The 72,089-nt window shown below is 35.2% G+C and overlaps 1 non-coding gene across 1 annotated transcript; it reads right to left on the reverse strand.

The window, feature by feature from the left end:
* Positions 1–25,329: 25,329 nt before the first annotated feature.
* On the reverse strand, positions 25,330–25,539 carry LOC118198234 (small nucleolar RNA U3). The gene has a single exon (XR_004759722.1). It is a non-coding gene; the product is annotated as a small nucleolar RNA U3 (small nucleolar RNA).
* Positions 25,540–72,089: the final 46,550 nt, after the last annotated feature.

Genomic DNA, 72,089 nt, shown 5'->3' on the forward strand with positions numbered 1-72,089 from the left:
AAAGCACTGGTTTTACACCAGCAGAATTAGTTCATGGCAAAAACCTACGAACGCCAGTCACTTTACTTTATGAGCAGTGGCTAGAACCGATTGAAGAAAGTAATAATGTTGTCAGTTACGTTTTCGAATTTATTAATCGAATGAAAAAATGCCAAGAACTTGCCGTGGAAAACATGAAAGAAGCTCAACAGCGGAGGAAAATATGGTACGATCGAAACGCAGTGAAAAGAGAATTTGCTATAGGAGATTTAGTTCTTGTTTTATCAACGAATCGTCAGAAACCAATTATATTGTAAGTTTCGAGGAACAAAATGAGCCAAATCAAGTATATCACATTAACATGCTTAAACCATATTACAAAAGACCAGAAATGATTAATATGATAACTGAAGTGGAAGGAGACTTAGAAATGGACATTCCTCGTTTACCTTCCAATCCAAGTATATTAAATTTTTCGGACATCATAAGAGGAGAATGAACTCGAGAAAAGGTTGAAATCCGAGCAAATAGAAGATTTACGAAAGATTTTATGGAAATATTCTGGTTGTTTTTCAAATAATCCTGGACTGACAAACTTAGTTTGTCACGATATTGAGCTATTAAATAACGAACCAATACAAATAAAGCCATACAGACTGTCACCCCGACAGACTGAAATTCTCAAAAGGGAAATACAGAAAATGCTCGATCTTAAAATTATAGAGCCAGGAGAATCGGACTATACATCTCCCATGATTTTGATAGAATTTTCATCAAAGGATCCTCGGCCTTGTGTTGATTATCGTAAACTCAATGCTGTTACTAAAACTGAATACTGCCCTTTGCCTAATATTGGAGAACGTATCGAAACTGTAGCAAAAGCAAAATATATTACCCTATTAGATTTATCTAGAGGCTACTGGCAAATTCCGTTAACAAAAAGAGCCCAAAGATATGCAACATTTGTAACTAGTTTTGGAAGTTTCAGGCCTCTACGTTTACCCTTTGGATTAAAAAAATGCCCCATATTTTTTTAGCAAAGTTATGACTAAAGTCCTGGCTGGATGTGAAGGTTTCGCTGTACCATACCTGGATGACATTGCCATTTACTCAGGAAACTGGGAAGAGCACCTTAAAAACTTAACTTCTGTTCTAGAGAGAATACAGAAAGCAAATTTACGATTAAAACCATCAAAATGTAAATTTGCACAAGATCAAGTGAGATACCTAGGCCATGTTGTGGGACAAGGACAACGAACCCCGGATGAAGTAAAGATCCTGGCTGTAAAGGAGTATCCTACACCTAAAACTAAAACAGAAGTACGTGCTTTCTTAGGACTGGTAGGGTATTATCGCCAGTACATACCGAGATTTTCGGAAATTGATACACCCCTCACGGACGCTTTGAAGGGGGTAACAAAAAAAGGAAATATACAATGGTCTGAAATATGTGACAAAGCTTTTAAAAATTTAAAAGAGTTGCTATGCAAGAAACCAATTCTGTATGCTTCCGACTTTGATAAAAGGTTTATTATACAAACCGATGCCTCAGACAATGGCATGGGTATAGTACTATGCCAATTAGATGATGAACAACGTGAACATCCTATCTTGTATATAAGCAAAACATTTACTAAGTTTGAAAAGAATTATTGTACTACTGAAAAGGAGTGCGCTGCTATCATCTACGCTATCAAGAAACTGCATTTTTATCTGGATGGTCAGCAAGAATTCTTGATTCAAACTGATCATAATCCTTTGGTATGGCTACAATCCAACGCCAAATGTAACTCTAGATTGATGCGCTGGGCACTTTCATTACAACCTTATAATTTTAAGGTCATTCATCGCAAAGGATCTTTGCACAAGAACGTAGATGTTCTGAGTAGAATTAAGTAATGTAATAACTCTTAGTGTATGTAACCACGTTCAGGATTTATTTATTTATTTAATGTATACTCAACTGATGTATTTGAACGTTCTCCATTTTTTTTCTTCCTATTTAAATGTGGTGTAAAAATATTGGTTTAAAACTTAAAAATTTTGGCCTGAAGTTTGGAAATTTATCAGAGAAGTTACCTTTTCTCTTTAAGCAAATGAGCAAGCCGAGCTTATTAAACTGTCAAATTTTACAGAACTTTTCCCTTCGGAAAAAGTCTCTCCGTTGGACGAGAGGTTGTAACAGCTTTAATATCGTTCTCAATCTCTCGTGCATTTGAAATAGATGAATAATAAATAATGTACAGATTACTGGCAATATTGAAATGCAGGCTCGAGAGCTGCATGCATTTTCTTGCACGAAGCATGTAATTTTTTTTTTTTTTTTTTTTTTTTTTAATGTCAGTATATGTTTTCTCTTCTTGTTTGTATGTCGCCATTTTTGAGTGTTAAATATTAACACTCAAAAATGATGGAACACAGCAATAAAGTTATTGCTGTGTTCCATCATTGGAGTTGCTTCATATCGCCAAAGAAGCATCACACGGGGTTCGAATCCTAGTAAACGGGCTGGTTGCATGGGCGTTTTCGTGGATTTTCTCATGTGTACCGTGTATGCCAGTGGTTTTCCTTTGAAAGTTCTGAGTCCACCAGCGGCCGAGCATTAAAGTCGCTGAACACTGGTAGTTCGGTCCGAGGTTCGAATCCCGCGAACGGGCTGGCTGCATGGGCGTTTTCGTGGTTTTCCCCCTGTGTAACGTGTATACGAGCCAGTTTCCCTTAGAAAGTCCTCCACGAAGGTATCCCTCCCCTTAGGCAGATAGCCCTCGTGTGCTTTGCCATAATTAAATACACCAACACACCACCTTTGAAAGTTCTTCACAAAGGTATCCTTCCTTTTAGGCAGATAACCCTGCTTTGACGTAACTTAATAATCCAATTCAATCCATTTCATCAATATTTGGTTAGAGCCTTCATCAGTCTTTAGAGGCATTTTGAATGTATGAGATGAAAGAAAAGACTGGTTTCATCAAGAGGTTTTGGTTTATTTAATTATGACAAAGCACACTAGAGCTATCTGCCTAAGGGGAAGGATGCCTTCGTGGAGGAATTTCTAAGGAAAACTGGCTCGCATACACGTTACACATGGGAAAAACCACGACAACGCCCATGCAGCCAGCCCGTTCGCGGGATTTGAACCTCGGACCGAACTACCAGAGTTCAGCGACTTTATCGTAATAATTACTTATTATATTACTGATGATTAGGATTCAGTTCTTGACAATTACATTCTAAATTAGAATTTTAAGGATATAATGAAAATACGCTACGCACAAAAATACATTTTAGGATAAAATTGAGTTGGTTTTTTATGTTTTAAAATTTCTTAAATTCATTTAATAAACATCGTATCCTCGTTGTTAATTGAATTCTGAATGTTGGGTGGCGTTTATAGAATTATTCTTACTTGTCCACAGAATCTGCTGACTTATCCAGCCATTAAGTAGCTGCAGATCATTTCTACATAACCATTGAACTTCCATTAATTCAATCTCTAGAGGGCTGTATGTTTATATCATAATTTGACTTTTATAAAAATGATTATTTTAAATATTATATTTCTATAAAAATATACTGTGCTTTAAAAATGTGGATGATAGTATCAGCCGCTCTTTCAGCCACTTCAGCAACAGTTTGTTTACAAATAAATTATGCAGTTAATGTCATAAAATTCAAATAAATATCAAACGAAAATTCTCAGTTTTAGACAATTCGATTTAAACGAAGTAAAGTAGCAGACGATAAAACGCCGAAGGTAAAAATTTACTCTTATTTTTTTTAAAAAAAGGAAGATAGAGAGAAATTTTAAAAAAATAGTTAAAAATTTGAATAATATCATCTATAATTTAAAAAAATAGCTTTTCATATAGTATTAATAAATATTTATTACGCTTCATTGAGGGAAAAAATGTAATATAATTAATTCTCCGTAAAATCTTACTTGAAATTTAAGGTTAAAAATAGCTGTGGCAATTCACTGTAACAAAAATCCATAGACCATATTTGGCGTTATTATCGCTCAAAAGAAAGATGCCAAATTTCAAAACTCGAAAATATGTAAATTCGTGTATATCTTAGAAAATTTTGAATAAAAAAGTCTAATTTTTTGCAGATATGCTTAAAAATACACCTACTTTAAGATGATGGTAAAAATTTTATAGGTTATAATTCAGAGATTAGGGATCAGGCTCCCCCTGTGCAATCTGCGTCACCAGAGGATGAACGGATGCAACTTATCATCCGGTTCTACGACGATCCAGCGCCAGAAAAACTTCATGAAGAGAACACCTTCACCCCTGGATACAAATGGATTTGAACAACTCGACCAGGCGAGTAAGAAGTTATTTTATAACGTTAATGACATTGCCAACATCCTCGAAGTTCCGATTTTCCACCTTCCTGCGACCAGAGAATTTCTAAATATTCTAGAGACTGAGCGCTTAGCAAGATGGCCGCCGCTCAATCCGCAGAAGATCCTAGAAAGCAAGAGGCAACCATGGACCTTATAAGAGATAGACTAACCCAGTGGGCGGGACGCGTGTCACCGACATGTCCCCAAGAAAGAGTAGGGACGATCTGGTTTACTTTAACACTGAAACCTATGGCGTTTGTACCACATAACTGTTTTTAATTATTAGATGTGATACATTGTATAGTGATGAGATTATAAAAGTCACAGTTTTTTTCAAATAGGATGTTTCGAATTTTCGAAAGTCGCTGTATAAAGCGATTAATGGGCCTAATTGTGAGGTCGTTATGAATCTCTTCGTTCCTTACAAACCACGGAGCTTTTAGTATTTGCCGAAGCAATTTGGATTGAGAAATTTGAACATGTTTTCTGTTAGTCAGTGCAGATGGGCCCCAGATGAGACACGTATACGTAAGAACAGGCCTTATCATAGATTTGTAGAGCAGGATTTTGTTATCAAGTGACAGGTCGCTGTTTATAGCAAAAAAGCAGCGTAAGTTGGTTTTGGCAGCTGTTGCACTCGCTATGATTTTGCGAATGTGAGGCAGCCAAGTTAATTTTGAATCTAGTAAAACACCTAGATATTTATAAGAAGACACCCAGGGAATGGTTTCACCGAAGAGGATTAAATTTGGTAAACTTAAGATATTTCTTCTGCAAATGGGAGATGTTGAAGCTGGAGGGTGTTGGAATGTTGTGAAATGATGGCTGTATCGTCTATGGAAGATCAATATTTGGGGCCTTAGGAATATCATTTACATAAAGGTTAAAGATTGAAGGTCCAAGGAGACTACCTTGAGCTACGCCGGCATAGATTGGGCGGGGAGAGGAGAATTCGTGGTTAACTCGCACGCGGAAACTACGTCCGGTCAAGTACGAGTTAATAATTTTAAGGGGACTCGTACAACTTAAAACCCATAAGATGTTCGAATAGGTGACTGTTGCAAGAATTGGGATAACTTATTTATTTTAAAAGCAATTACTACCAACTTTTTACAGCTGACTACATAATATAAGCTGCTTTCTGAAATAGTAATCAGAAGGTTTGTGTTGCCACAAATATTTTTATAATTTAATCCGCTTTGTGACAACATTTTTTGTCATGTTTCCAACTTGCGCGCACAGTTTAAAACATTCCGTTTTATAATTTAATTCCATATTTAATATATAGCTTTAATAACATTTGGAAACTACTGTGAACCTAAAATTCTAAAAATTATGTTAAATTTTTATTTTATTTGGAGTTGAGTTTATAAAATGTATTTTAATAACAAAATTTGTAATGTTTTCGTCCATAAAATTTTTCAATATTAAAATATTCATCAGATTGTTGGTTCAGTTAGAAAATAATGCCCATATAAAGAATTTCATCAAATTTCAAGTATGTACCATTAGCCATTTTTAAAATATAATGCACGCAAGGTGGAAACATAGCGAAATATTTTGTCACAAAGAGGATTAAATTACAAAAATATTTGTGGCAACACAAACTTTCTGGTTACTAGTTTCCAAAGCAGCTATATTATGTAGTAAGCTATAAAAAGTTGGATGTAATTGCTTTTAAAATAAATAAAATATCCCAATTCCTGCAACAGTCACATACTCGAAGATCATGAGGGGTTTAAGGTGTATGAGTCCCCTTAATGAGATGAGCAGAAAAGCCAAGCCGCATGAACTTGTATATAATTCCGTCATGCCAAGTCATGTCAAAGGCTTTGGCAACGTCTAAATAGACAATACCAGTTTTCTCTCGCTTACGAAAGCCTCCATGAATGAATTCCACTACACGTAGTAACTGGTGCACTGTGGAGTGTTTAGGTCGGAAGCCGAATTGTTCTGGGATTAATAAATTTTGATCCCGACAGAATTCATTCAGGTGATTAAGTAAGACAAACTCATATATCTTTGAGAGAGAGGATAACAGACTTATGGGTCTGTAATTGACGGGTAAGTTTAAATTTTGTCCCGGTTTTGGAATGGGGACGACTGCTGCAATTTTCCAACAGTCAGGGAAATAGCTTCTCTTGAGCATTAAATAAGTACCGTGATCCAGATGATAAACATTGAAGGCAAGAAGCAGAATATGCTTATCTACAGCTGGGTCGTGGGAGATTTCAATTAAGCATTTTAGTGTAGATGACTAGACATTTTCAGAATCATTGCTACACTCTGCTGTGGTTGATACTGCTGGGGCTGCAGGGGCTTCTGCAACCGGCAGTCTTGGATTCTTGGCTTTGAATCCGTGCTCGGTGGTGTTCTTCACCATCTGTGCATAAGATAATGTGCTGACGTTGCTTGGGGGAGCAGGTATGGGATGTCTTTTCTCAGCGGTTGCTGTGGGCTTAGAAGTACCCTGCGGGGGGCTGTCTGTGAAGCTGCCCTATTTTTAAGTGTGGGATTTTTGCCACAAGCCCGTTTATTGCCTGGTTATCGGAGACAAGATTTATAAGATCTCCACCGCAGTTGCAGCAAGTGGCAGGTACGTCTAATCCCTTGGTACACTCACGTGCCCAATGGGGTCCAGGGCATCTGACACAACGGATTGGAAGTGTGCAGAGCTCCGAAGAATGGAAATAGCCCTGGCACCGAAAGCATTGAGTAGGGCCCTTGCGGCCGCGGTAACGTTCAATGCTGATCTCTGTGCCCCACATGTCAGTGACGGCGAACAGATGATCGAGGAAAGGGTGACGGATGACTTGTAAATATACAAGTGGCATAGGGTGTCTGGAGCCAGGCTGAGTCAGCCGAACGATGCGATGCACTTTAAATCCCATCGTCTCAACTTCCTCTTTGATGTCCCCGATGTCAGTTTCAACAGGGAGGCCTCTAGTAACAATTTTGACTGGCCGGTCTTGCTTCAAATCAAAAGTTTTAAACTGGATGCCGGCTTGTTTCATCCAGCGGGTGACCTCCCTGAACTCCAGCTCTGTTTGAACAAATATTTTCAGATAGGGTCCAGTCAGAATGCTCCGTAAATTTGGGGCAATTTCTCTCAAGAAAGACACTTGTGTCTTCCAGATCTTACTGCTTTAGAAATGAATAGCTGGAAACTCTGGCTGCGGTGGGGTTGGGACGTTCCGTGCCTGCTCGGAATTTTCTCCCTCAGTAGTACTCTCAGTACCCATTTCAGTTTCATTAGTTTCAGCATTAACATCGTTAATTATGGAATTCTTAATTTTTTCATATTTGTTAACATTCCTCTCCTTTTTAGGAGTAGCATTTTTTGAGTTGTTAGGTAATTTAGAATTTTGAATAGTACTATTTAATTCATTAGCGTTAGGAGCCAAATCGTCTGTTGTAAGATCCACAATAGGCGTCTTTCCCTGCTTTCGAGCTGGGGATTATAAATCCGTCAGAGGCGTCTTTCGCATCCGCGATGAAATCGACGTCGACTGAACAGGTTTCCCCCGCACCTCGTGAGTGGGTTTGTCTAGTCTAGTCTGCACGGTTATTGCCGAAGTGTCGCGCAGCTGCGCAACTTATCCGGCTCTTGAAAATTAAGCCCGGAGGGCGCAAGACTTTGAATTTTTCATGACAAGTTTCAAGGAGGTCAAAGGTGGCTACAGGGGGCGACCATGAGTCGCAAGGCCAAAGAGTGGCGCGCGTATCAAGAAATTTGCAAAGCAGGAGCCGTGAGGGTCTGTATGATATGTTTGCGTTGTATCATAAAAGATCCAGTAGATTCAATCATGATATCTGAATTTATATAAATCATAACAATTAAACATAATCATACATTATTATATAAAAACTAGTGAGAAGAACATACAACAAAGCATACAATATAATAAATGAGAAATAAAATAAAATAAAATACACTATACACTAAATACAATATATACAGGCACTGAGCATTCCCATCATGATAATTTTATGTGGGAAAATTTAAGTCCCGGGCGAGGTGGGCCGCGAGCGGTCTAAGTGCAGCATCTTCTTCAAGAATAACATAATCTAATACATTTAAATCAGTCATATGGTTGCATTCTTGTGCTTTATTAAAGAATTTATTATTTGCTTTGTGTAGATATGTATGGACCTTATAAGAAATACACCAACCCAAGTGGGTTTTCTCCCTCGTCTGACGCGTTACCGGCTGTCACCTTGATCACATCCGGAGAAGTAGCGACAACTTGCAGGCTGTTAGTTTCGAAGCGGCATTTTGCGCTGTTTTACTATAAATGTCCGTGTCTCCTTGCAAATTGTTGTTACCAAATATTATCGCCCTGTATTATATTTAAAGAAATTAAATAATGAAGAATCTACATGAATACATGTATGTTTCTCGCACTGTGACAAAAACGACGGTATCTAGAGCTTTCAAATTTTGAATAACGTAATCCTCCACCCGAACATGGGCATCTGGACAGTCGAATTTGTTTTCATCTATTTCATATTTTGTAAAACTTTAACGAATTTTTAATACAGGGAACCAACAAAATGTTAAAAAAGGTCGCTTTTGAGCGTAATATAAAATCTGTGTGCTTGTAGATTTTATTTTATCTTTTTTTTCCCTTCATTACACTCAGAAAATTTTATGCTCCGAAGTTTATGAATTATAAAAATAAATAATTCACTTTAATGTTAATAATTTTATGATCATAAAATCAAATAAATGATCGTTTTGTAATGTTATTATAGTTTGGAAAATCACTGTCTGAAAATGGTCATTAAATTAAATATATATATATATCAGATCTTGTTTAATTTTACTTATTTATTTCAAAGCTTCACGTACAATCAATCTTATTTAATTTTATTTTATCTGTACGCAAAATTAAGTTCATAAATTTTGTGCCTAGATTTTTTTACCGTTTTACCAAAGTAAAGATGTGCGTACAAGAATTACGGGTGAAAAAAATGCGCGAAATGCAGTAAAAAGGGCCTTAATGAGATATATCAAATCCTATTTAAAAAAACTGTGACTTTTATAATTTCATCACTATACAACGCATCACATTTAATAATTAAAAACAGTTATGTGGTACAAATGCCATAGGTTTCAGTGTTAAAGTAAACCAGATCGTCCCTACTCTTTCTTGGGGACATGTCGGTGACACGCGCCCCGCCCACTGGGTTAGTCTATCTCTTACAAGATCCATGAGTTTTCTCTCCTTAGATCAACATAGATTTTTGCTTTGATTTAAGCTGAATGTAAGCTTGTGCGCGACTGTGAGAACTCATTCTTTTTTTTTTTTTTTTTTTCCCTCAAATATAATTAAATTTCTGTAGTATAATGGTTGGTACGCACTGCGCGATTGCATTATGCACCAATAATGCAGGCAAAATAAAAAATAATCAACAAAATGTATTATTTCATAGGTATAGAAACTTATAGTGTTTTTTGATTTGATGAAAGTTATTTTGAATTCTCGGGTTACTTAAATTAATTTATTCATTAATATATATAGAAACTTCTATGCATTTTATTAAATGTATTTAAATGCAAACGGTTTTGAATATTGTTGTGTAGATGCATATAAATATGCTTAAATAGTTTTAAATTATGTGTATGTAGCTCACTGCATTAATTGACTCATTTTACACATGGAAAAATGGCCATGCAACCACCTTTTCTCCAGGTATTGAAGTCAAACCACCAGTGTTCAGTTGATGGGCCTTGTCAATTACTTAGAATTTGAGCCTATTGTACTGTTAATATGGTACATGCCAGAAATACAATATCATTAATACACGGGGTACGTGTAAGCAATAAAAAGGACTAACAACACCGCAGAGTACAGAAAGCAACATATTAGAAGTCCACAATTCATTTGGAAAGCAAATTAAGTTGTATTATTATACTTAAGGCTATCAGTTCTGGATAATTTAGTTACAGTAATTTTGCAAAGATAGTAAAGCAGTTCCTTCAGCAATATTAATTTTCTAATTATTAAGGCTTTTTTCTTTCATATTATTTGAAAACAGAGTAATACACAGCATGCATTTAAATACAATCAAAATTTAGGAAATGTATGATTTAAGAATATAGAAACGTTTAAAAAACAAATATGCTAAAATTCTTGTAAAATATAAAATTTCATTGTCTATCTGTACTTATAATTTTTTATGATTTGTATTATGAATGAATAATATAACTTAAGCAAATATTTTATTTATTATAGTTTTAAAATTTGCATTCCATTACTATACAGTGCACCATGATATATTTCATACAAAATTTCATTTATAAAATTAAGATCCATATTTACTAAGATTTTCTTGAATGTAATGTTTAAAATTTAGTACCAATTTTGACTTGCATTTAATTATATAAATTTACCTGCAGAATTATATTTTGCTGGTATCTACGAATGTAATCATTATGTCTGTGGGGATATTGTACACAGGTTATCATATTAAATAAACATCCACCCTTTTTCCATGTGTTCACAGAAAGTACGATGACAGTCAAATGACGTTAAGATAAACTGCATAATGTTTTTATGAGTGCATTTATCTGTGTATGAATAATATTTTTCCACAACTAAATTGATAACTCTAATATTTTTTTATTCATAGAATGGTTAAATTGAATATGCTAAATGAAATGTAATATTTAAGTTATTATATAAACATATTTCTTTTTGATACCAAAACAAACACATACAGCATTCAATCCTATTAATATCTGCCCACCAGCAGCCGAGCGGTAAAGTCGCTAAACACTGGTTGTTCGGTCCGAGGTTCGAATCCTACGAACGGGCTGGCTGCATGGGCGTTTTCGTGGTTTTCCCCATGTGTAACGAGTATACGAGCCAGTTTCCCTTAGAAAGTCCTCAACGAAGGCATCCCTCCCTTCAGGCGCATAGCTCTCGAGGCTTTGCCAGAATCACACACACCATACCACCTATTAATATTTAGGATTTACTTCTCTGAAATAAAAAATGAGGATGACAATCCAGAAAATGACTACATGTTTCATTTCGTTATTATTTTTATAAAATAAACAATACATAAGTGAAATAAATATAGAAACCTAAAAGATAAAATTCTAAATATACAATATTAATAACAAAGCATAATAGAGGATATGCAACTATTCTTTTAATATCTTTTACTCATTTTTTATATAAAAAGTTAACATCTTCTATCTAAATACTTTTGGAAATTTTTCTTTTTTATTTTTGCTAAAAAGTAAAATTCAAAGAATTAAGATTTAAATTAAAATTAAGTCTCAATTTTTATATAGAATTACATAATGCAGCTGCTGATTTTAAAGAGTCTGCTGATTAAGTATTACACTTCCTTTCAGTTATAGCTTGAATAGTTCATTTGTTTATGTTTCTTGTTCCTGCTTTACATCAAGAAATTACAAACAAATTTTAGAATCTAGCGACTTATAATTTTATGCAATTTATTTTTTTTAATCTATTAAAATTAATCATATATTACAAGAGAAGCTCAAAAAAAAAAAAAATCCACAAGTAAACTAAGATTTCTAAATGAAACAAGTACTGCAGAAACAATTGGACCGAAAGTCGGCTTTAGCAAAAAATTAATTTAAATTTCAGCCAAATTAGATTCCAAACATTAGGGACAAGTTTGTACAGCTTTATAGAATAAATATTCTTAATTTGAATTTCTTCTATATCGCTACACTAAGGGCTTAATTTCTAAAATTAGAAGTGCCGGAACCCTATGGAAGACCGTTAGTAAAGAGGAACAAGAGTAAATAAATAAATAAAATAACTATTAAAATCATTTATCATTTAAAAATTAAATAGTTAATTATTATCAAATTAATAAATAATTATTTAATTAATATTAGCAATTAATATTTGTTAATTTTTATCTAACCATTAATTAATAATTGATTATTATTTATTAAAATAATTCAATAAAATGTAAAGTGGTAAATTAACATTTAATAAGCGGTTTTTAATATAATTTTATTGCTACTAAAAATAAAATTTTTGAGATTAAATTTCTACTGAAGTTGTAGTTCCGTTAATTACATAAAAGAAGTGCCGGAGCCTTCTTATGTAGGGCTCCGATGCGCTCCGGCTAGAATTATCATTTATCCATGAACTGAAAAGTACCGGAGCCGGCACAATTTAAGCTCTGACTACACTACATATTTTCCAGTTCTTGTGAAATGTGGGTTTTTAGTCTGTTGAAGCTAAAATGAGTAACGGTATAAACAGCTGAATCTTGAATAGCAAATTCTGTAAGGAAGTTTGGAAGATTTTTGGTGAAACAATAAATTACTGAGGGAACTTTTCGTAATTAAAACTTATTCTATACAGTAAACAATATTTTAGGTAGTTAAGTTTCAACTCCAAATATTAGAATTTTTACTTTTCCGATGAAAAACAGAAAATATTTCAAAATGAAATACGAAACTACTTTTAGGAGATGCTACAGCGAACTTCAGTGACGTCACAGCCGAACGAGCATGGACCTTGGACCTTTCTTATAAGGTCCATGCTTCAACCTGTTCTTTCTACGGACCTTGCATGCAGCCAGCCCGTTCTTCACATGTCAGCAATGAAGTATTATTAAATCTACTTTCCTAAACTTCTTGTTGTCGATACAGGCCACAGCAATGGTTACTGGATTGCGGTGGCGTACTTGTAACATCTCTTGTTCAAGCAACTGTGCCTACGGCTATCTGTAGAATGAAAGGCAAGTTTTTGCGCATCGAAATGCAGTCTGAAGAAGATTATCGCTCGGTGGCCCAAATTCTCAATAATCAGGGCGCCGAGTATAAATCATTTAATTTGAAACAAGATCGGCCCGTAAAGGCTATCCTCCGCGGCTTGCCTAATACAGCAAAAGCAGAAAAAATAAAATCAGAACTGCAATTATTGGGATATTCCATAATAAATGTCACCCAACTCCGTAGGCACAGATCCCGTTATCCTATGCCATTATTCTTAGTTCAACTGAATCCATCTCTCAACGTTTATGATATCTTTGAAGAGACTTCAATGTTTGGAATTGAGATAAAATTTGAGAAACATATTGGGAAGAAGGGGCCGAGCCAGTGTTGGCGCTGCCAGGGCTTCTTTCACAGTTCCGCAGTGTGCACACTGCCAATCCGGTGTCTGAGGTGCGCCGGACCGCATTATACGCGTACCAATGCACCAAAGACCCGGAAGAAGCCAACACCTGCGCGAACTGCCTTGGGCGGCACGCAGCCAACTGATTTTACTGCCCCAGAAACCCGGCAAATAAAAATAAACCCCCCCTATTAAATCGGATAACGGGATGTCAAAATTTGTACCGGCTCCGGTTAAAGCTCCACATAGCAACACGGCCCCTCTTTTAGTGATGTCGTTTCCGGACGGAAAAATCCCGGACTACCATCATCTACAAAAGACCAGAAGCAAGCCCCTGCATCGAAGCAAGCCCCGAAGCAAGCCCAGAAGCAGAGTCCTCTCCTTCAGCCACCATCACCGGCCCAGGCTCCAGCCCCAACTGTAGATGATGGCAGTTGTACTGATACTCTTAGGAGTGTTTTCCAAATTGCCTCAGAATTTGGAATAGAGCATCGTATCCTCCTTGAAGCTTTTAGAAATGCTCTCCCAAGGCTCCGAAATGTCTCCACGGGGCCTGAGAGAGCATTTTACATTTACGAGGCATACTGTGGCCTCCTAAACTAAAGGCTTTACATTCAACAGTGCAACTGGTGAAGATAGTCTCCTGATCTCCTACTGGAACGCAAATGAAATCAAGAAGAAGATTCACGAAGTCCGGGATTTTATTAATGAGCACCACATGGACCTCTTCCTCGTTCAGGAGACACATCTGGTTGAGGGACTTAGCGCGAACATCGCGAATTATTTCTGCTACCGCAATGACAGAGAGGTATGCATCAGTGACACTGTTCGTGCTAGTGACGGTACTAGCATTTATGTAAAACGCTCCCTAAAACATTCTAGGATTCACACGCCACCACTGGAGGCCCTAGAAGCGACTATTGTACAAATTCATATTCCAAATTGCCCCCCCCCAATAGCAGTAGCGTCCTGCTATATGCCTCCGAGACAGGAACCCGCATTTATCTCTGATCTCAGAAAATTAAGTGGTGTAGCAAATAACCTGATTATCGCAGGAGATTTAAATGCCCGTCATAGAAGTTGGGATTGTGTCACTGCCAACAACTATGGCGATAAACTCAAAATTTGGGTTCAGGACGCCCGTATCCAAATTATAGCGCCAAACACACCTACCCATTTCCAGTTTCCTGGGGGGTTAGGTGCTCCCTCCATTATTGATTTGGCTTTATTTAAAAATATTCCAGTAGATTATTCGATCGAAGTGATCCCGGAATTGTCCTCTGACCATTATCCGGTTCACCTCACCCTTAAAACATCCAAAATTAACCAAAATTTACCGGCGCAAGTCTCCACAAATTGGGACAACTTTCGGTATGTCTTGGAAAATGGTATTCTCCCCCCTATCAAAATTAACGATAATCAGAAGGTTGACTTAGCCATTGACAGGCTCAACCAAACCCTAGGAAGTGCATTTACAGCAGCTTCCAAACCCAAATTCAGGCAAAATTATTATAAATTACCTGATTACATTAAAGAAAAATCAAAATTAAAAACCGCCTTCGCAGAGATTGGCAAAATACACGTTTGGAAGACTTTCGTATGCAACTGCGAAGGATCCAGAATGAGATCAAGTCTGACATTAAGAAATACACAGACGAAAAATATGCAAATTACCTTAAGTCCTTAAAGACTTCTGATAATAGCCTCTGGGTTGCTAGCGCACGGCTTCGCAAACCAAAACACGACATCCCCCCCTAATGGGCACGGTCAATGACCGGATGGCATTAACAGACACTGAAAAGGCTGAACGCATTGCGGACAGTCTTCAAACACAATTTTCACCCAACACTGGACTCATGTTCGATTCCTGTGCAGAGCATACGCATGAAGTCCAACACCAAGTTGAAGACTTTCTCTCCTCAGATACAATTTCTGAGGAACCCATTACCACAACAATGACTGAGATTTCTGCCTTCATCAAAAATCTCACCCCTGCAAAAGCACCTGGCCTGGATAGGATTTCTAATCGCATGATTAAAAATTTACCAGTAAAATTCATATTTTACCTAGCAGTTTTGATAAACTCAATGCTAAGGTTAAAATATTATCCTCATAGCTGGAAGAATGCATTAGTCATTCCTATTCTAAAACCTGGAATGGACCCAAAGGTCCCTCAAAATTATAGACCGATCAGCCTCCTGTCTTCACTTAGTAAAATTTACGAAGCTATACTGCTTAGATACCTGAATGATTTCTGCCGAAACCGAAATATTATTATTCCTCAGCAATTCGGTTTTCGTGCTAAACACTCAACTCAGGCCCAGCTACTGAGGGTAGTAGAAATCATTCACACAGGATCTCGCAGTGGAAAGCCTACAGCTATCGTTTATTTAGACGTAGCAAAGGCTTTCGACAGGTGTTGGCATATCGGTATTTTATTCAAGCTCATGCGACTTGAAATTTCGGCTAATTTCGTGCACATAATGCACTCTTACCTCACTAATCGTACCTTTTCTGTCAAAGTTAAATACTCTGTTTCTTCTCCTCGCCCTATCCTGGCGGGGGTGCCTCAGGGAGGAATTCTTAGCGCTACGCTCTTCAACTTGTATGTAAATGACATACCACAAACACCAAGTGTCGATTTAGCACTCTATGCAGATGACACAGCCATCATTTCACAGCACTCAACACTACACGCCACTCTCAATCACCTACAGCTGTATTTAACAGACTTGGAGTCCTGGCTCATTACCTGGAAAATCAAAATTAATGTCGCAAAAAGTGCCGCCACAGTCTTCTTTTCCAGAAAGAGGAATGTCCATAGTCAACGCCCTCCACTCAGGTTATTTGATGAAAATGTACCCTGGGTGGACTCATACAAATATCTGGGAGTATATCTAGATGCGAAGCTGCTCTGGAATACCCACATCAACTATGCCATATCCAAAGCCAGAACTACAAGAACCCAACTGATGTCCCTCCTCAAAAGAACCAGCAAACTCTCTCTCAACAACGAGATCCTCCTTTACAAGAGTACCATCCTTCCGATCCTGACGTACGCAGCCGTCGTCTGGTCAACTGCCGCCAATAGCCATCTGAAGAAAATCCAAGTATTCCAGAGCGTCACGCTTCGTATTCTGACAAATGCTCATTATTTCGTCCGTAATGAAGTGCTTCATAATGATCTCAAAATTCTACCCCTTGATGCCTTTTTCCGGCAAAATTCGGCAAAATTCTTCAATAGATTATCTCAGATCGAAAACCCAGTCTTGCATTCACTTCCTGCCTATGACCCAGCTGAGCCCAGCTCAGCTAAGCGACTAGGAGCGTTCTAGATAGAACATTTAACATCTTTCCTAGGAAGCCAAAGCGGAGGTGTCTGCTTGACTAGGAATTCTCTCTAATTTTTAAAATTAACTAGCACTTCACTAACCCGGCGACCCTTAACTATTTCTATACTACCATATGCCCGCCGGACTTAATTCGGCCTAGTTTCTCGGTTCTTTATCCGTGCTGCTATAGTTAACATGCTCCTCCACTTGCCAAGACCTCAGCTTTTCACAAATCACGGTCCAGACAATTAGGATTCTAAATTACAATAGATTAAATGACTCTTTAATATTTTTTCAATTAAAATAAATTATTTAACTCTTAAACCACATGTAATTATTGCAATCACAAAAATCTATTTCTCCCGGAATATTACTCTAAACACTTTTATGCTACGAATTTTTGTTTTTCAGCAATCTGCATTTAAATCTACAAGCTTGCATATCTTCAGTTAACATCTTCAATCAGGTAAATCTGTTTAATCCTGTCCCTATTTTTATTTCTCCCCCTTTTTAATCCACCTCTCATCTCCAACTTAAACCACTTTTCCTCGCCTGTCTTCCCTTTAATTCTCTTAAAAACTTCTCCGCCTTTTTTACAGTTAACTTTCCTCACGGTTCTTTTCCGCTCGAAAAGTTGCTCCTATTCTTCTACTCGCCACGGGCGGTCGGAGAACTTTTCGCCTTCTTGAATCGACTATCACCCCCCTCTTCTTCGCTCCTCCATCCCTTGCTTCGAGCTTTAGTCGCAAGACTCTCTCCCCCCCCCCCAGCCCATCCCCAAGGCATGCAACTACTGCGGTTTTCCGTATTACCTAATATACCTTTCCCAAGCCCTGGAAAATTATGTTTCCCGGCTGATTGTCTTCCAACCTTTCCGATTCCATTAATGCAATGCATTCAGGAATTCGCCTTTAATCATCACCTCTTTCTCTTTCAATCTTGGATAACAAGTTGAAAGAAGAAAGAATTTCTTGTCCCTAGCGTGGACTTCTTATCCATTTCTTTCACAGTAAACCCTTAATGGTTTCGTTCACCTCCCTTTAGCCAATGCTCTTTCTTAATTACTTCAGTTTTCTTAACGAAGTTGTGGAGGTAATTGCATTAAGTTGCAAAGGTACTCCGGAAAATATCGCCTTGGGCCTTGGGAATGAAACTCCACGGAAAATGTGTCCGTGTTTGTTACTTCAAAACATTGCAATACGGTAGTGAAACATACGTGTTTGTAAGCTGTTCTATGCATGTATTTTCCAGTAAAAATATGTTAAATTTTTAATGAAATGCTTCGCTATTGTTAGTTTTTTGTTTTAAAATTATAAAGATGATATCTGTAATTTACTAAGTACAGAAAATCATTAAGAAATATTTCGAAATCTAAATGCATGTGCATAACATTAAAGCCTTTAGAAATTATGATTCTGCATAATTTCAACAATTTGTTTAGGTCTTATTAGCAACTTCTCGGGTATTATACTTTCCAATTGTTTCTTTAAGAAGTGATATTTCTGATTTATTCGCAATATTATTATAATTTATTAAAGAATCATTTTTACCTGAAATTAATAACAGATAATTATCTAAAAAAATGGTAACATGTTGCTTATTAATAAAATAAAACAGATTTATGTGAATTCAATGATTTCAGTTTATGCGCGTTTCATATTTATGAATCTCAAAGAAATTAACCTATATAAGTTATTATATATTATATAAACTTCTATAGGTATATTAATAAATATACCTATATAAGTTTTTGGATATATCTTTTCACATGTTCAATTGTGTAAATATTTTACTTACATTTATCGCTATACTGCCCAGAAATTTGTAAGCTTATGCGAAAACATTTTAACAACAGAACAGTTTATCTTGATCAAATGCACAAATTATATCCGTAACAGTTCACAAAACTTAAGAATGAATAGTAATTAATACATAAAGAAAAGCGTTGCTTTAGTTAACACCTTCACAATTCATAAAAATAGTAACAATTGATTTCTTACTTTTCATGAAAATTATAAAACGAATTATCTAAGCGTTCAAATTATGCAGTTTAAATCCTAGCACATATCATTGTATGTTAAGGAACGAAGATACCAGCTGTAAGCAAAAACATTAAAATGTATTTAACATGTTTCGATTATTATTAAGTCATTTTTGTCACATCTGGAAAGAAAACAACATGACATTGTGATATTTTTTAACATATTATAAAATTACATAAAAAAAAAAAAAAAAAAGAAAAAAGAAAAAAAAAAAATCAATACTTACGAGTGAACAGTAATCCCAGGAATATTTTACGAAAATCTGTTTGTGCATCCATATGCAATATAAGCTGACGTGCTTCAAAAAGAAAAGGAAAAAAAAAAAAAATGTTACAATTACAGACTTCCTTGCGCAAGTCACAGCGATAACAGTAACATGGCCGTCAAGCTTCACCTTTATTGAACCTTCTCTCCTTGTTTAGGACCAAGGAGGTCAGGACTGCTTACCAAGACTACTGAGAGATAGCGCCACCCCTGTTATTGCTAGTACGAACTTCTAAAACTGAAGACATAATAAAAGTAACTTCAAGAAAGTTTCCTTTTCTTGGCGGCATTGGAGTCTCTTCCCCTTTTTTAAGGTATACGAAACTACGTTATTTGAGGAATACTTTGGAACCCTCATTAGGAAATGATAACTACGTCATATGTGGTGGTAGAGTGTTCTTTTCTAGGACGGAATAACGCCCAGAGGGGTATAGGATTCGAACCTGGTTTCTATTTGACACCAATGTTTATGACATTTGCCACAGCAATGCCTAACAGTTTGCGGTGGCGGACTTGAGGAGTTATGTGCGTGAATTAAAGTGATTCGCTTTATTAATGAAACAAACTTTATCCAATCACACTGCTGCTTATAATGTTAGTGGTGAAGCATACATTGTACGTACATTTACTGCCAATGTTTCAGCACTGCATTTTGTCGAGCTAACATTCATATTTTGTACCTTGTTTATGAAGAGCACTGCATGCTGTTTACATGTGTTTAATGAAGTATAAATAAGGTGAAAGAATGGTACAAAAAGACATTGAAATTTCGCTGCCACTAGATGGCCCTGCTGTAGATATGGCCATTCGAAATGTAATTAGCTGTACCAAGGCCAAAGGAGTAACACCCTTGTGACTGCCTCCGACCAATCGCTTAAGCTCCACCCACTTCTTAGCTTGAAACTAAACTACAAACGAAAATATGCTCGAGTGTGCCATTCCCGCTGTTAAAAATACCTTATTGTCAGGGTTATTGAACAGTTTCAAACTTTATGTTTCTTTAGTACCAGACATTAATATTTCATTTCGACTATCAAATGTTAGGTGGGCGTAACCCCCATGTCTAACTATAGCCAACCCTTCTTTCATAAGATTATCATTATCTCGAACGGCTTTCACCAGATGCTTGTCAAAATTTCGTTTTGATCTCAGTATATAAGTACTTTTTAGGCGGGGAGTATCTCCCATGTATTTTTAATTAAACCAAGCCCTAAGGGCAATTAACCATGTTTGGCAGTGAAAGTAGTAGAGGCTACTAAGGCTGCCTAAGCCAGGAACATAAGATACCAAAGGAGTATAAGTTGGTCTTGGCTATACCAAATGGAGGCGGCTCCTCTGCTATCGCTTTAAGGTAACTGAAGCCGAGGGAAGCGAGTAAGCCTCGCCAAGTGAGAGCAAGAAGGGGCTGTCCTTAGAAACCAAACGATGCCAAAATAAATGTTCTCTTTTAGTTTAGAGTTCCTTTCCAATTTTAAGACGAAATGCAATAGGGCTAAGAGTTGAAAAATTCTTGTAGGAAAATAAAATTTACAGTTCGCTTTTTATTTTCAAAAATTTGTAAAGATGCAAATATAAGTGAAATAATACGCCTGAATAGTATTCACATAAGCGAATGTGACAGTTTTCTGTTGAAATATATATATATAAAAAGGGAGGGAACAAAGATACAAAGTGTGCTGAACTTCGCTTCCATATTATTTATCATAAACACGCTGCTCTTAATTGAAATTTGGTGCAGAAAAAAAAAAAAGTAAGAATAAAACGTAAAGAGGAAACTTGCAAAGGATGAAGAGTATAGTTGAGTATGGCTTGTTTTAAAGTGTCACCATTTGCATTAGGAACGTCATGTTTTGTTACCATAGAATAAATACCAGGAACTGCCATAGAATAAACTTTTTTTTTCTGGGAACGCCTCTCGCTTGAAACACTCATTTAATATTTACAGAAATAAACCAAAGAATTTGTAAGGGAAACCAAAGAATTTGTCCCTTACAAATTCTTTGCATAAACTGTTGCAAAACTCTAATTTAGAAGTAAAATATTTTCAAAAGTTTTTGTTTTATTCAGAACTCAATACATTTTTGCAACAACAAAATTTTCACTCTTCGGATTTCGTAAATGTTGCTGTCATTCAGCTGCAGGTATACTTCTATTTTCTAAACCCGCCCACTAAACGATTTGGATTGGGTTGTGCAGATGCATTTAGAGTGTTATTAACTGAAATTCGATGGTGCATAGTTTTGTAATCTATAATACATACAATTCTTTTCCTAATTCAAGGCCAACTTATATTCAAGGCTTGCTAGACTGAACGAAATTCCGGTTTCCAGTGTTCAGTGACTTTCGCGAAATTCATCACTAGGTGGCGCTCGCATTTTGCTACACTTTTGCTATACGTTCTCTATTTGTAATGTGGCTCGTTATTGATAAAAAGTGTATTTGATTAAAACGTGCCGCTGTAACTAATAGTAACATAGATTGGTATATTGTTGCGTGCTATACGGCAAAGATTTCTTCCTTTTAAAAAAATTTTACGATTGTATTTAAATAATTATTCGCAACATATAATTGTTGGAGGCATTTCCATCTGTTTCATGCAATACAGATTTAATACAAATACATAATACAAAATTTCTTTAACAAAAGCAATCATCACGTAAAATTTTAAAGATTTAAAATTCTTTTCACATGTTTCTTTCGCTCAGCTTTTGTATATAAACAAGCTTCTTGATATGTGTGTGTACGTGTGTTCAGCTTCATGTTATGTTTTCGTCTTCCTGAAATAAAAATATCATAAATTTTTTTTTATCATTCTGGAGATAATCTCTGTTTTCTGCATAAATGATATTTTAACCTTTCATATATATATTAATTTAATGTAATTGAAATTTAAGAATGCATCCACGTATGTATTTTATAAGAAATGCTAATTGCGTTAGCTTTTTTACGAAATTTATTACTTTTTAGCTCCCATATTTGTTATCTTTGATCCAGAAACATTTGAATGCTGACTGTACTAGCTTCAAAATTTTAAAGCGCATATCTCATTTTAATTGGTGTGATGCTGTGCATGAATTTCTGTCTACCTGGTTGAGCGTTTTGTGGTTGCACTTGAAGTTAATAGAGATTCATGTCAAATCCATAGATACATGTAATTAATAGAGGTAATACTTTTTGTTTTAGGGAATATGGTTTTATTTTTTCAAATATGCTGTCAATGATATTGAAATTAGCAGTCTCAATATTGTTTTTTTCCTTCGTCCCATACTAGTTGCTACACTTCGGTCGAAAGTTTTGAATCAAATTAGGTGCTACATTTCACGTAGGTGGAGTCATAAATAACTTTCGGCGCAGTTTAGTAGATGGACATAAGTAAAATTATAAGGTGTACTACAAGGAATGTAATGCTTGCATACTAGGTTTTCATTTTCAGTTTTTACTCTCCACAATTGTAGCACTTATTTTGGGACAATTTTATCCATCCAAGTTTAAAGGATTCGCACGCTCTTAAGCCGCGCCCGATTTTGTAAGGACTATACCGCCCGTATTTCCGAAAAATCGTGTTTATGTGATTATGGCAAAGCCGTGAGGGCTCTCTGCCTAAGGTGAGGGATGCCATCGTGGAAAAAATTCTAAGGCGAACTGTCTCGTACAGACAATACAGATAATTGAATTTACATTTAATAAGCCTGAAGATTTTAATCCATTACTGATGCAAGAGTCCTTACAATATGGGGCGTCGCTTAAGGGCGTGCCAAAGTTGGACTTTTGAAACTAATTTGGTACTGATTTAAGGAGGGAATGCTTGTTAAGTAAAATTGTTGATTGATAACGTAGCACCCTGAAATTTCTGGAAAATGTACAAACAAAATCATAAAATCTTCAGTATCAATAATCAGTACTCAAATGTAGCAATTAATTTGGGATAGAGGGAGTATATGATTCATTGGGATTAATGTCATTCATGTTATTATTATATGCTGTAGGTAATATTGAAATACTTGGTATTCATCACTAACATGCTTAAAATTTTATATAAGATTCATTGTGATTAATGTCATGTATGTCATTATTATATGCTGTCGGCGATGTTAAAATACTTGGTATTATTTTGAATATCTGTAGTGTTGCGTTTACTCTTCAGAGCTCTAAATCTGCATTATTTAAAATGTTATTTTTTAATATTTCCTAATAAAGTGTTCTAAATTAATTAAAAAAGAGAAGAAATCTTCAGTACCTAAAACCAAATCTCTTTTCGAAATACTTTTCCTCTTATGTATTAACGAATCATCATTTATTAATTCCTTAATTACATATTTAATAGTGGCTCCAAATTATTTTTTTGCACAGGACAACTCATATTAATACCAAGAAAATTTTGCGCTGAAATAGTTTATGTTCTGAAGCTACCTGCTAACTTCGTACTATATAAATAATTTACACAACATGTACAACATTAAGTACAACACATGCTCTAAATTATCCTTAAATTAGAATAGGTAACTCTAATAGTACAATTAAAAATAGCGTATATCTAGATGCAAGCAGGAATTAAAATCAGAATCGTGTAACTGACGGTTATATATGAAAAAAGAAAAAATTGGATAACTTGAAATTTCATGCTTTCTTTTTAAATCGAAATATTTTTATTAAACAGAAATGTATAATTTCTGACTACTACAGATTAATCGTTTTTAAATTTTGCATATAACAAGTGGATTATTAGTCTCGGGTACTATTCTATTCATTGTTAACGTCGCAAAGCGTAGCGGAATAGTAGCGCCTTCTTGCGGTCAGTAGAAATTTCACGGAGGCCACCGAAAACACAAAAGAATATTTTCACACTGGCAGGCCTTGAGTATAAGATGGCCTTGCTTAATTATTTGTATATAATATTATGTACTATGTATCCTCGTGGTGACCCTAGAAACTGCCTCTGGTCGGATAAGTATGGACACCTTTTTGTTAAAACAATTTTGTAAATACGTGTAGACATGTTTTCAGCTAAATGTCAGTGTCCGGTAAATTGACATGTCTATTGAATGTCCTCTTGGTTAAATGCTTAATGAAGAAACATTTTCCAGAATTTTCAATTAATGGATAAATAAAATCAGTACTTAAGATTGTTGCTAGGCGAAAATATTTTTTGGTATAATGCACCATTTGAAGTTAATATGTTAATTTTGCCGATTTAAACTCAGTCGAATTCCCCCGACAAAATGAAAAATTATTTAGCTGATAAAAATTAAACGTACTAAATAAAACAAATAAAAATCAATATAAATAAATTCGAACCTATGTCCCTGAAATATTTACGTCGTTCAGTAGGAAATGATTACATTTTTATTTTTATTCTTATTTATATTATTCTTATTCTTAATGATAATTACATTCTTATTTTTGTCATTTTTCATCTTTAATTCAGAACATTACATTCTTACTTTTTGTTGCAAATTTATCAAAAGAAATTAGCTCAAATCAAGCTTGTACAACCAATTTTAAAACTGTCTGTTGAAAATGCTCAACTTTGTTTATTTTGAGCACATATATTTTGCTGTTAAACTGCTTGAACATTTATAAATTCTTAAAAGGTATTGAAAAAAAGTTACAAAAAAAATTAATGTAACTGATTAATATTGAAAAATACATCTCACTACTTGCGAAACATAATACATAATATTACATTAACTAACAATTATATTTTTAGCACCATCGAATTTCGGTAAATACTCAAAACTAGCTAAATAATTAATATATGCTGAGCTGTGTTCGTATTTATCAACACCTTCTTAAATTCTGGCACTCTAAGAACTAAAAAAATAAGTAATAAATAATAGGAAGATCGCCTGCTACCTCAATACCATTTCGTCTTCTAGTATGATGAAAGAATTCAAAAATCACTTAAAATACAGTTTCATCTCATCTCACACTCCTACTAACAGAATATACTATCTCAGGTTATGTGGCATGCTTAGCAGGTACAGAAAGGAACTGTATCTAGACATATGTTCTTTATGCAGTCCTGCGTAAATACTGTCTCTTAGTTAAATTAAAACACCGTTATAATACGTACATCGAAAGATTATTTGAGTCGGGATACGTAAATAAAACTTCGTTGGCCAAAGCAAAAATGCACGCGTGAAGTGGCATACCCTGGATACTTGTAGTGCCTTTTAACACAACGTGCATGACAAACGCAAGGGAAATCTACGATTACAAAATCTTATTTTTTTATTAAAAAAACCACTCAGAACGAATCTCTTCCTTCCCCTTGCTGCAATAGCAAAGGGTGCGATCATCAATGACTCAATGAAAGTATAAACTTTCACTCGAGTCCTCTTCACGCTCAAGAGGAGATCCCTTCTCACATCATCGTGGTTGGGAACTTTGCGAAGTTCGGTGAGTGAACTCGCTAATCATACTATAGAAATGATCCTATGAAGTATGATCTTGAGATTGCTAACTGAGAAAAGAATATGTGGTTAACTTTATTTCACAAAAATAGTGGTGGTTGCAGAGCAATCCTATCATTAGCACTATACTTTTATGAAGCAACTTACGTATGAAGCATGTTAACCTTATTTCATAAAATGTTACACTAACAGGTAGCATAGATAAAAGCGCCATTCAGGACTGGTTGCAAATTTATATACAGTATGATCTAGAAGGAGAATTTTATTTGAAAACATATCTAAATTTTAGATATTTTGCTTATGGACAACATGGAATTTAGCCGGAGGATGGGAACCAAACGTGAAAAATCGCCGAAACAAAGTGTAAACAAACCACCGAAAACCTTAATTAATCATATTTTCGCCTAGAGCTATTGTGCAAGTTCTAATGTTGAAAGATATACTTTTTTATGTTATGAAAGTATTCAAAATTTTAACCTCAGGATCGAAAGGAGTAAAATGTAGCCATAACAAACCTTGCTTCCAGGGTTGAATAAAGTGCATTTCAGAACTTTCAATTTTGCTCTCATTTATTGTATTATTAGAATATACCTTTAGTCAAACTCAAACTTTTATTACAAGAAAATGAATGTTTTCTTAACTCTGTAAAACGAAAGCTGAACTGTTGACCATAAACTGATGCTTGAGTATATGTGTGTAGAATGGGAGGGCAATCGATTACTTATTTTTAAATATTAAAGCAAGGCAATTGTCAGAAAATTTAATAAAAATCGGATTTTTTATGCTTAGCGAAATATTTTGAAAATGAATGCAAACATAAGGAACGCTAGAATAGGTGGAACTTCTCTTTGTGAAATCTTTTCTGAAAAACTTGCCCTTTTTAATATCACCCTTTCGTTTGTAACGCCTTCTTGAATTTGGGGGCGGGTACGTTCAGTTGCATACGCCTAGTTCGGCATTTTCACAGTGATTGCACTGAATTTATGGGCAACAACATACCAAAGGACTGTTTAAGAACTATTGGTCAACTCTATTTTTTCATCGGGAATCAGCCTGTAGATGTTGATTTTGCCCAATAAATCTGGAATCAGTATTCAGTAACATTCTGGATTGTGGTAACTTAAAAAATTTCTCAAATTTTATCTTTTCCCTTAAGTATACTTCACTGTAATGCGCCTCCTTTTCAAGACAGTGAGTCCAGTGAAGATTTAAAAAACTGCATTTTAAAAAGCATAATGGTGCATAAACCACTGCCAATAGAATAAGCTCTCTATTATATTGTTCCACAATATTTGGGTCTTTAATTCTCAAGTATTTATTTGATTTGTTAATTTCTCTGTGCTTTAATTATAGAAGCAAAGCTGATTGTACAAAACGCTTACATAGAAAAATACCTGCTCTAAAGCGAAAGCGATTTTCAAACCGAAATGATCTAGCAGACAGCACTGTTTGGAAATCGAACTATGGTCTTGAATATGACCATTTGAAGATGATGGGCCATACATGCCTGAAGGAAATTTTGTAACAAGAGAAGGCTATCGTTTGTATGGGATGCACAGAACTGATTCAGATATCAAAGAAGAATACAAAAAAAAAAAAAAAAAAAAAAGTCTTCTGATAAAGCAGGTTTAAACTGTGAATGAAAGAAGATTACCAGAAAGGAAATCTGAAGAATTTTCAAGAAAAAGAAGAATTAGGCATTCAGAAGAATTTGTATATTCAGCGCAAACAATGAGTGAAGAGAAGTCCCAGCAAATGTCATTCGGAAACTAAGCACAGAGAAATAGAACATCAAATGCCAAGGAAAAGTCATATTACTTAAGTTGAGAGTAAAGAAACAATACTTAAATTTTTTACCTCATTAATGCTGAAAGAAGTAAAAGAGCGGATGGCAAATAAGATGAAGTGCTACTATAAGAAGAAAAAAATGGAGCGTGGCAGACTGTATACAACAACAACCCACGTAAGTGAGCTGAAGTCTTGCCATGCTAATAACCTAGATGAGTTGGATGAAGAGGAACCAGGTAACTCGGATATTAACTCGTGAAGCGACAGGTAATATGAAGACACAATAACACGCCGAATAAATACTAATTCAGAAGTCAAACAACAAAAATCAGCGTTATATTTACAAAATTTTTACAGGACTAGTTTCTATGGTTTTACCGAACCACCATCTTCAGCTGCAAAACCGCAAATGAACAAGATAGGAAATAATGATTAGTTAAGATAAGAAAGCCTGGACAAGAATAAGCAAGTGGCGCCATCTGTTGGTGAAACCAGAACTAAAACATAATTTCTTTAAAGGCCGAAGGCAAATTTGGATTGGAATTAGGATCGTTAACTAGAACAGACAGATTTTTATGAATGTGAAATGCCTCTAGAAAATCCAGTTCTCCAATGGAAGATGTTTTTTGAATAATTTTGGCAGCAGAAAAATTGAAAGTGTGGTTTTCGGAGCAACAATGTTGAACAACAGAAGCCTTTTGTGTTTCCTTTTTTCTAACATATGCCTCATGTTCCTTGACGCGAAATTTTAAGGCTCTCTTAGTTTGGCCTTTGTAAATTAAACCACACTGGCAAGGAATCCTATAAATACCCCAGGAATTCATATCCGGAATGGGGTCCTTGAGTATGGAACTCGGAATTTTATTGATGGGAGAATAAACAACCCGAAAGTTAAATTTCTGCAAAATATGTGCAACTTTATAGCTAATTGATGGAAAGAAGGGAATAACAACAGAATTTTTATAATCTCCTAAAACAAGACTGTGCCTTTTAGTGTGTTGAGATGAGAATTTTTTAACTGCTTGATTAATAATGTTGGGTGGAAAGCCCCTGTCAATAGCTATTGCTTTTAAATAATTTAGTTCTTCATCAAGGACTAGTTTAGAGGAGCAAACTTGAAGAGCACGGAAAACATAGGAATAAAAGGAAGCTAACTTTTGTTTAGTCGGATGACATGATTTAAAGTGTGGTGGAAGGCAAACCGATGAAGGTTTACGGTAAACCGTAGTACTGAAGTTGGATGTGTTACGTGTGACCAGAATGTCGAGAAACGGAAGAGAATTGCAAGTCTCAAGTTCAAAAGTGAACTGAATAGCAGGATCAATAGAATTCATTGTTGAAAGAACTTTATTTAAATCATCTTTATTACCTTCAAACAGAGTAAAAGTATCGTCTACGTAGCGGAACCATGCCGAGAAGTTTAAAGTTTCAAACAATTTTGATTCATAATAATGCATGTAGATATCAGCGAGGATGGGACTGAGGGGGCTTCCCATGGCTAATCCCTCAGTTTGCTTGTAATATTTATTTTGGAATATGTTATGGCATATGTTAGAAAAAAGGAAACACAGAAGTCTTCTGTTGCTCAACATTATTGGTCCGAAAACCACACTTTCAATTTTTCTGCTGCCAAAATTATTCAAAAAACATCTTCCATTGGAGAACTGGATTTTCTAGAGGCATTTCACATTCATAAAAATCTTTCTGTTCTAGTTAACGATCCCAATTCCAATCCAAATTTGCCTTCGGCCTTTAAAGAAATTATGTTTTAGTTCTGGTTTCACGCCACTGTATGGCGCCACTTGCTTATTCTTGTCCAGGCTTTCTTATCTTAACTAATCATTATTTCCTATCTTGTTCATTTGCGGTTTTGCAGCTGAAGATGGTGGTTCGGTAAAGCCATCGAAACTAGTCCTGTGAAAATTTTGTAAATATAACGCTGATTTTTGTTGTTTGACTTCTGAATTAGGTAATATGAACTTTTACCTTTTTTTGTCCCCAACCTACAAAGAACTATACTGGAAAAACTTCATTAAGATCTCTTTTAGAACTTTTCTTACAGAACCCTTTACTTCTTCTAGAACTTTAAATTATGTACTATACACAAAATGTGGTTACTTATGGTATTGCCAACAATGTTTGTTAAAAAAAAAAAAGTGACAATTGAGGGCAATTGTTTAGTCAGGATGCCCGAATTTCCACAGTGTATCATCAGATGGTGCCATGATATTAAAAGATAATCAAAGTATTTGTAATAATAAAAACGAGAACTAAAGAATATAACGATGGCAATATAAGATATTAATTACTCATGCACTTTTAAAAAGATAAGTAGAATAAAGTATTTTGATGATTATTGGTTATGAATTTCTGTCCTGATAAATAACTCCAAAACCATACACATAGTATATATAAATGTAAGAGAAAAATCCTAACGCCAACACTGCGGAATCCGAATTACTCGGAAAGTAAAACGTCTAGGAAGGGCCTAAGCCTGTTCAAAATAATTCGTTTATAAATTTTGCCCAGACCCGAGAACAGGCTAATAGGCCTATAGCCCTCAGGCCTGGTATCAACATTTCCTGGTTTTAGTAGAAATATAATTTTTGCTTGCTTCCAGGCAAAAAGTAGCTTATGGGAAAGTAGCTTATGCTGAGAGAGGCATTCATGATGCCAGTAAACTTCGTGCTTACATTCATTGGTAGCTTCTTGATATCTACGTTACTTATGGAGTCATGTCCGGGTGCTTGCCGTGTTTTTAGTTTCTTTATTAAGTTCTTTTTTCAAGCGGAGAGGCATATCTGACATGCTTCCTGGCGGTGGGCGCGTTCAGTCAATCCTTAGCATTATGGCAAACATCATAGATGGAATCTAGATCTCGTGGCAACTGATTCGGCATGAACTGCTCTTCTAAATAATCGGCCAACACAGCAGCTTTATCCTTATTAGTAATTGCTATATTGTCATTTGTGGAAATAGGCTGTGTGCTGTTAGATTTGCTTTTTAATTCTTTATGAAAGTTCATAAGGAACCATCCATAGAGATTATGCTCAAGATTTTTCTCTTCCCAAATTTCGTTTCTAAATTGGTCAATGTGTTTTTTAATTTCCTATCCTAATAATCTAATCCTAATTTCCTATTCCTAATAATCTATTCAGTTTTGTTTTAACGTTAGGACTCCAAGTGAAGTGCCATCTTTTCCGTAGTCGGGTGTGTTCAGTAATTAAATTTCTAATGTTCCTAGGAAACCTGTTTGCATGTTTTTCTTAGTGATATACCATGAGGCATTATTGATATCTTTATTTATGCTGTCAGTTAGATTATTAATTGCCGTGCCAATGTCTTTTCTAGACCTTAAAATAGGTTCCAAGACCGGGGGGGTGTTGTGGAGTAATTTTTCACAGAGCTCCCAATTTGTCCCCTTGATTTGTTCATTATTGTGGACCTTAGAGGTACAAAACATAACAACAACTGGAATGTGGTCTGACGTGAACTCATGTATGACCCAGTGCTTAAATTGCGCCACAGCTCACTGGAGCTCGGCTCCGGTACTTCTCAATTTTTAAGATAAATTACAATTTTAGCTGGAGCGCACCGGAGACCTAAATAAGATGAGCTCCGGTACTTCTTTTTATAAAACTGAACCGCAATTTAAAGGGAAAAGATTTAGAATTCCTACCGTTTTAGTTTAACAACAAGCAGACCTTGAAATACTCTATTTCCCTAGAAATACGACCTCGTGAGAACATGAGACCTTCAAGTAAAGTCCCCTAACTCACATGCGGAAAACTTTCCTTTTAAGAAGGGCAATAAATTTGGGGGAGTTTGCTTAGGAACGCGTAAATTTCTCGCACTTCCATCGTATCTAGTGTTTTGTTATCGATGCTTACAATTAGTTATCCTCGCAGGAAGGAAAATTTGTGTTCTTAAATGTGCGTTAAGTGACAGCGAGTACAATAAGAGTGAAATACTGAGATAAACTTCTCAGGTACGTCCTATACATCGTCTTCCCACAGTATCCACTAATCGGGGAAGCATAACCAGCAACTTTACATTCATCCTCAGGAGTCAGATTCAGGACTCATTTTACCCCTGACACACATCTGCCTGATGGCTATAATTATATCAGCAGAGAGCCGAGGTCAAAGAAAACGTTCCCTCCCACCAAGACTCCCCTCGTTTTTTGTTTCCACCCACTCATACCCTCATTCTGTTTCGCCCTGGAATGTTCATCAGCTATACTAATTTTTGTGATGATAAAAGAACTCCCCCCCCTACGATCAGAGCTTAAATTGGATCGGAGCCCACCGGGTATCGGCTCCGGTGCTTCTTAGTTTTTGTAATAAATCATAATTCTAGCCGGAACGCACCGGAACCCTGAATAAGAAGTTCTGCGGCACTTCTTTTATGTAATTGAATAACAATTTCAGTAGAAATTTAATCTCGAAAATTTTATTTTAACAATAAAATTATATTAAAAATCGCTTATCTCTTTACATTTTATTTAATTTTAATCATTTAATTACTTCAATCTTTAATTAGTTCAATAAATTAATTATCTAATAATTATCAATTAAATTATAGTTAATTACATAATAATTATTGATTAAATAACAATTTGTAAACATTCATTAAATAGCTATTAATTAATTTGATAATAATTAACTACTTAATTTTAAAATTATTAATGAGTTTAATAGTCATTTTATTTATTTATTTACTCTTGTTCCTATTTGCTGACGGTCTTCCATAGGGCTCCTGCACTTCTAATCTTAGAAATTAAATCCTGGCATGACCTCAAAGGCCATGAGGATTGAAATGTTAGTAGGCCATGAGGATTTATATCCCAAGATATCAGCTCTCCGTCGGTTGCTAGGTCTATAAGTGTACTTCGCTGGCACGTTGATTGCCACTGGATTATTTGAGAGGAAGTTACAAAGTGTCTTTTCTGGTCGTGAGGCGGCAGCCCCACTCAGTATTTTTTGTGTTTAAAATAGCCGGGAAATTGGAGCAGGTTCGGAAAAGAGGGCCCTTCGGCCATGGCAACAAAAGTTCAATCATGAAGACTGCCGGGCTCTCATTCCAGAGACAAGAGTAAAATTAAGTGGATGGAGCAAGTGGAAATGCAATATGAACTAAAATATACATGGTATGTACAGAGAATAAAAAATAGTTAGAGCTATGTTACAAACAATTAATAATGAAGTAATAAAACGCATGAAAATGTGTGGTTTAGATAACAAAATTGTGGTCCTTCATACGATGAGCCGCGAAAGGCCTGATATTGTAGTCTTCAGGAATACAGTAGTAGTTCATGGCAGCATTAAAATTTCTCTTGCTGCAGTTCAAATCTTCATCGAAAAAAATTGCTGTTAAGTCTTTGCAGATATTTCTCGATGTATTCAATCCGGAAATCAATCAATATATTTTATGCCGAACTGTCGCTGTTTTGAAAACGACGTTGCCAGCTAAATGAAACTTAATCCCAAAAGTACGGCGAAAAGTACTAAGGCCAACTTATACTCAAGGCCTGCCAGTGTGAAAATATTCTTTTGTGTTTTCGGTGGCCTCCGTGAAATTTCTACTGACCGCAAGATGGCGCTACTATTCCGCTGCGCTTTGCGACGTTAATAATGAGCAGAATGGTACCCGAGACAAATAATAGTCTTGTTATATCAAAAATTTAAAATCGATTAATCTGTAGTAATCAAAATTATGCATTCCTTTTTAATAAAAATATTTTTATTTAGAAAGAAAGCATGAAATTTCAAGTTATCCCATATTTCGTTTTTCATATATAACCGTCAGCTACTTGATTCGGATTTTAATTCCTGCTTGCGTCTAGATATACGCTAGTTCTAATTGTACTTATTAGAGTTACTATTCTTATAATTATTATTACAGACCCATAAGTCTGTTATCCTCTCTCTCAAAGATCTATGAGTTTGTCTTACTTAATCGCCTGAATGAATTCTGTCGGGATCAAAATTTATTAATCCCAGAACAATTCGGCTTCCGACCTAAACACTCCACAGTACACCAGTTACTACGTGTAGTGGAATTCATTCATGAAGGCTTTCGTAAGCGAGAGAAAACTGGTATTGTCTATTTAGACGTTGCCAAAGCCTTTGATATGACTTGGCATAACGGAATTATATACAAGTTCATGCGGCTTGGCTTTTCGGCTCATCTCATTAAAATTATTAACTCGTACTTGACCGGACGTAGTTTCCGCGTGCGAGTTAACCACGAATTCTCCTCTCCCCGCCCAATCTATGCCGGGGTAACTCAAGGTAGTCTCCTTGGACCTTCAATCTTTAACCTTTATGTAAATGATATTCCTAAGGCCCCAAATATTGATCTTGCATAGACGATACAGCCATCATTTCACAACATTCCGACACCCTCCAGGTAATCTCCCATTTGCAGAGTTACCTTTCGGCCTTAGAACTCTGGCTCGGTCTGTATAAAATCAAAATTGATGTCGCAAAATGTGCTGCCAATATGTTCACCCGAAGAAATATCTTAAGTTTACCAAATTTAATCCTCTTCGGTGAACCCATTCCCTGGGTGTCTTCTTATAAATATCTAGGTGTTTTACTAGATTCAAAATTAACTTGATAGCTTCACATTCGCAAAATCATAGCGAGTGCAACAGCTGCCAAAACCAACTTACGCTCCTTTTTTGCTATAAATAGCGACCTGTCACTTGATAACAAAATCCTGCTCTACAAATCTATGATAAGGCCTGTTTTTACGTATGCGTGTCCCATCTGGGGCCCATCTGCACTGACTAACAGAAAACATGTTCAACTTTCTCAATCCAAATTGCTTCGGCAAATACTAAAAGCTCCAAAGCTCCGTGGTTTGTAAGGAACGAAGAGGTTCATAACGACCTCACAATTAGGCCCAGTAATCGCTTTATACAGCGACTTTCGAAAATTTTTTCAAAAATATTCAACATGTAGCTAATCCTGTGCTTCATATGCTACCCGTATACGATCCTGCTGTTGCTTCTTCCCGGGAAAGACCCAGAGCGGTTCTTAACCAGGAATATTCAGCTCTCCCATTTAAACGGGCTAGATATGAGCACACTGACAGCCATGTCAATAACTACCTGTCGTTCCTTAATCGCCCCCGCCTCTGAAGTTCTTTAATGCACACAGCATTAACCCGAGGAACCCTTTTTAACGTTTCTTTAATAAGAAACATCACAGCCAAAATGGACTGAATTAAAATATTTTTTAACTTTTGAATTGTCTTAAACTGAAAAAGATTTTTAAATACTGCTCCTTTCTTCCTTTAAAAAGGATCTTTCTCAGGCGTTTAACAACGTCATTTTCGGCCTTTAAATACCGCATTGAATAGCGGTCAAAAACGAAACTTCTCCCTCCCAGCTGATCACTGGCAGAACTACTTTTTCGACCTGTAAACAAGTCCCCCCCTCCCTCCCACCCCTGAAGAACGCGCATCGGAAATTCCCCTGCGTATTCTTCGCTTCTGACGTATGCAAAACACGATTATCAAGTTTCAAGGAAACTTCACCTTTTATCTATCTAGTCAAAATTTTTTATGACTGCCCCTATCTGAACTATTCTGGCCCTTTTTCGGCGCAAAATTAAGACCTTCTGAGTTTTTTGCCTTTTTTTGACTCAGTGTGAAGGCACTTATTCCAAGTCATTCGGCTTCTCAAAATTTTTACCCTATTTGACAATCCCCTCTTTTTGATGATGTAAATTCCCTTGAAGATGTGGAGGTAAAGGCGTAATTGCCTATGAACTCCGTAAATTGCACTTCCTTGATCCTTGATCCTTGTCCTGATTGGTTGGTAGAAGTGGAGGGTTTTTGATTATTATTTTTTGAGTCGGAGCTGAGAATTATTTCTGGAAAATCTTTTGCAGTGAGCGCGTAGTTAGTCTTAAGTTGAAGATCGGGCATTTCTGGCTTTTGCGGTCATTCGTCGCTGCACGCCGGATGTGGCCCTAAACAGAGAACACATTTAGGTGTATAACTAGTTGAGAATCTTAGTGGGCACTCGGTAGATTGGTGGTTTTCAAGACATCGTACACATCTTGCTGGATTGTGACATGATCCTCGCGTGTGACCATAACGTAGACAATTAAAACACTGGAACGGCCCAGGTCTTGATTTGTATGGTACTATGAGTATGCGCATATCGATGGTTGTACGAACTTGATAGATTTTTTTACCTTCGGGTGTTTTAGGAACTTCTACGTAGTTAATGGGAGAATGTTATACGACTCCGTCATCCAAAAATATTTGTATTGGAATTAGAAGCATTTTTAGTACTAGTTAGTGGTGAACAAAATAAAACCTACTTATAAAAAAAAAAAAAAAAAAAAAAAAAAAAAAAAAAAAAAAGACACCTCAAAGAAAAATATTTTACAGATACCAGCACACGACGCTGTATGGGCTTCATCAATTTTGCCAAAGTGTGTAGAAGCTATCCTCGCCACAACTCTATCCTTGATATCCAGAATCATTTCATTTCTAACTCAATCAGCAGTCTTGATTGATTATTAAATTAAAACAGTTTTTTTATAGTCTCTTTCCATCTTGCAATTTCCACCACACTGAGAATGTAAGGTTTGATGTAAGCGTACTTTAGTGTGTTTTTTCCCTGCTTTGTTACATGGTGCCAGGTAAACACAAATTCATGTACAGCATACTGATATATGACACTAATTCAAATGAACTATGCACTATAAAATTTTAAAGCTAATACAGATAGTATTCAAATGTTCCTGTATCAAAGATAACAAATGGAAGAGCTAAAATGTGATCAGTTTTATAAAAAAGTCAATTAACATTTCTTATAAAATATATGCATGGATGCATTCTTAAATTTTAATTGCATTAAATTCAATTCTCAAAGCATCAGCAATTGGAAAAAAATAAATATACCTTATATATATATATGTATATACAGGGTGATCAGCGAATAAGCCCTGATTTCAAAATTAAATATCTCTACAACAAAGACCTATAGAATTATGCGGTAAACTGTACGTTTATTAGCAAAACTGTAAAAATGGTGTACAAAAGTTTATAAATTTAGTTATGAAAATCGTTAACAGATGGCGCTCTTATCGCAATGACCTATCAATAGCCTTTAAAATGTGCTCCGAAGTCGAAAATGATCAGTGCAACTGTTGGCTAGTGAAAAAGAGGCTAGCGTAGAAAGTTAAATAATGTATTCCATTGAACAACGTGCATGTTAGTTCTGGAATTTCACAGATTAAAACACAGTCTTACGGCAACACGTCGCAGTTTTCAAAACCGATTGCTGAACAAATCTAGAAACTTTGGCATCATTTTCAGGAGTGACTACAGTTTGCTTAGGCCCAACATCCCCTTTCGATCAACAGCCACGCTGCCAGTCCATTCGAATTTCGCGAAGAGCGTGCGAATGGATTTTGCATCGTGTCCAACTGGAACATTGAATCGGTTTTGAAAACTGCGACGTGTTGCCGTAAGACTGTGTTCTAATCTGTGAAGTTCCAGAACCAAAATACACGTTGTTCAATAGAATACATTATTTCAGTTTCTACGCTAGCCTCTTTTCACTAGCCAGAGGCATTATCGGACCCTTTTACGTACGAGAAACGATAATTACTGAACGTTACGTTACAATTTTGGAACAATTTGTCAGCACTCAACTAGCGTTGGAGGATCGACCAGATATCGACTGGTTCCTTCAAGATGGGGCTCGACCACATCGAAAAAAATAAAGTTTTTCACTTTCTTCATGAATATTTTGGGAATAGAGTAATTGCGTTAGATTATCCTCAATTTACTGACACAGGAATAGCTTGGCCTCCATATTCTCCCGATCTGAGTCCTTGGGACTTCTTTCTGTGGGGCGCATTGAAAGACGCTGTCTATCGAAACACTCCCGCTATTCTAGATGAGCTTGAATCGTTGATTAATGTTGCATGTAATTCCATTTCCTTCGAGACATTGCAAGACGTGATGTGAAATTTCATTGTTCGTTTACTCCACCTCATTGTTTCGAACGGTGAACATTCTGAAAAAATTGTATTTTGATTGCAAAGGCTGCTTCACTTTATTTTTTTAATTAATTTTTTGACTCCTTTCAGAGAAAGCGTTTTCAGCGCCATCTGGTAACGATTTTATGTACAGTTTACCGCATAATTCTATCGATTTTTGTTGTAGAGATATTTAATTTTGAAATCAGGGCTTATTCGCTGATCACCCTGTATATGCATAAATAGTAGGTTAAAATATCTTTTATGTAGAAAACAGAGATTATCTGCAATATGATAGAAATTTTTATGATATTTTTATCACATGAAGATGAAAAAATATCTGATTTTACTTAAGGCTATGACGTGACATGAGCTAACTTCTTATATAGTATTAATTAAAGACATTTTTTATTGTTTCCATAAGACTGTACTTAAAGTTTTGTAAAATCAAAATCTGCAAACTCTCTATTTCACATCAAGGCTAACTTGTTCGCATACAGGAGCTAAACATGAAGCTAGTCGGCTAGAGCTGAAAGTGAAAGTCACTTGATGACAGGCGCCTGGGCCAAAGCCTCATCCTGAGTTTAACATCATTTCCACAGCGCATAACATTTCTTTGACCTGACGTAGTTGTAAAACCGAGCTGATTGAATAGTCTTTGTATATCATCTTTCAAGTAGTCACTCTGTCAAGCAAAGTCGGTTAAGAGAATCAGCAAACTGGCGTGGATATTGTGTGCTTGGTCTCAGAGATCTAAATACGGTAATAACAGGTGAAAATATTTTCCGAATAGGACCGAAGTTAGTTCATGGAGCTAGCTGGTTCAGGAGTAACGCAGTCCAATACGAAACCTGGAAGGCAAGCAACGTATTTCAGCAAATCAGGCACAGATGGGGGTGGGGCTTTGTTAAACTGTGGAGTTAAGTTAAAAACTGAGTATACAAGTAGCCACTAGATGGTGACACAGTTGTACAATTTACTAAAGTAATGGGAGAAATATTTACGGTAATACCTACTAGATGGCGACACAATTGTTAAGCTTTAAGTAACTCTTAGACATAGAAATAATAAGGTAACAGAAACGTAAAAAGATCCAGGACTCAGAAAAGTATGAGGCCAAAATAACATTGAGCAGATTAAATAAACTGTGAAACAATTTTGAATATAAAATTTAAATTGAAAAATACATCGAGTTTATAAACTGTTTAAATAGAGCAAGACTGCTTCTGGTGTTTTCCTTCTGGTGTTGGTCTATCTTGAATATTGTAGTCCATAACAGGAATTGAGACGTTAACTTTTTCAATATTACAAAAGAATTTTTTTGAAATTTTAGCAATGGATACGCTGATTTTATTAACCTCTAGTTAGTTCTCTATGAATTGCCTCATTTCGTATGAACCATTGGCAGTTTGCCATTTGTCTTAGGGTGACATTCTGCATCTGTTGAATTTTTACCATTCACGTATCACAAATATACCCCCAGACAGGACAGGCGTATGTAATGATGGGACGCAAAATGGATTTATACACCAAAACTTTATTGTCTATAGATAAACCAGAATTTCGGTAAATTAGGGGGTTGAGTAAAGCTTTAGTACCCCGAAATTTATTCAAGATATATGTAACGTGTGGGGCCCATGTGAGTTTTTGGTCTAAAATAACACCAAGGTATTTGACTTGCTTCTGCGTGTAGAGTATGCTTGTTTATACCGAATGACAAATTTTCTATCGTACAGATAGGAATTAATGATGTTTATGATGTAATCTGGGAAGCCCACAGTGATTAACTTGTATGTGTGACCCTGTAACCATACACAGTGGAACGCGTTCGAAATATCGAGAAAGAGACCTTCAATTATGCGTTTCTTATTCAGTCCGTCAGCAATTAATTCTGTGACCCGATAGAGCTGATGGGTCGTTGAGTGCTTTTGTCGAAAACCGTACTGTTGAGGGATTAAGATGTTATTTTCTCCGATGAAGTCTTGGATGCGTTTTAAAATAACAGACTCTGTAGTCTTGCTTAGCGTGGAATAACAGGTTAATCGGCTTGTAGGAGGTGGCACAGGATGGATCTTTTCCCGGCTATAGTATTGGCGCGATCACAGCAGTTTTCCAGTTAGTCGGAAAATATTGGATTTTCATCATCGCGTTGATTAGCTTCGTAAATTTGCAGAGCATCTTGGGGCCCATCTCCTTAATCATCTTGTTGCTGACATTATCAAATCCCGTGCTTTTTCTATTTTTCCTCTTCTCGATATAGCTACTAACTTCCGACGGCATGATTAAGGGTGTGCTGTTAGTGTTTGTTCTTGAATTGAATTGGGTGATGAGGGAAGAAACTCGGTGTTCTGTTTGATCGTGATGGATGTTGTGTGTGCGAAATAGAGAAACATAATTATCTGCAAGAGATTCCGCTTTCTCAAAATCAGTGTAAGCAATACCAGAATGGCCATTAATGGGCGGAATGTTTGTGTTGCGTCTCTTAAACTTAGAAACCGTGTTCCAAACAGAGTTATCATCTGTTAAAAGCGATTCTAAGTATCTGGCCCAGTCGAGTTGTGCATGTTTTTTAATAAGAGTCCTGACTTCTTGGTTCAGTTTGTTCATGAGAGATTTATCTGCAGGGCATCTGAATCTTTGCCATTGTTTCCTTGCATGGTTTCTTTTTCTAATAAGCTCTCTGATGGCACGATTTTAAAATCTTTTTTCCTCTCCTATCTCCTTACTATTTTTCATTAATGCACTGTGAAACTATTTTTAAAAGCGTCTAACTCATCTCTCGTCTGTATTGCTTTGAGCGTGTACTGAGTGTTGTTTAGAGCTTTAGCATAACCTGCCCAGTTCGTAATAAGGGCTCTTCTGTGTGGCGTACTGTAGGTATTCGTTTTGATTTCCATCACAACAGGGTTATGATCTGACGATAACTCTGTCATACTTTCAATATAGTCAGGGATATTAATAATTTTTAAGATAAAAAAAATCAATCACAGATGGTCTACCAATACCACAGTGTGTTGGTTTAACTGGGAATGCTAGGTTAACGTTAGCCGCCTCGGCAAATTTATGAATAATTCGTCCGTGTTGATTAATATTCCAGCAATTCCACTCGCGGTGGTGTGCATTAAATCTACACCTATAATGACTCGATTGAAAGTATTTAATAGAGTTTGCAGATCTATCTTTACAGAATTTGCTGGTGTGCGTACAGGGAAATAGGTGGAGATAATAGTGAATGGTCGTGATGTGTTTGGAGTGAGTGTAATAGCTAAGGCTTCTACGGCTAAAAGCTGTGGTAATGGCGTGATATGATGAGAAATGGAGCGCTTTATTAAAATAAGCAAACCTCCACGTGCATTTCCCCGGGGAGCATATCTCCCTGCCGTCGGTCGATCCCATCTATGGGTAACATAATTGCAGGCTCTGGAAGTATTTGTTGGGTCAAGCATGTGTTCCTGTATGAGTAAAATGTCGGGACAGTATTCGTTTATGAACTCCTAGAGCTCGTGCGCTTTAGGGAGCAATTCATTAGCGTTCCTATGTAACAATTGTTAAAGTTTGGCTATTATTACTCTGATACAGTATCGGTTATTTCACTCATGATTAAAAAAAATAAGAACATTTTGTCCATGGTATCCGTGAGAGCATTAAGCTTAGGCATATATTTTTTTAAAACACTATTCATAACAGATATAAGTAGTGTACAAATGAGAGAGCTGGCGCAGTGACCTTTGGGGGCGAAACAATGACTGCGAAACCCTCCATTAAAATCGAACCCACTTTTAGAATGTGATGGCTCTCCAACCCTCCATTAAAATCGAACCCACTTTTAGAATGTGATGGCTCTCCAACCCTCCATTAAAATCGAACCCACTTTTAGAAAACAATGGCTCTCCAACCCTCCATTAAAATCGAACCCACTTTTACAAACGCTACTTTTCCAAAACGCCGCTTTTACAAACGCCACTTTTCCTCTTCATCGCATGCTTCTTTTGCAAGGGGACATTCGTCCCCCACATAATCCACTGGCATGGTATATTTAGTGAGGGTATTAATTTATACCATCAGTGCACCATTATGTATGGCTTCTAGAGCGTCAAAGGAGAGACAATGGGTAATTGATTAATAATACCTAGTGAATAATAAAAGCATTTAAAGAGAAGGTTTGTAGTATATAGAAAGACAAAATGGATTTTCAATCAAAAACAGTTCGACAGTTACAAGATTACTGTCGAGAAAATGATATTCGAGGATACTCGAAACTTAAAAAGGTGGAACTGATCGCCCTCATTCAATACCACAACGGCTTTTCCAGGTTCCACAATGACTTGTTTATCAAGCGAAAGAAGAAGAGGGAGCTAAAAATCAGGTGTTGCGGAAAGTTAATAAAGGAATCTAGCATAAATAAGCACTTACAAACTAAAGCTCATCAAAACTATAAGCCTAAGAAGGCCAGCCAGGAGGTTCACAGAGATGATTTTGACAATATGCAGGGGCTGCATCATATGACCATTAACCAACTACGTGAATTTTGTCGATCGCGTGGCATCGCAGGCTATTCCAAACTACGGAGGAAGGCAGACATCAAAGCATACATAGAAAGCGTTTTGTTCAACCGTCACTTCGAATTTGATTCCGACCTGTTTTCAGATTCGCGAGAGAGAAGGCTATATACCCCCAATGAAATTGATACGGCTTTTGAAAACCGTTTGGTGACGTATGATGTCCAAAATGAGCACAATCTGATGCTTCCCAAAGACTTCTTGAACGATGTTTCATCACTGGTCCGGGGTCTTATTACAAAACATCTGAAGAGGCTGCATGGCTTGAAGGTTAATTTCCAATTTCTCTGTGACTATGAAAAAGGGAAAGATGAAACGATGACAGAAATGGAGAAAAACTTCAAAACAAAAAATGAAGTCATCTTAGAATCAACTGATTTGGTAGCTTATTACAGATCAGTTATCCAAAAATTATTGACGGAGATGGAGGAGTTTGTTGCAAGGGGTTCAGGTTGGACGCTTGCTAGAATCAAAAGTCTTGAGGTGAGGATCAATAAGTACACCCCACTGAGAGGATCATCCTACATTGATTTGTCAAAAGTGATTAAAGCTAAAAAAGCAGTCATAAACGTAAAAAATGAGAATGATAATGAGTGTTTTAAATGGGCGATACTGTCTGCACTACATCCAGCAGAAAAAGATGCCCAAAGAGTCACCAAATATAAGCCATATGAAAATGAGCTAAAGTTCGAAGGCATTGAATACCCAGTAAAGATGGAAGACAGAGTACTCGAAAGGTTCGAAAAATTGAATAACATATCAGTGAGCATATACTCATACGATGAAAAGACTAACATATACCCCTTAAGAATAACTAAGCATAAAGTAGATAAGCATGTCAATTTACTTTACATAAGAAACGAGAAAGGGAACAGTCATTACTGTTGGATAAAAGACATGTCCAAATTAATATGTGGGCAATTAACCAAGCATAATGGAAGAGTATACCCATGTGAAAGGTGCCTGTTATTTTTTCACTCTGAGGAAGATCTTCAAACGCATGAAAAGGATTGTAAGAAAAATCAGGCTGTTAAAATAGTAATGCCTGAAAAAGATTCAAAATTAAAGTTCAAACATTACCATAAATCGCTACGAGCACCTTTTGTAATGTATGCAGATTTTGAAAGTTTAACAACTAAGATAGATACATGTCAGCCAGATCCCAAGAGCTCTTACATGCAGAAGTACCAAAAACATGAACCCATGAGTTTCTCACTTTACATTAAATATAAGCACGGAGACTACAAACCGCCTATCACATATAGAGGTCCAAATGCAACTAAAGTATTTTACGAAACGTTGAAAGCTGAGGCCTTAGAGATAAAGAAAATTTATGATAAGAAGCACCCAATCAAAATTACTGATGAAGATGACAGGCATTTCAAGAGAACCCATATATGTCATATCTGCGGGTTTAACATCAAAGAAGTACCATCACCATATTCGCCGAAAGACTCTGAGGACTTCCAAAAAGTAATGGATCATGACCATTTACTCGATCCATCCAAACATGAATCAAACTATAGAGGGCCAGCTCATAAATTATGTAACTTAATGTACCAATACCCTTCCCTCATTCCTGTCTTCATTCACAACTTATCTGGGTACGATTCTCATTTATTCATAAAAGAGCTAGGTGGTGATAATGGGAATATCGATGTCATTCCAAACACTGAGGAAAAATACATTTCATTCAGCAAAGAGGTTGGAGCGGAATGGGTTGATGCAGGTGATGGTAAAAAGGTCAAGCTACCCGGAATAAAGTTGAGGTTTCTGGATTCTTTTAAGTTCATGGCTAGCAGCATTGATAGTTTAGCCAAAAATGTGAAAGAATTCAGAGAAACAGCCAAATTCTTTCCCAAGGACAAATTGGACCTCGTTACCAGAAAAGGCGTGTATCCGTATGATTATATGGACTCGTGGGATAAATGTGACGAAACACGACTACCCAACAAAAAAGAATTTTACAACAAAATGACTGAGTCGGATACATCACACGAGGACTATGCACATGCCAAAACAGTATGGAAGACCTTCAACATTAAAAATTTAGGTGAGTATTCTGATTTGTATGTGAAGACTGATGTACTGATATTATGGAACATTTTAGAGATGTCTGCATAAGGACTTACAAATTGGATCCTGCATGGTACTTCACTGCACCCGGTCTCTCTTGGGATGCTATGTTAAAAACCACTGGAAAGGAATTAGAATTATTGACTGATTATAACATGATTTTAATGTTAGAAAAAGGAACCAGAGGTGGGATTTCTCAGTGTTGTAATAGGTATGGGAAAGCTAATAATAAATATATGAAAGACTATGACAGAAGTAAAGAATCTAATTATTTAATCTACCTAGATGCCAATAACTTGTATGGATGGGCAATGAGCCAATTTCTACCATATGGCGGCTTCAAGTGGGGGGATACCGATATAGATGTAACAGCGATCCCCGACGATTCAGATGTGGGTTATATCTTAGAATGCGACTTGGAATATCCTGAATATTTGCATGATCTCCATTCAGACCTCCCACTAGGAGCTGAGAACAGAGTTCCTGATGGCTCAAAACATACAAAATTACTAACAACCTTATATGACAAAGATCATTATGTGGTTCATTACAGGGGTTTGAAACAATTTTTACAAATGGGCTTAAAATTGAAGAAAGTACACAGGGTATTAGAGTATAAGCAAGCACCTTGGCTGAAGACATATATCGACTTGAACACTGAAATGAGAACTAAAGCAACTAATGACTTTGAAAAAGATTTCTATAAACTCATGAACAACTCTGTGTTTGGTAAGACAATGGAAAATATTAGAAAAAGGCTTGATATCAAACTGTGCTGTGATGCGGAGAAAGCCGAAAAACTTATTGCTAAACCAAATTTTAAAGGAAGAACCATATTTGAAGAAAATTTAGCCGCTATACATATGCACAAAACTGCAGTACTCTTTGATAAACCTATCTATGTTGGAATGAGTATCTTAGATTTATCCAAAACTTTAATGTACGACTTCCACTATAATGTGATGGCACCTAAATATGGGAAAAACATTATACTGTTGTACATGGATACGGATAGTTTCATCTATGATATAAAAACTGATGATTTCTATGAAGATATGAAAGGAATGCTTGAACATTTTGACACGTTTGATTATCCGGAGGATAATAGGTATGGAATGCCGCGAGTTAATAAAAAGGTTTTGGGGAAGATGAAGGATGAAAATGCAGGGGGGATCTTGGAAGAGTACGTTGGCTTAATATCTAAGATGTATGCCTGTAAAACTGAAAAAGACTTAGTTAAAAAATCAAAAGGTATTAAGAAATGTGTAGTGAAAAATAGAATTACTTTCGAGGATTACAAAAACTGTCTATTCTCACATCAAAAACAGTACAGATCTATGAATCTCATTAGAAGCACAAAACATAATATTCATTCCATACAAGTAAATAAGATTGCCCTTTCAGGAGATGATGACAAGCGGCACATATTACCAGATGGTATCCATACCTTGGCTCACGGTCACTATGCGATAAAGAGCAACCTCAAAAGTCACCTGTACAGACGCCAGGCGAAGGATCAGCATTTTGGTAAGGCCCCCAAGAAACCTCTCCTCTATAATAGCTCGGCTACGTACTGAACATTTCAAGGGTATCACCAACTGGTCCTATCCCAACTGCTGTCCTGAATCCCTCATGCCTCTTCGAACTCCGCCAATAGAGATCCGCCTCCAGAACTGGCAGCACCAAGACTTTTTGATTTTTGCACCTCATGCACTTATGTATAGACATGACAACAACATTATCAATCAATTTAAAAGGGGTTAAAAGGAAGACTTATTAAAATAAATATGGACATGACGGAAGAAATGGAGGAAATAATGAGATTGTTTAGTCCAGACACAGAAGTTTCTTCAGACTTGAAAACTAAAGAGTGTGAACACAAATATGTAATTGGTGATGACTGGTACAATTGCCAAGCATGTAATCCAAATAAACCCCCTATCAAATTAGAAGATTTATATTTCGAAAAGGCGCAGACAGCTAGAATGAAAAGCAGAATGACAAATCTTTATAAATGGATAAGTAAGTATAACTTTCCTTTCGAAGAAGAGCTTATGATTGATTTGTCATCTTTTATCTCTAAATACATAGAGTTGTATCCGAAGCGTAAGAACTTAATTAGCAAAGACTATATTTTATACCAAATGTTACGGAAAAGAGGTGGTTATGAGGTCCCACTTAAGCTACCTAAACTGATGACAACGCTAGCTCAGAATGAAGAAATCTGCAGAACCATCTTCGATGCATTAAATTGGAGCACAAATATGGGTGCGATGACCCCAATGAGTGAATTATAATTTTTAATAGCTTTCGTCGGCTATTAAAAATAAACTAAATCCTTCTTATCAATCCAGCTAGTCTCAGGATAGCCTAACCATTTTACTAGATATTTGTCCCCTTTCTTTTTGATGACTTTTTCAATCTTATATACGTTGTCTTTCTTATCATACTTTACCAATTCATTTTCATAAAAAGTACCTTTAACCTCTTCATTATTTAAATCCTGAACTCTATAAGTGATTGGATCAGTTTCTAATACTTCAGAAATGACAAATATTTCTTCTGTAAAAGTTGCTTGATAACCTCTTCTGAAGGCAGACTTATATATTGATATTCTTACTTTATCTCCTACTTGGTATTTAGGTTTATGTATGACCTTTTCTTTAAACAAATTGTGATACACATCACCACTGTTTTCTTTTAGACTGGCTTCAACAGGTGTCATTTTGATACTTCTGTGGTAGGAATTGTTATAATTTTTTACTAACTGACTCAATACATCTATGTATCTTTTTGTATTGTTTGCTGCTAAATATTTTCTAATTTTACCGTTTAAAGTTCTGTTGAACCTTTCCACTATGGAGCACTTGATTTCGACATTTTCAGTAGTAAACCAGTGAATATTATTCTCTTTAAACAGTTGTTGCGTCTCTTTGTTAATGAACTCGGTCCCCTTGTCTGTCTGAATTTTTTGAGGAATTCTTTCCTTAAAGATCTTTTTAAACGCTATAGTAACTTCTTCTCCCGTTTTTCTGCGAACTGGTATAGCCCAAGCATATTTGCTAAAAATGTCTATGACTGTTAGTAAGTAGTTGTTACCATCATTAGAACTTGATAATGGTTTTAAAAATAGCAAGTCTGCTTGCCATTGGTCGTCAATGTGTGATACGTAAGTTCTCCTTCTTTTGAATTTACGGATAAGTGGTTTGTGTTTGGTATAAACATCTTGCTGGTGTAAGAACTCTTCGATATCCTTTCTAGGAACATGCACCTTCCTCTGAAGCTCCTTGATGCCGCAATATCCAGTTTCAGGATCATAGTACACATCTCTCAGTCTAGGGGTGTTCTGAGTTACCCCGTCAACTTTAAAAAAGAACTTTTCCTTGATCCACACTTTTCACACTTTCCTTTCATAATAGGCCTTCCGTTGCTTGTTACCGAATTTTCAACATTTAGTGTACCTGTCTTCTTTTTACAAATCAAGCAATATGTCACAATAGCACCTAGTCCAAAAACTCTTTTGGTTTTTATGATAGGTCGGATGATAGCCCTAGCTTGTTTTTCTCCGAGTGGATAAAATCCGCTGTTTAGGTTTTCAATGGCATCTAAATCCTTTAAAAGCTCTTCATCTGCAACATGTCTCTGTCTAGTGTCTTTTGTTTGACTGTATGCTATGTCATGCTTCTTACATGCTTTATCTACTCTGTTAACTCCTGGATCCCCTCTAGTCAATCTTTTAGAAAGCTTTGTAAAAGGTCCACAGTACTGATAACCAGGAAGATGCATTTCTGGTGGATTGAGCTTATCTTGCATCCAACCGACTAAATCTCCACCTTCAATCTTTCTATCTTGTTTGCTCATTTATTAAGAATAGAAAATTATTTTTCGTACCCGTTCAAACCTTTCTCCTTTAAATATTTTTCCATGGGGAAGTACTTCAAGTCCTTAATAAATTCTTGCTCTTTAATCAAAGCTTCCTCCTCCGAAATAGTCTTTGCTCTCAAGCAATTTAGTAAAGACTTATAAAACTTGTAGGCAAACTTGTATTCTTCTTTCCTTTCTGCGATATGCAAGGATTTATCAATAATCTCTATGACACTGGCCACGATGCTCAAGGATGCTAAGGGAAGCAGAGCGAAAGCTGTCAAACTCGAAGTACCAAACAAGAACTTCGCAATTGTCAGAGACAGACTAACATCACTGTAGAATTTGTAGCTTTTTCTGTATGCGTACAAGCATGACTCTAATTTTTGTTCCATGTTTTATTTAAAGAAGAAAAACATTTCCTATACCTCATTTCAGGGTTAACTAAATCAAGCATGAAAAAATCATGAGGTTTCGTGACACACTTTTTGTACATACTATCGAACTCCTCGCTGGTGAGACTACCATCGATTTCCCTCAGGATTTGTTTAACCTCTCTTGGTTGGAGTCTAAAGAAGATAAAGTAGTTACAGTTCTTGCGTATGTTGATGGGTGTTGAGTAATATGATTGAGATATATAGATGATGGACGCATTTTTCTTCCTACCTCTTATGAATAGGTCCTCTATGACTTTTTGCTTCTTTTCTGTCACGCAGTCATCGAATACAACTAGATTCTTAACGTTAGGATCAAGTTCATCTACTGTTATAAAATCGCCCAACTCTGACGTGAATAATGTTTCCTTCTTGAATTTGTGAAACATTTCTAAAACTTTTTCTTTATCAACCTTCTTAACTTTTTTAAGGCTAAGAATATCATCTTCCTCTATATCATTAAACTGCGTGTATGTTTCTTGTAGAGATGAATACTTGGGCTCAAAGATGTCTTTAGCACATACGTAGAGATTGTCAAACTTCAACCAATCATAGATGAAGTTAAGAAGCAAGTTTGTCTTACCACACCCTGAAGGTCCGGTGATTAAAAGTCTGAAGGGATGTTTGGGTAGCAAAGGATGCTGATCAGCATATGCAAACTCTTCAGGTTGCGTGTAATTCTTTATTCGAATCATATCTTTATTTAAGGTGAAAATATTTGCTTTAAGGCAAAAAATATTTACTTTAAGGCAAAAACATTTACTTTAAGGCAAAACTTTATTTGCTAAGTAATAAAGATGAATCAATTAGAAAAGGAACGCATTGAAAAGATAAAGGGGCAGATACTAGCCCAAAAAAGATTGGGTGAGTTACAAAAAGATCTTAGAAGAAAAAACGAGCAGCAGCTTCAAGAAAAATTAGGTGTTCGAGAAATGTTAACAGAGTTTCATAAGCCTGTGACAGAAGAGATGACTAAGCAGGAAGTATCTAGAAACAAACACCTTAAAGCTGTTCAGGATGCAATACAGGAAATATCCTCTCCATCGTTAGAGTCCACAACAATTCCAGAATTGGATTATGGAATAAAAGATTTGGAGCGCAGGATTTATAATTTAAACTTAAATAAGGATATCGACGAGTCTTTCATTCGGGAAGAGGGTTTTGAACTACCATCGGAATTAGTGAACAAAAGTGAGGGCGAGCTGAATGAAATCATAAAACGCGCCAACGACAGAAATAAAGAATTCGGAACTAGAAAAGGGCCTATGAAAAAAGAATGGAAGAACAGTGCAGAAGATAATGAAGATAGGAAAAAATATTTAAGAAAAGAGTTGGACAAGTTCGACTACAAAATTCAAATGATGAGGAACTATACAAAAGCACTCAAAACACTCAGGGATGGAAATTATTATTCAGGCGAGGGTATCGATAGGGTGGAGCTGCTTTCGCGACTGACGGATAAAAGATGTGGAGGGAATAAAAGTAAAACGCTCTACAATAAAATCGTTACTCTGTTGGATGCGCTTTTGAAAAAGGGTGAGCTAACTAATGATTTTGTAAAAAGCTACTACGCAAAGTTTTTGAGCTAACTAAAATTTTCTCTACATATAATAAATGAGTAACTACATTAAAATAAAAGTGCATCTGACTGATCATCAGATCAACAAGTTAAAGACTGCACACAAGAAAAAAGAGGAGGTCACTCTACAGATCAATACCTCCAAGGCGCCAAATCATGATCTATATCTTACACAAACACAGATCGAGCAACTAAAGAAGGGCAAACGCATAAAGATCAGCAAAACACAACTGGAGACAAATGGTGGATTCTTGCCTTTTCTTCTTCCCATTCTTACTACTTTAGCTACCGGTGCTCTTTCGGGGGCAGCTGGATGGGGAGCCAAAAAGATTATGGATAAAGTGAGCGGATCCGGTTGCGGGGGAAAGAAAAAAAAGGGGAAAGGCGTTCTACAAAACTGGGAATCTCGAACAAAATGATTGAGGAATGCATGAATGGTGAGAGAGGATTTCGTGGCGTCTTCACATCAGACTTGCTACCCAAAAAGATGAGAAAGTTTGAAAGTGGAATTATTAATTTAGACTTGTCGACAGGGCCTGGAACACATTGGGTGGCTTACTACAACGATCCAAAAAATAATTTTGTAGAATATTTTGATTCATTCGGAGACTACAAATATAAAGGTACTACTTTAAAGGATGACACTATCCCGGCAAACATATTTCATTACCTGAGAACATCAAACAAAGAAGTTCGGTACAATTCAAGCTTCCTGCAGAAACCCACATCTGAGCGTTGTGGCTACTTCAGTATGACATACATAAAAAAGAGAAATAGAGGACACCCTCCTTGGGACATCTTATACTCCCTAACTCAAGAACCAAGTGATCATAATGAGAAGAAAGTGCTACTTTAATGAAACATGTGTGTTATTTTAATAGGTAAAAGCCCATTAAAATAAAAAAAAATAAAATGCTTATAATAAAATGACTCTGCTTATATTAAACTCAAAAGACTACCCGAAGTCAGAAGACTTTACTGTCGAATACGCTACGCCTCTGAGAATCAAGAGGGTTGCTTTGCAATCATTTTCCTTATGGGTTTCATGGTACAACATTTGCAAGGCCTATGAGAACAACATGCTTTCATTCTATGATGGAAGCCTTTGGTATGATCTAACTATTCCGGATGGAAATTATACTCTGGGGGAGCTAAACGATTACATGATGCAGTACTTCAAGGACGAAAGTCCTCCCATACAGTTTGGCGTGATATTCGCTCGACAGAGATTTGTGATAAAACTGAAAGAACACTACAAGCTTGATTTATCAAAGAGTAAGCTTCATGAGATTTTAGGATTTGAACCAAAGATTTACGAAGAAGTGAAACAAGAAGCCAAGTATGTGGCTAATATTTCTCGAAGCATCGATGATATTCATATCCATTGTGATATAATAGAGGGAGCTTATTTGAACCAATTTGCATCAGAAGTTATCCATTCTTTCACACCGGCTCAAGAGCCAGGCAGTTTGCTCTCTAAAGATTTTGACAGACCTATCTTTTTTAAGACAAAGAGTAACCACATATATAGGATCAGGATGCGTCTGACCAATCAGGATGGTGAACCTATTGAGCTCAATAATCAAAGGGTACTTTACAGGTTGCTAGTGGAGTGAAGAAAATTTTTGTACTTACAATAAATGAACAGACATAGACTTTACGGAGCAAGCAAGAGGATACAAGGGCGAGGTTTCTTTGGGAGAAAGCTTTTGAACCTAGCTAAGAAAGAGGTTGAACAAGAGGTGCAGCAAGCAGTGAATAGTAAATTGGAGTCAATCCTTAATAAAACGATTAAAAGAGGCACAGGTTTAAAAGTAGTGAACGAAGCTAAATTAGAAGCTATCCTTGGAAAGAATATGAAGCGAAAATAATTTTACTGCATATAATAAAGATGAACAATATTTGGGAGTTGAAACAAACGTCAGAAGACGTCATCAGAGATATAGAAAGTTTTGAGTATAGAGAAATCAAAGAAACGCACAACACTCAAGATACGAGTGAAGATGCCACGTATAACTTTCACATACTCGATACAAACGCTAAAATTCTCTACTCCAAAGGATATATTCACCAAGAACTCAGAGTCCTAAAAGCAAATGGAGATTCTGTAGGGGAAGAGAACGTGACATTGGTGAATGGTGGAGGTTTACTCAGGAGAAGTATCATGACCATCGGTGCCTACGAGATAGATTCAGATGTGCATGACACATCCTTGATGTTACAGGTTATGGGTTTAATTAACTTCACACCTGATTATGCAACTTCGGAAGCGACCAATATGTTTTACTATATAGATACCTCCGATTCTACCGAGAGAGGATCGTTCAAGTTTAACGGTGCCCTTACCGACGCTACAACAATAACAAATTTTTTCGCTAACTTAAGAGTGAATGATGACCATAACGAAGGTTTTACCAAAAGATGGATGTATACCCGAGATAGTCAGTCTGTGCACATATTTATACCGCTCAAATACATTTTCGGCTTCCTCAATGATTATGAAAAAGTCATTACAGGCTTTGATGTAAAATTTCAGTTTCAAAGAAACAGTCACAGGAACATGTTGTATACAAATGTACCTAATCCTAAATATAAAGTACAAGTCAAGAAACTTTCGCTTTGGCTACCTTATGTTAAATTCAATTCTTCTGTTGATGGTCAGTTTACAAAACTGATTCTGTCGGACCAATCCATCGACATTAACTGGAGGCAACCTAGAGTAGTCAAGTCCAACATTTTAGAAAATAGCAGCGGATCATGCAACATACCCGCCACTACTGATGAAGTGATGAGCCTTTACGTTGTGCCCCAATATGATAAAAGAAACGAAAACTTTTCTCAAAACAACATGCTGTTCGATAACTTAAACATGATTGATTGCTGGCTTATGGTCAATAACGTGAGGGTGCCAAACATCAATTATACTATGGACTTTGAGAAAAAAGATTATTCGAGACTCTACGCCGCTCTCTTAGATGCAGGGCTTAACAATATCACTTCCGAAGCCGGATGTCTGATCAACTATGAAACCTTTAGAAGTCTCTATCCAATCATATGCTTCAACTTATCTTTTCACGAGCCGTACGTAAATGTTAGCAACCTGATGATTGAATTTCACTGGAGACTGAAGAGCAGCCCTGATGATAAGTATGTATTTTACTTTGTTTTGAATGAGAGAAAGAGATGCAAACTCAATATGGTAGAAAAGAAGATCATAGTGTTGAATACTTTAAGGATGTAATATTTAGAGATTATTTTTAGATTTTAATAGATTACAATCTATTAAAAACTTATTTATATAATAATAAAGATGGCTTGGTATCCTTTTGGAATATACTATCCCAGAAAAGCGGTGGGTCTTCGCGGTCCACCTGGAATAGGGTTTAAACTCACAAACGATGGGAATTATGATATGGAAAACAAGGTGCTGAAAAACTGTAAAGATCCAGTAGACGCCAACGATGTCACCACGAAGTCCTTCGTTTCCGGAGAATTGGAGGATTTAAAGCTGGAAATTAGGACACTTTATGATGTTATGACCAACAGAATAGAGGAATTAAAGCTGGAAGCTAGGAGAAGTAATGATGCTATGGTAAACAGCTTTAAAAATTATTCGTCAGAGACTTCGAAGAAGCTTAAAAGCTTGGAAATAGGATTCAAGCATACTGAAGAAAAATTACAGGAATATACTCAAAGTGTTTATGTATGCGCAGATCCTCCTGAAAGCGGGTACAGCAGCTCAAAATTTCAGAAGGTGACATTTACTTCGTTCAGTAATAATTTACTGAATGGAGCACTCATGACATTGAATGAAAGTGTAAAGGCTAAAATAACCTTCTTCGCACTCATAGATAATAATGGTACTTATCTTGAAAGTGTGGTTGAAGCTCAAATTTTTAACGGTAATAATTTAACGGACACTCTCCCCCAATGGGGGAGAGTGTCCGCGGGGTCCTTCGGTCATGCTTGCGGGGCCTTCCTGGCTTTCTTCTCGGTACCTCGGCGAGCGAGTCCTTGGTATCGTTGGTGAGTGTCATCATAGTTAATTACTACAGCTTATGAATATACTGATCTCAGAGTCATTTCAAACGAAGGTTTCGTAAAATTTCGAGGGGTCTGATGAAACCTAGTGAATAATAAAAGCATTTAAAGAGATGCATTCTATATGTAAAGATGGAATTGTTACAAGAATTAAACACATTTAGTTCTCTCAATGAGTTCAAGAAAATGAGCGAACTTAATATGGAGAGCCATCACATTCTAAAAGTGGGTTCTATTTTAATGGAGGGTTTCGCAGTCATTGTTTCGCCCCCAAAGGTCACTGCGCCAGCTCTCTCATTTGTACACTACTGATATATTTTGCATACCAAAGATATTACTCAAATTAGATACATGCTTGATAAAATTAACAAATTTAGATACCTGGCTTTTATCAGTAGAATTTTGCATAATACTTTCTCTGTTTACATTTCTATTAGAAGTACTATTATTATTGGTCTGAGAATTAGACATTATATTATTCTGCGTACTGATATCAGGCATATTTTCAGTTTCCTTTACATTCAGTGCAGCAGAGGATGACAAAAAGGTTCTTTCGAATAGTCTAAAATACCGGTGTTCATTCTGTCTTTTACCCATTTGGGCGTAAGAAATTCCACTTTTGACAATCTTTTTTTTTCTGCTCATTAGAGGTTTGTTTTTTGGAAATTTACTGCAACCTTGATATGAGGCTGTATGATTTCCATTGCAGTTACTGCACTTTGGGTCCTCAATTCGTCCTTTTATGGGGCAATCACCATAGTGTTCGGTTCCGAACACTTCACACATCGAGGTGTGAAAAAACAATTTTCTGACGAATGGTGCCAGAGTTGACAATTGTAACACTGGGGCACCTGGTTTTTGGCAATATATTTTTCTACCTCCACAGAGAATAGCATTAAGTCTTTAACATTGAATATATTATCGGCATTTTCATTTTTAACCACTTTAATCATAAACAGCAGCATAGGTGCTCTGGTCTTCCGTCTCGTGAGCTATGTGATTTTGGCAATAGAGAAACCTTTTTCGGTCAAAGCATTAACAATATTTTGTTTGTTAGTCGTAATACTAAGACCTCTTATTACCCACCTTAATAGGTTGTTCGTATTTTGCATTGATTACATAATGTTCTGTATGCCAAAGAACATTGAATTCAGTGGAACAGTCAGACTCAGAAGAACGCATTCGCAAGGCAGCTGCTATGCTGTCTATTCTTCACTATTTTGTTCTGTTCTTGTACTTATAAGTGTTATATGTCATTTTCTTGTTTATACTTGTATTGTGCAATTATTTAATATAAGTTTGTGTTTAAAACGAGGACGGGTATCTAGTTCCTTCACATTACATAGCAACATTAAAATCTGGAGGCACCGGCGAGATTAAAGGAATTTTGATTTCGGTTTCGTCAGCACTGCAACGCTGCATTCGGTACAGTAATGGATACTACTGGATACTTTTAGCTTCGAACTTCATTTAAAGATCAAGCAAGATAAGTATTTGTTTTTTCTTTTTTACAAGTTTGACTTTGGTTTTCCTCATTGCATCATTACGTCGTAATGGAAGACAAGGTTAAGATTGCAAAAAATAGTAGAGGTAGAGCGAAAGCTGCTCTTACCAGAATTTCAAATTTCATTTATGATGATAAGCAGTTATTCGAAAAACACGATTTAATGAATAAACTTCAAAAAATTGAAAGCGTTTATTATGATTTTGACAAGGCAGACGCAGAACTTCTGCCGGAAAATTCTGAAATGGAAGAATTTGAGAAAAAATATTATGAAACCAAACTACAACAAGAACTTGAGAAATTAAATGTTACTGTTAATATGCAAGTGACTAATGTTAATGAACGTCAAATGCCAGGTTATAGTACTACAAATACTGCCAATAATTTTAAATTACCGAGAATAAATATGCAATCTTTTAATAGTAATTACAGAAACTGGATGTCTTTCAAGGACTTATATGTATCATTAGTGCATAACAACGAAAATTTAAGCAACATTCAAAAATTTCAATATTTAAAGCGTTTATTAACTGATGAACCAGCTTCTATTATTAAACATATTCCCATTTCAGAAAATAGTTATATGGAAGCCTGGGGAAAATTATTATCTAGGTATGATAAGAAAAAGCAAATTGTCACATCACTAATAAAAACTTTCATGGAACAATCTTGTGTATTTAGTGCAAACTCAATTCATTAGCGAAAAATTGCCGATACTTCTGATGAGATTATCAGAGGTTTAAAATCTATTGATCCAAAAGCTAGTGAAAGGGATGTTTGGCTAATTTATATTTTATTACAGAAGGTTGACAACGAAACATGTAAACAATGGTCTGAGTTTTCAGCAAAAGTGGAATTTCCTACTTTCGAAATATTTATTCAATTTATAAATGATAGATGTTCCTCTTTAGAAATTTTCCACGAAAAAGAAAGGGAAAAAAACTCAACCTAATGTTAAAAGATTTTCTGTGAACAAAAGTATCAAATGTATTATGTGTAAATCAGATCATTTTCTTTTCAAATGCCCTAAATTTAAAGCACTAACTGTCAAAGAAAGAAATCAATTTGTTAGGAAAAATAATCTTTGTTTAAATTGTTTGTCTAGTCAGCACAAAAAATCTGAATGTATGTCTCAACATCGTTGTCATTATTGACAGTTATTACACCATAGTACTCTGTGTGAAAATCAATTAAAAAGTTATTCCACATCTGCGTCTCTTTCTGAGACCAGTTTTCAGTCAGAACAGCAAAGAAAGAATCCAGCCGCGAATGAAATACCAGACATTGCGTGTACGAATGAAAACAAAAACGGAACTGTAATTCAAAATAATAGAGTTCAAACAACTTTTGGCTTATTGCCAACTGCATATGTAAATGTAATTGATTCGATGGGTCAAAAACGTAATATTAGAATGCTTTGTGATAGTGGTTCCGAATCAACAGTATTATTTGAATCTTGTATTAATTTATTGGGACTTAAAAGAAAAAATGCGCGTTTTCCTGCCAAGGGTTTAGCTGAGTCAGAAGTCGCAGTTACGAAAGGTTGCGTTGAAATTGAGTTGATGTCAATCCATGATACATCAGTGAGAATGCCAATTAAGGCATTTGTATTAGAAAAACTAACTGCTGCGCTTCCAAGCCAAAAAATAAATGAGAAAGACTTTTCGCATTTGAAAAATGTAAAGTTAGCTGATCCATATTTTCACATTCCGGATAAGATAGATATTATTCTAGGATCTGAATACTTTTTTTCTATTTTACTTCATGGACAAATAACTTGTTCTCAAAGTGATTTAATTGCTCAAAACTCAATTTTTGGTTTTCTCATATCCGGAAAACTACCGGAATCTCAAACAAAATCAAATTCACTTTCAAACTTGCATATTTATAAAATAAATATTGATAGCGAATTGAAACGGTTTTAGGAGTTAGAAGAAGTGCCAAATTCAACTGACACTATATTCTCACCTGAAGAAAAATTTGTTGAAACGCATTTTCAGGAAAATTACTCAATTAATTCAGATGGTCGTTTTGTGGTGAAGTTGCCATTTTTAAAATCTAAATCTAAATTAGGTAATTCAAAACCAGCTGCACTTTCTCGATTATATGCTAAGGAACGTAAATTTAAGGAAAACTCGGAATTTGAAACCCAATACAAGGATTTTATGCATGAATATGAAAATTTAGGTCATATGGAATTGGTCACACAAAACTGTTTAAATAGATTTCATAATGAGCAATATTTCCTTCCCCATCATGCAGTGATCAAGCCGTCTAGTATAACTACCAAATTAAGAGTCGTTTTCGACGCTTCATGTAAAACTTCCAGCGGTAAATCATTAAATTCAATCTTGGGTGTTGGTCCTAAATTGCTACGAGACATTTTTGAAATTTTACTTAATTTTCGATTTCCGGAAATAGTCTTTTCAGCAGACATAGAGAAAATGTACCGTCAAGTTTTAGTGTCCGATGAGGATCGGAACTACCTACAAATTCTTTGGAGGTTTAATCCTAACGAAGAAATACGCACATACAACTTAAACACCGTAACATATGGTTTAGCTCCAGCTTCTTTCTTACCCACTAGGTGCATTAAGCAAATTGCATTAGATTATTCACAAAATATTGCTGTTTCTCATACTTTACTACACGATGTATACATGGATGATTTGCTATCGGGTTCAAGTACCGATAGTGATGCAATATCACTTTGTAAGGAAGTTACAAATATTTTAGAAACGCACGGTTTCCACCTACGAAAGTGGAATTCTAATTAAAATGCATTTCTTTCAGAATTTCATGAACATTGTTCAACGGACACTAATTTAAAAATACATCCTAATGATAAGGAAAGCACGAAAGTCATAGGATTATTTTGGAACTCTTCAACAGACACATTCATTTTCAAACCCGCACTTGCACTCACCTCACCGCTGACAAAAAGACACATTTTGTCCCAATCGGCACGCATTTTCGATCCATTGGGATTAATTTCACCATGTACTGTTGTATTGAAAATTTTTTATCAAAAGCTCTGGCTTACAAAAGTGGACTGGGATTCTTCTATTTCACAAAGTCTTGCTGAAGTTTTGTTTAAATTTCAGAAATCTTTCAATGCAGTTGAACATTTTACCGTTCCTAGAGGTGTCACGCTTATTTCCTCTGACACATTCGAATTGCACGGCTTTTGCGATGTTTCAACACTTGCTTACGCTGCTGCAATATATTGCAAACAAATACACGGAAATTAAATAAAGGTTTCTCTCTTCGTTTCTAAAACTAAAGTCGCACTTATCAAACAAGTATCTGTTCCTAAATTGGAATTATGCAGTGCTCATTTGCTTTCAAGTTATATCGTGCAGTCATGAACACTCTCAAAAAATATAAGTTTGATGTTTACGCTTGGACTGACTCCAAAGTCGTACTTTCCTGGCTTTCGGCACATCCCCGTAAATGGAAGACTTTTGTTGCAAACCGGACGTTTCAAATAATCGAAGTACTTCCAACAAAATACTGGAGGCTTGACTCTTCCAAAGAGAACCCGACAGATATCGCTTCGCGTGGTATGGATCCAAAATGTCTTCTTAATTGCAGCTTGTGGTGGAATGGCCCAAGTTGGCTTTTTTTGGATTCGTCTCACTGGCCGAAAGAGGAATCCGCTTCCAAAGAAATCAAGGATCTAATTAAAGCTGAGCAAAGATCTGATCCTATATTTTCATTTCATAGTGCTAAATCAAATTTATTTGAAAAATATTCATCATTTTCTAAGATTATACGCATTTTAGCATATTGTTCAAGATTCATCAATAAGTGCAAAACCAATAACAAATGTCAAACACTTATAACTGATTCCTTCTCTCCACTCACTTACACGGAAACTAAAAATGCAGAAATAATCATAATTCGGTGGGTTCAGAAAGATTATTTTAATGAAGACTTAAATGCATTAAAAATCAAAGATCGTTACCTAAGAAAAGTCAGCTACACTCCCTCCATCCGTTTATAGATGAAAACAGTCTTTTACGGGTGGGAGGGCATTTACAAAATTCGGAATTGTCTTTCAATCAAAAGCACCCAGTGATTCTACCTGCTAAACACAAGATAAGTGAGCTCATCGTAAAAGAAAAGCATGTGACTTATTTACATGCTGGTGCTTCATTACTGTCCCACATTATCAAACAATCATATTGGATCATAGGTGGAAAAAAGCTCATTAATAAATGTGTTCACAAATGCATCAAATGCTTCAAATTTAAAGCATCCACTGCATCCCAGCCTATGGGTAATCAACCTAAGCATCGTGTAACGCTCGAGAGGTCTTTCTTCAACTGCGGAGTGGACTATGCCGGTCCTATTTCAATCAAATTCAACAGTGAACAATCAAATTCAACAGAGTCGTGGAGCAAAATCAAACAAGGGTTATATTGCTCTATTTATTTGTCTCGCTACTAAGGCACTACACATCGAGGCAGTGAGCGATTTAACCGCTGATGCATTTTTAGCTGCTTTGCGTCGTTTCAGTGCTAGACGAGGAGCTCCAAGACACATTTACAGCGACAATGCAACAAACTTCGTTGGGGCTAATCGAAAGCTAAGCGAAATACAACAATTGTGGGCTTCACTTCCTAAGAACGAAGCCGTTGCTCATCATTTGACTCAAGCATCAATAGAATGGCACTTTATACCTCCAGCATCTCCTCATTTCGGAGGAATTTGGGAGGCCGCAATTAAATCAACCAAATATCACTGTAAAAGAGTAATCAGTGAAACTCTACTTACTTTCGAAGAATTGACAACTCTATTGGCTCAGATAGAAGCCATTTTAAATTCTCGTTCGTTATGTAGTGTAAACAATACTGGCATTGATTGCATTAATATTCTCACTCCTTCACATTTTCTTACAGGAGACGTAATCCTCTCCTCTCCTGAACTACCTCTTACTAGTCCTGCCAATATACGGAATAGGTGGGATCTCCTTCGAAAGATGCGGAAGGACTTCTGCAAATCATGGACCAAAGCATATCTATCTTCTCTTCAAACCAGAAAGAAATGGAAGGACACTCAGCCGAATATAAAAATTGGAGACATCGTCCTGTTACTAGATGATGGTCATCTTCCAGGTTCTTGGCCACTAGGACAAGTGGTCGAACTTCATCATGGTGCTGACGGACTGGTTCGTGTGGCCACGGTTAAAACTAAAAACTCTATTTTCAAAAGAAACGTTCATAAATTAGCTCCTTTGCCCATATATCAGGACTAATTGCCTAATAGGGTGGGAGTATGTTCCGGTACACCGGGACAGAACAACTCAACCTCTTTCGCTTCTGGAACTATGCCAAAGAACATTGAATTCAGTGGAACAATCAGACTCAGAAGAACGCACTCGTAAGGCAGCTGCTATGCTGTCTATTCTTTACTATTTCGTTCTGTTCTCGTACTTATAAGTGTTATATGTCATTTTCTTGTTTATACTTGTATTGTGCAATTATTTAATATAAGTTTGTGTTTAAAACGGAGACGTGTGTCAAGTTCATTCGCATTACGTTGCAACATTTTCTATTTTTTACTTTGGAATAATGCACTCAACATGCGGTAGTCTTCTGGATTGTGGGGCAAGATTTTCAACAGTTCCCCGCTAATTTTGCCTAGGAATTTAGCTTTCGTACTTTTCGATAATTTTTGTAAAAAATTTTCGTGTGTATCCTGGCCGGGGTTAACCATAATCGGGGGGACAGCCGGTTGGCTAACAGTCGTCTGCTGTTGCACAGCGTGATTGTCTGGGGATCACCATTTACATTAAATTTCTCAATTTTCTGTTGCTTAGCAGTTTTGGTGGCCAGTTTAAAACCTTCATTATCTACATTACTAGCATTAGAGTTTAACTTACGTTTATTTCCAGATTCAGAATTATTAGCCTGGCTATTACTATTTACTGGGGGGTTAATGCCTGAAATGCTAGAAAAATCGTACTTATCCCTGATTTCATCTGCTGAATTATCTTGATCATAGGAGTAGTAACCACATCGTTGTCTGTAACAGCACGTTTCCCCTGGTACGTCCTTACTGAAGCTTTCATCTGATCAATTTCGATGTCTAAATTCCTTAGTCTTTCACGCATTATTTCTAATTCCGAATTCACATTGTCATCGTCGTATTTAATCCATTATCCATATGAATATTTGGTAGCGACACTCCGACACAGCTTTCACGCGGGGTAGCAGTTTATTAGGCCTACTTTCCTCCATGGCAACGTCGTTTCCATCATCCTCGTGGTTAGGCTTATCCATCGCCGATGGCTCGCTCATCACGAGCAACCTACACGTACGGGTGTTTCTAAGCCCCGCCTACTAATCTTGGAGATAAGTGGGGCTTGCGTTGTGTCCACGCGTGGTGGCCTGCAGTCATGTAAGAACGATGTTTGAACTTCTTATTAAAATTCGATTATGAATATTTTGTAAATTAAAAAAATAATAATCGGAATATTTCCTTTTCTTCATTTTTCTTTACGTAATATATTTGTGTTACTTTTTGAATATGGAGATGTATTTATTTGATTATAATCAGTTGTTCATGTGTTTTAAATATGTAACATTTATCAACATGAGCTAAAAGATTAGTGCAGATATATGCGTGATAATTAAGGAAAATTACAGTAAAATTTCTGAATTTAAGGAGAAAAATTTTAAATTGCTTAGGTAACGGCTTCAGAAAACAAGCTTAATTCTAAGGCAGCTCCTGGTAAAAACTGAACAAGTTTAACAAATTTCTAAGAGATGTCACTATAAAAGGAAACCACTTAATTTATCTAGCTTCTATTCGGTTTATAAGTTATTAGCCATAAATTTTGTTCAGAATTAACGAGGGGGAAGGTGGGAGAAATAATGATATTAAAATTAAATACAAACAAAGTATGACGTTTGTAATGCAAATGGTGACACTTTAAAATAAGGCATATTCAAGTATACTCCTCCTCCTTTGCAAGTTTTCTCTTTCCCCCCTAGCTTGTTTTCTACAGCAAATTTTAATTGCGAGCAGATTAATAACATGGAAGAGAATTTGAATGGTGAAAATTATATCTCTTTTTATATATAATTCAACAGAAAAGTCTTTCATTGGCTTATGTGAGTACTATTCAAGTGTATATTATTTCATTCTTTAAAAATCTCTAAATTTATTTTGCTGTAAGAATAAGAATTTTTGAACTCTTAGGCCTGTTGGATCTCGCTTTAAATCTGCGGAAACAAACTGCATAAGTACGCCTGTTTTGGCTTCTTCTAAGGCGAATGCCTTCACTTGACGAGACTCTTTTTTCCTTTACCCCGGTTCATATTTCTGGTAAAGGCCACAGCCGTCTCCATCTATTCCAACCACGGAGGTAGGTATCCGTATCCTTGTCCTAAAACTGGTACTCAGACCTAATGAGGTCTTTTACCAGGCATTTACGTCCCCAGGGTTCCCGAATAGAAATGCCTCCAGAAGCAGTTCGCTTCCATTGGAGAAAGTGGCGCCATCCTTTGGCACCGGAGAGAAATGTGCTTAAAATCCAGTGTTAAGGTTAACATCTGCGCATGGGTGTCGCCATCTATTGGGAGCGTCAGTACTTCCAAGGCCAACTTATACTTTACAACTTATACATTATATATTATACTGTATAAGTTGGCCTTGGTACTTCTGAACATAGTTTCCATCTTTTGCGAATTTAAGGGTAATCTTCACTGCTTCAAATGCGATTGCTAATTTTTTCCCTACTGGATTTAGAGTTTTTGATTCTTTCTGCGATATTGTTCATGTCTTGAATAAATTGGAACACTTTAGGATCTTGAAATATTTGAAAAATAGTTATCATCTTTTTGCGGGATTGAATTTCTCTAACTTCTGCTTCGGATTTTGATGCAAGAACTGGAAAATCGTCAAGACTGGGAATTTGTTGTGTTTTCTCTGCATGTTTAAGAGTTTGAAATCACTTTTTATAGATCGGGCATCCACGATGTGAAGATACATGTTCGCCATGGCAAAAATAACAAATGGGTTTTTCTTCGCGTTTTAAAGTACACATATTAGATCAGCGATTCTGTGAACATTTACAGCATATTTCTTTTATAAAGCAATTCGTCTGAGAGTGTCCATAGTTCTGACATTAAAGCATTGGATCGGTCTTTTAGTTTTAGGTGCATAATTTTTAATAGTGATGTTGAAGTTAAAAATATTATTTACGTTGAATATCGCTTCTCCGGCTTTGTTACTTTCAAGTTCAATGAAGTAGATGGGTAGTTTAATGAAATTGTTTTCTATTTTCTTAGTGAATTGTTTAACCTTCAGTACTGGGAATTTTCTATTTTTAAGATCCTCGAATATTGCTTGTGCGGAAATACTTCTAGGCATATCTTTAAGAATGACTTTAACAGTAGCTTGGGAATAAAGTTGATAAGTGTGAAATTCAATGCAAGATTTCTTTAAGAATTCAATGGCGCTGTTGTAATCCTCTTCAGTGGATGTGATTAAATAAACCTTTTCATTCATTCATTCATTAGTAATTGTGCCGAGATATTGCATTTAAATGCAACGTATTCGGCTCATGACTAATATGACCAAGGGGGGCATGACATATATATGTCTGGATCGGGTGACAGGAGGTATCAGAATTGGAGAGAAAGAGGGGTGACCACAGTACATCACTAGCTGAGAATCGGACATGAAGGCAGACCAGAAGAGGCAGGATAAACCTAGCTTTCATTTGAGTTTCAAATTCGTTTTTTAGAATTTAGTACTTAAGATATTTTGTAAGTCGATCCAATCGAGTTCTTCTTGTGTGTTTACAATGGGTGGAATTTTAACATCGGTTTTCTCATTTTCTTCTGTGTTTTCTTTTTTATCTGAATTTTTTAAGGGTTCGAATCTGTTGGATTGTTCTATTTCTTCTTTTCCGTGAGATCTGAGTCAGGTTTGCTAGTTTTGGAGGGGAATTTCCATTCGGAGTTGTCTTTATCATCTTCTGTGTAGCGGACTGGGATATCTATATGATTAATTGAATGCGTGATGAATTAAGTCCTTGTGTTCTCTTTGGCTGCCTTCGTATCTTGCGATGTGAGGGCCAGAGTTATGCAGTTCCTTTTGTTCATTTATGCGTTCCTGAGATTTATTTAGGAGTAGGTAGGAAGTAACATCTATCATTTTAAACTTCTTCCTAATTACATTTGGAATGGCAATAACTGCCGCACTGCCAACTAGTGATCGCGAAATTTCAAGACACTTTTGTACCATTGTTTTCATCTTCTTCTTTAAACTTCATGAATTATATGTGAACTCATAGCAGGGCTGTGTGTTTCATACTTAGCTCAAAATTTCTCATACTTCCTTAATTGCATTACAAATATTTTCATTACGTTGTATCATACTACATACATAAATACATCAAACTTACATTTTGCGAAATCTAATATTCAGTAAAATTTGTTATCTAGAGGTTAAAGTTACAGTTAAGTGATATGTTCCTTAGGAGTAGAAACTTCTAGACAATATTCCATTCCTATGTGCATCTTGTTGTTATAGTTATTTTATTACAGACTTTTGAAGCTTGAGATACAGTTATGAAGTAGTCTGTATAAGGAATTTTGGTTGATTTTCTGTTGAATATTAAAGCTGATTTTCAGTGACATTTTGCTGCAACCTAGAAATAAGATAAATACACATGGAATGCTAGAATACTCTTTCGTAATATACTCAAATTATGTTGAATATGCATTCTTTACCACCACTAATATTATAAACACCTGTGTAATGGATAAAAATTATAAATTTTACACTAAGACGTTGAAGGGATTATCTGAGGTCAAGAACACCGCAGCGATAAAGGCCTGTTGCTGTGGTCAGAAAATAAGAGATAATTGCTCCTCCTAATCAAAGAACTTGTAAGGGAGAAGAACGAAAGGTCCCATAGACATAATGTAAACCGGTTCGATCGTTGCATTCATCTCGTCTAGCCAAAGAATCTCTAAGGAGAAGAAGTAAAGGTTCCCCGGGGCAAATGTGGCTCCGTCAGACCGAAGAGACACATTATGTATATCCCTGAAGCTTACTTTAAAGGGGCAAACCATTCCAAAGCTATCCACCCTCCGTACCTCACTGCGCATGTGCGAAATAACATCAGGAGGCAACAAAGCAGCATCAAAGAATGCAGCATGCCGTCGGCCATGTTAGCAATCTTTTAACCACGTTGTTCGAAAACGTTTTTTGTTGTTGTAGTCAGAGGTACTTGGTTTTAGCTATGTGAAATTCTTTTAAAGGCCTTTTTAAATGTAATACTGTAAGTGAAATGGTTTTGGCTATTGGGTGAAAACTTTGCTCTTGGTTTTCACAATGGTCATTCCAAATAATTGTCTAAACGTTTTCATGGTAATTTGTTTTTAAAGTTGTTGTCGGATAAATATAATGTATTTCAGTGTTTTCAATTTATTTAGGGGTGCCTTTAATTGTCTTTCATTAATTAATATTTTATATAATTTAATTAATATTTTTTTCTGTTTCAGTTAGTTATTGCAAATTTTGCTTTTAAAATTTCACTGTAAAATTTTAACTATGGATCCATAAAAATTTATTACGTTTTGTATGGCATGTGTTTCCCTCCCTTTTTAAGTTTACAGAAGAAAAGAATTAAGAAATTTATTTCATTTAAATTTTGTCTTCGTACGGCTCGCTGTTTAAATTGAAATAAAAATTGGACAGGATTTTTATAATTCGCCCCAAAATTCCAACTAACATCCTTTTACTCATAAAACTCCAGAAATGTATGAAAATAAAACATTTTGAGTTATTTCAAAGTAAAAAATTTACTATCTCCTCGAACTGCGCTGTTTAAATTTCACCCTGCGCTGGTGTTTCACTGCATAGCCGTGGCTCTTCGGTACAGCGGCGCAGAGGCGAAACAGGTTTACATTGCGTCTATGGAAGCTTTCATTCTTCTCCTTAGAGATTCTTTGGTCTAGCCTAGTCTGAGCGAAGCAATGGCGCAGGGTGCAAGTGAAATCCACTCACGAATAATTCGTCTTAATAAAATTCTCTGCTTCGAATTAATTTTCGATTTATACGCTTCTTAAATCTCCTAAGGTGTAGCATATTTTAAAGATACGTTTTATAATTTTCGAACTTTATATTTCATAAAATTAATATCTGAAATTATGCTTTGATTTTAAGTAATTACTACTACAATAGATCTGAATAACTTTGGATACTGACTTGGAAAGCTACTTAAAAATTCTTACTAATTTTTTTTTAATAATTCATAGCTTTAATTTTCTTTTCCTTGGATATATCTAAATACCTTTTCTAATAATAAATTATTGATTTATTACTTAGCAGCTTTAGCGCAAATTTTAGGCATTTTAAATTACTCATTTTTATTTTTACTTAGAAATTAAAAAAAAAAAAATACTATTAATACAATAGTATTAAACAGGAAATGAAAACTATTGTGAAAAACTTAGAAGGAAAATTTCATTTTTTGACAGGAGAAAATTTAAAATGCTGATCAGCAATTAAATTCATCTCTTATAAAAATTAGCTAAATATTAAATATATGTAGAAGATTTTTTAGAGTAAAAAGTGAAGACAACACAATTAAAATAATGAAAAAAAAATATTTATATGCAAACAATTTCATATTAAATACACATAATTTTTATATCATGACACCCATCACGTGTTTGGCGCACTATAATCATCTTTGGTTTTGCGCCATAATCTCTCACTCACTCACTCACTCTTATATCATGACAAAAGAAATTACCACATGATTATTCCTTTTTCATATAAGACTTGAAAAAATCATGAAAATATTGTATTTTTATATTTTAAATTAAACAAATTTTACAGTTAATGATTTTTTTTAATTAAACTAATTAAAAATGATTTGACGAAACATTCCCTTTACATTTTATTTTAACTAATATTTGATTACAGCTTATGGAATATATCATATTACTACTCTGAAATAAAGAATCTTTTTCAGAAATTTATATTTTTGTCATATTTATATATACAGTTATAAATGTATCATTTAATTTTTTTTACAATTACATTTAGTGAAAATATTCTTGAACTATTAAAAATAATTAAATTTCCTTTATTCTATAATGATTACACATTCAAAGATTACTAACTAAAATAACATTTTTAACATTAAATAAATAAAAATTAAATTTTTTCCAGAAATATTTCTAAATTAGATTGCTTATTATGCATCAAAAGTTGCTTTACATATAAAACTAAAATATGTTAAAAGGCATGGGAAGCTGAAAAATTATACACAGTACTGAAATTAACATTTTTATGACATATTTTTAGCACAAAATTTATCAGAGATTTCTTTGATCATAGCAAGAGAATTACGTGTTTTTAAAAACGAAAATTACACAATAAGCTTTGCTAATTTGAAAATAATAATACTTAATAGTCTTAAACAATAAGCTTTTCAGTTATTTTAAACAAATTAATTTCATTGAAAATAAATAAAATTACAATGATAAAAAATATTAATTAAAATATTCACATTCATGATATGTAAACCATGAATAAATCATACAGCAACAACCGAATACTTCCGAAACAAAATTGATTGTATATTTTATTATTGCATTTCAAACATTTCTATCAATATAAAAATTCATTCATATGTCATGACAGATACAATTTTATGATATATTTACATATTACAAAGACAATATTTGAAATATATGTTTTAATTTTTTCTTAAAAATTCATATCATTAAACTTTATCAATTAGCTACAGAGTTCTATTAACTATAATTGCATATAATGACATAAAAAATTCAGCTTAAGACTGTTGATTATATTTTCTAATAATTTACTCCACTATGATTCAACATACCAGGAAACGTGACCACTGATGTGTTTTCACTTCATAGATCACAAATAAAATCATCTATAAACTGTTAAAGAGATTTGGGTAATTTACGACAAAATATCAGAATCTCTATATTATCCATAATAAACAGGTTGATTTTCTGATAATTTACAGAATAAGGAAAATAAAAGAAACCTACTTTATAATATAATCTTAATAATATACTGATTTTTAGCAAAACAGTGCAACTTGCAGAAATTAAATTGCTCTAATGAACTTTTCAAAGTACAAAACAAAAATACATACAAATACGTACAAAAATAAAAATAATTTTTGTTTTCTTAATAAAACTGAATTAAATCACGAAATTTCTGTAATAATAATAAAATATTTTTAGCATTTTTTATTTAATTTTAAATTTTGTTTAATATCTTTCATTCATAATGCTTTGAAATTGTTTTGGTAAACATACTTCAGAAAACACAAGTGCCCTTCTAGAGATACCCTTACAGCAATAATAAAATCAATAAATTGTAACATTATCAAATATTACATAAATACAAAATCAACTAAAAATAAATGATAATTCATTAAAGGTTTAACTTTCTTAATCAAACATTTCTATCAATATAAAAATTCATTCATATGTCATGACAGATACAATTTTATGATATATTTACATATTACAAAGACAATATTTGAAATATATGTTTTAATTTTTTCTTAAAAATTCATATGATTAAACTTTATCAATTAGCTACAGAGTTCTATTAACTATAAAAATAAAAATTTGGTGAATGACATGTTATGATAGGTAGCAAATATGTAAATTACAGAAGAATCTTAAATAAATGAATCTCTCAATTTCATGCATTTTGTTTTCTGTTCTCCTCCTAAAATAATTAAGATTTTATCTTCATTTAACAAAGTATAAAGTTCCAATTTTTAAATACCTTGCCTTCTAAACATGAGTATAAATAAATGTCAAAATTTAGTATAGAAATTTAATAATTAGATGTAAATACTGGTTTAGTTGATTAAGGTAAAGCATACTAGGGCTATCTGCTAAGAAAAAGGAATGCCATCATGGAGGATTTTCTGTAGGAAAATTGCCTCATATACACGTTACACATGAGGAAAAGCATAAAAACGCCCGCGCAACCAGCCCATTCACCTGGACTGAAATCTTCATTTCACTATATGTATACAAAAATTTTATGTTTCATTTCCCGATATTTGAAACATACGTTTGCTTATTTCAAATGCGATTCACTAGTCCAATTTCACAATTTTTGTTGAAATCTCAGACGACCCATTAATTCTAGATTCAACTGTTCTTTTCTTTCAGGAAAGTCCCAGGAATTGCCATTGCACGTCCTTTTGGTGAAGGACCTTTCAGTCTAAAAAAATAAATTAAATCACCTTATTAAAGTCATTTGATTTAAAAAATTCATGATCACAGTAAAAACATTAGATATTTAACAAATGGTTTAGAAATAGGTTCTCCTTCACAAAAAGTTAAATATCATGGTAATTGATTTACATAGGTAATTTATTTCTGCACTAAAAATGTAATATCCTCTAGACCTTTCAAAGAAAATCTTGAACATGTATTTATACATATAAAATTCAATGAAATAAGTCCTTATGAGTAAAATAATGAATAATATAAATAAATAATAACTTGAAATAATTTCTTATAAGGTTCGAATAACCTAAACTTAAAAGTTTTACACAGTGAATGGAAACATATCTTCGTGAAAAAAATTCTTACGTCGAATGAAAGAGCATGAAAAATGAGATTTGACAAATGAAATTTCACTCAAAAAAAAAAAAAAAAAAAGGGGGCCGATTATTATTATTTTATAGATTAGGCATGAATCCGCTTTACTTAAAAAGGTGTTTTAATACGGGAATAGGATCCAATTCCTTTCATTTCTTTTACAAGTTGAAGTATGTTTAGTGTAAAAGCATTTCACAACAACTAAATTACCATCATTTACAAATCATCATAAATTAGGAAATATATTTTAAAGTGAGGCGATGCTAACGATTAAGACATTTTATACATTATAAAATAAAGAATTAACAATTTTACATACCTTTCACATTCGAAATTTTCTTCATCGATCATCTTTGGAGAATCCATCGCTGAAAATATCCGATTTCCACGATCAAAACAACAATTCAATATGGCGCTTCAGGAAACAATCAGATGTGTGGTTCCGTAGATCATCAGAGCGCATGCGCAAATGAATAAACCAGACTTGGCTTTGCCCCTGTAAAGGTTGCCTTTTGGATATACACAGACGAAGCCAGACCGGGTTTCCACTTGGCGTTGCTGTGCTGTCGAAGCTTTATTTCTTCTCCCTTACAAATTCTTTGTTCTAATGGTCAAACCCTAACCTCCTTGATCAAACCAAAGAATCAGCTTCCATAGACGCAATGTAAACCTGTTTTGCCTCTGCGCCGCTATACTGAAGAACCACGGCTATGTAGTGAAACAGCAGCGCAGGGTGAAATTTAAATAGCGCAGTCCGAGGTAATAGATGGTAAATTTTTTTACTTTGAAATAACTCAAAGTGTTTTATTTTCATACATTTTCGGAGTTTTATGAGCAAAATGATGTTAGTTGAAATTTTGGGCGAATCCTATCTAATTTTTACTTTCAATTTAAACAGCGAGCCATACGAAGACAAAATTGAAATGAAATAAATTTCTTAATACTTATCAGAATTCAAAGACTTATGTTTTAGACAAATTGTGTAGTTGATCTTTTATCTTCTTATCTTTAATTATCTAGATGTTTCGCATGGAACATCCTAAAAGTTCAATTGCAAAATAAATGAAAAAAAGAATAAAACAAATTTTATTATTTTTATACTCCTTATTTCCCCCCTTAACCCTTCTTTCTGTAAATCCATATAATTGCTTTTCATTTGATATAATGTCCAGCATTAATTTATAACTAACATCAGAATTAATAGAAAACAAAATTAACTACTGCTATGATGTTAGATTTCTAATAAATCTGCAATTAATTACATAAATAATGCTATTTTTCTTTTCATATCAAGCATATTATTAAATATTAAAACAAAGAATAACACATTTGAGGTAAAAAAATGATTTTTATTGACATTTCTCAAGTTTCAGAATATACATATGCAAAATAATTTTAAGCATCTTCACAAATACCAAGAAATTTTTTAGACAATTATTTGGAATGACCATTATGAAAACGATGAGCAATGTTTGCAGCCAAGAGCCAAAAGCATTTCACTTAAATTAACAAATACAAAATTAGACTTAAAAGGTCTTTTAATGAATTTCAGATAAATTATTAAAATAACTGATTTCATTCTTTTTTCATAAAATATTCAATACTTCTTACATTTATTAATATAAGATTAAATACTTAACTTGAAAATCAAACCTATAGGCATTATTAAAACCTGGGAAGAAATTTTGCAAATAATTTACTAAATCAAATAAATATTGTTGTCATTGGAACAAAAATCATTTCAAAGTATGAAATTAGGAATTAAATTTTAAAAATAAACATTATAAAAATGACTACTAATGACTACTCCACCTTCGCTAAAAATGACTACTCCACCTTCGCTAATAATAATTGTAAAATTGCTGTATGCTTAGATTTTTCATAATTTTAATTTGCAAAAAATGTATTTAATCCAGAATTATTCGACAAATGAGTACATTTAATTCTATAAACTTAAAAAGGGGGGGGGGAACACATGCCATACAATACCTAAAGATTTTTTATGAATCCATATTTAAAATTTTACAGTGAAAATTTTACAAGCAAAATTTGCATATAACTAACTGAAACAGAAAAAATAATTAAAGAAAAT

The sequence above is a fragment of the Stegodyphus dumicola genome, chromosome 11, assembly GCF_044657685.1.
Source record: "Stegodyphus dumicola isolate Sdum_Otavi_A_Nest chromosome 11, ASM4465768v1".
Taxonomy (NCBI): domain Eukaryota; kingdom Metazoa; phylum Arthropoda; class Arachnida; order Araneae; family Eresidae; genus Stegodyphus; species Stegodyphus dumicola.